The 72,089-nt window shown below is 33.7% G+C and overlaps 1 protein-coding gene across 1 annotated transcript; it reads right to left on the bottom strand.

The window, feature by feature from the left end:
* Positions 1 to 15,586: 15,586 nt before the first annotated feature.
* On the bottom strand, positions 15,587 to 69,915 carry GLIPR1L2 (GLIPR1 like 2). The gene is made up of 6 exons (XM_051962476.1): positions 69,724 to 69,915; positions 59,609 to 59,854; positions 45,402 to 45,505; positions 29,820 to 29,905; positions 15,947 to 15,973; positions 15,587 to 15,864 (listed from the first exon to the last, which is right to left on the bottom strand). The coding sequence occupies exons 1-6, from the start codon at positions 69,889 to 69,891 to the stop codon at positions 15,587 to 15,589; spliced, it is 909 nt and encodes a 302-aa protein (XP_051818436.1). The 5' UTR covers positions 69,892 to 69,915.
* Between the last annotated feature and the right edge of the window lie 2,174 nt (positions 69,916 to 72,089).

The following is a 72,089-nucleotide window of genomic DNA, read 5'->3' as shown; positions in this document are numbered from 1 at the left end:
AGCTGTCTGTTCCCAAGTTATAAGTAGCCCTTGATCTTCTTAAGCAGGCTTAAGCTTAAACAGGCTTTCTATAGCACCACTCCTGGGTGGGGCTGGAGGTGGAGGGGTTGGGGTGGGGGATGGAGAATCTTTACCTAGGATCTGTCCCATTTCAGCAAAAAAAAGGTTACTAATTTAGTCTTTAAGAAAATAAGTTCCCTGTTTGTCTTATACTCACCTAAGTTCCTGGTCACTGGAGACTTCTTCAGTGAAAGTAGGGTCCTCGTGCCCCACGTTGGGCGCCAGTTGTAATGACTGCGTATTTAAAATCAGCCAGAGTCAGGAACTCAGGTTAAGGGAAAAATCTTCAGTCTTTATTGAAGTGAAGAGGTGAAAAAAGATTGCAATAGCAATATGGGCAGCTGCGACAGGAAGCCAGCTAGCAGAGAGAGAGGTCTGAGCTGAAAGGTCGTCGCAATCGCAATCACAAAATGCTAGCAGTCTCTCCTTCCCCTTCCTTTTCCACTCCCCTGCCTCCACCCACCAAAATCGTCATTTCCTATACAACACATCAGGACTTGCACAAAGAGTGGGCGGGGGCCATTCTTTCTCCAAGCTTATATATTAATAGAGTATGGTCCAATTACTATTTAGCCTCGTGTGCTTGGGACCTCAGTGCATCAACTCAAGCCTCAGCCTATTACAGAGCTGTGTTTCAAGGTGGAGGATTCCAAACTTTAAGGGTTTTGTGCAATTGTTTTCAGAGACACTTCTAAGAATCTATAAGTTTTCGGTTATTCTAAGGTTATATGATCTAAGAAGAGATGTGTTTATTAATATCTTGGCCTATGTCCTGGTCCAAAAGCACCTGTTTCTGCCCTAGTACTGGGCCCTTCTAGAATGAGGAAGGTCCCTGCTCTTCTTTGGCTGTAAGTTCTAATGTGTTCCTTCTCACCCTAAATTGCCACCCAGAACTGTGACCCAGATCCTAGAATGGACAAAGCAATAGTCTTTCCTCAGTACTAGCAAAGAGAACCCTGTAATTTTCTTCTGACCATTTGTTCAACCCCACAATCATCTGTGAGTGAGGACTCCATGTCTCCAAAGGACTGTTTCTGATTTGCTAGGAATAACTCTGTGCTGACACAGCCTATGCTGTATTCCACTCTCACCCTAAGATTACAGATCTTTCCTGCTAATCTTCTAAGTTGTCTTGGGCTGGAAAATTGTTTATTCCATCTTCATGTGGGTTCTGCCCCTCCAGTATTTATTCAGAATCATTATTTATAAGTGTTTGCAGAAGATTCCCTGCTTTTACTTTGCCATCTTGGCTCTGCTGTCCATCTATTTTATTAGATAATCCCAAAATACCATAACACAAAAACAGTAAAGAACTTTGCTGTACTGGGTACAAAATACACACTTCACCAAAACTCATTAGAGTTCCCAAGTTTTATGTAGGTTTTCTCTTATTTTTTTCTTCTTTTGTTGTAGTAGTTAGCTTATCATAACTCATCCATTTTTATAACATCTATCACAATGTAGAAAAGAATATGATTAGTCATTCTTTACAACAATCCCCAAAGTAATCCTGACTTCTCTGGAAAAATGAGATGCTATAATGTATGTGCAAGATTTCTATAGAAAAGTTAACATAAAATAATTTCAGTCAAAAGAAAAGACTTAGTTGTCTCCTATAGGGAAACTGAGAGGAAAGAAAAATCAAGCCATAACTCTTTAAGATGATGGCACAGTGGAGAAGAGGGGTAGCATAGAACCAAATGTAGGATTTGCAAGTGGAAAAAAGAGGGTGATATGAGGAGACAGTGGCACCAAATTAGCAACAGATGTTAAAATTGAGATCAATTTTACAAAATTGCTTTAAAAAAACAATTTTTTAAAAAGCACTTTTATTTCTGGGCACAGAAAACAAAAATTATGATGCAATTCTGCCTGAAGCATATCATTAGAAATGTATTTTCAGCATAATAACTTTAGATAATGCCAAGTCTTCTCTAACTTTAAAACTTTCAGATGATGAACATATCCATCAGTCCTATTTTAGAAAAAGAAATAGAACAAGCTATTAATCAACTCCTTAAGGAAAAACCCTCAGGACTATATGGATTTACATGTGAATTCTATCAAACATTTAAAGAAGGATTAACTCCAATGCTAGATAAACTATTTGAAAAAATAGGGAATGAAGGAGTCCTACCAAATTCCTTTTATGACATAGACATGGTACTGATACCTAAACCAGATAGGAAGAAAACAGAGAAAGAAAATTATAGACCAATCTCCCTAATGAATATTGATGATAAGATCTTAAATAAAATATTAGCAAAAAGATTACACAAAATCATCCCCAGGATAATATACCATGACCAAATAGGATTTATACCAGGAATGTAGGGTTAGGAAAACTATTAGCATAATCGACTATATCAATAATCAACCAAACAAAAATCATATGATCATCTCAATAGATGCACAAAAAGCATCTGATAAAACCCAACATCCATTCCTAATAAAAACACTTGAAAATATAGGAATAAAGGGACTTTTCCTTAAAATAGTCAGTAGCATGTATTTTAAACCATCAACAAGCATCATATGTAATGGGGATTAATTGGAGCGATTCCCAATAGGATCAGGAGTGAAACAAGGTTACCCACTATCACCATTATTATTCAATATTGTATTAGAAACGCTAGCTTCAGCAGTAAGAGATGAAAAAGAAATTAAAGGAATTAGAGTAGGTAATGAGGAAACCAAATTATCATTTTTTGCAGATGATATGATGATATATTAGAAAACCCCACAGAGTCTACTAAAAAGCTATTAGAAATAATCCACAACTTTAGCAAAGTTGCAGGATACAAAATAAATCCACATAAATCATCAGCATTTTTATATATCACTAACAAAATCCAATCACTAGAGATACAAAGAGAAATTCCATTTAAAATAACTGTGGATAGTATAAAATACTTGGGAATCTATCTGCCAAGGGAAACTTAGGAAATCTATGAATAAAATTACAAAACAATTTCCACACAAATAAAGTCAGATCTAATCAACTGGAAAAATATTAAGTGGTCCTGGATAGATTGAGCAAATTTAATGAAGATGACAATAAAGCTAAACTAATTATTTATTTAGTGCTATACCAATCATACTCCCAAGAAACTATTTTAATGACCTAGAAAAAATAACAACAGAATTTATCTGGAAGAACAAAAGGTCAAGGATTTCAAGGGAACTAATGAAAGAAAAAATCAAATGAAGATGGCCTAGCTGTACTTGATCTGAAATTATAAAGCAGTGGTCACCAAAACCATTTGGTACTGGCTAGAAATAGACTAGTTGATCAATGGAATAGGTTAGGTCCACAGGACAAAATAGTCAACAACTTTAATAATCTAGTGTTTGACAATCACCCAAACCCCAGCTTTTGGGATAAGAATTCACTCTTTGACAAAAACTGCTGGGAAAATTGGAAATTACTATGACAGAAACTAAGCTTAGAGAGACATACATGAAGTGATGCTAAGTGAAATGAGCAGAACCAGGAGATCATTATACACTTCAACAACAATACTACATGATGATCAGTTCTGATCATCTTTAACAATGAGAGAATGCAAATCATTTCCAGTTGATCAGTAATGAACAGAACCAGCTACATCCAGAGAAAGAACACTGGGAAATAAGTATGGACACAACATAAAATTTTTACACTTTCTGCAAGCATTTTTGTTTTTTCTTCTCAGGTTATTTTTACCTTCTTTCTAAATCTGATCTTTCTTGTGCAACAAAATAATGGTATAAACATATATACACATATATTGTATTTAACATATACTTTAACCTATTCAACATGGATAGGACTACCTCCCATATAGAGGAGGGGGTAGAGGGAAGGAAGGGAAAAGTTGAAACAGAAGTTTTTCCAAGGGTCAGTTTTGAAAAATTATCCATGCATATGTTTTGTATATAAAAGCAATGATTAGTTAATTAATCATATAAATAAATAAATTTATGGGCACTACTTGTCTCATGCAGATCTCCCTCTTTAGAATCCTTCTCTCTCACTAAGAGTCCCTCCCCCTTTCTTAAACCATTCCCCTACTATTTCTGAATTGCCTTCTATTTAGCCTAATTTCCCTTCTCACTTTTTCCCTCCCATTTTTCAATGCGGTGTGAGAAGTTTTTCTGTAAACCAAAAGTCTAATATTTTCTCTCTGAGTCAAATCTGATGATAGTAAAATTCAGAGAATGTTAATTCCCCTCTTTTATTTCCCTCAGATATAATCAGTTTCCTTTGCCTCTTCATGAGATGCAGTTTCCCTCTTTTTACCTCCACTTTTCTCTTTTTCTGGAATTATAATCTCCTTTCCACTTCTCATTCCTTTTTTTATATTATAACAGTAAAATCAAATTATACATGTACTCTTGATGTATACCCATAACAGAAATATATTCTCAAGAATTCTTTTCATCTTTTTAAGCTTCTCTTGAGGCCTATATTTGGAGGTCAAATTTTTTGTTTAGCTCTGTTTTTTTTCATCAGAAATAAATGGAATTCACCTGTTTCATTGAATGTCCATTTTCTTCCCTGCAAGAAAATGCTCAGTTTAGTTGGGTAATTTATTCTTGCCTGCATCCCAATTTCCTTTGCCTTTCGGAATATCAGATTCCAGGCCCTTTGATCCTTTAATGTGGACACTGCCAGATCCTGAGTAATCCATATTGCGGCTCCTTGGTATTTTAATTATTTTTTTCTGGCTGCTGGTAGTATTTTTTTTTTTTTTTGCTCTGCTATTTCTGGAATTTAGCCACAATATTCCTTGGAGTTTTAATTTTGGTGTCTTTTCTAGCAGGTGTTTGATGAATTCTTTCAATGGCTATTTTACCTCCTGATTCTATGACATCTGGGCAGTTCTCTTTGATGTTTTCCTGAAAAATAGTGTCTTGGCTCTTTTTTTCATCATGATTTTCAGGGAGTCCAATAATCCTTAGATTATCTCTCCTAGATCTATTTTCATGTCTGTTGTTTTTATTTAACTTTTTTTTTCCTATTTTTTCATTTTTTTGGTTTTGCTTGACTGATTCTTGATGTCACCTTGAGTCATTCATTTCCATTTTTTCACTTCTGATTTTAAATGAATTATTTTATTCATTTACTTTTAGAATTTCTTTTTGTATTTGTCCAATTGAGTTTTTAAATGAGTTGTTTGTTCTATGGAATTTTTTTCCATTTTGCCAATTTTTAAAAATGGAGTTATTTTCTTTTTCCAATTCACAAATTTTGTTTTCCTGGGAGGTTTTTTGTTTGTTTGTTTGTTTGTTTTTGTTTTTTTGTTTTTTGTTTTTTTTTTACTTTTTCAAATTTACAAATTCTGTTTTTCAGGGAGTTGTTTTCTTTTTCCACTCTTATCTTTTAATGAGTTATATACCTTATACAGACCCTCTTGCAAGGTTTTCCTTTCCTTTCCCCATTCTTCTTCTAGCTCTCTTTTAAGATCCTTTTAAATTTGATAAATGTGAATTGGAAAAGGTAAAGGACTTCCAGGGAAACAGAATTTGTGAATTGGAAAAGATAAAGGACCCCCAAAGAAAGTAGAATTTATGAATTGGAAAAAGAAAATAACTCATTAAAAAAAATTAGTGAAATGGAAAAAAGAATTCATAGAATAAAACAACTCATTTAAAAAGTCAATTGGACATATATAAAAGAAGTTATAAAAGTTAATGAAGAAAATATTAATTAAAAAACCGGACTGAACAAATGAAAATGAATGATTCATTGAGACATCAAGAATCAGTCAAACAAAACCAAAGAAATGAAAAAATAGAAAAGAAAAAGTTAAATATCTACTTGGAAAAACAACAGACCTGGAAAATAGGTCTAGGAGAGAAAATCTAAGGATTATTGGGCTCCCTGAAAACCATGATGAAAAAAACAGCCTAGACACTATTTTTTCAGGAAATCATCAAAGAGAACTGCCCAGATGCCATAGAAACAGAAGGTAAAATAGGCATTGAAAGAATTCATCGGACACCTTCTGAAAGAGAGCCCAAAATAAAAGCTCCAAGGAATATTGTGGCTAAATTTCAGAACTATCAGACCGAGGAAAAAATGTTACAAGCAGCCAGAAAACAAAAACAAAAACAAAAATAAATACGAGGAGGCACAATAAAGATTACTCAGGAAGTAGGAGCTTCCACATTAAAGGATCAAAGGTCCTGGAATGTGATATTCTGAAAGGCAAAAGAACTTGGAGTGCAGCCAAGAATAAACTACCCAGTTAAGGTGAGCATTTTCTTCCAGGGAAGAAGATGGACATTCAATGAAAAAGGTGAATTCCATTTATTCCTAATGAAAAAACCCAGAGCTAAACAAAAAAATTGACCTCTAAATAAAGGACTCAAGAGAAGCATAAAAAGATAAAAAGAATTCTAGAGAACTCTATTTCTATTATGGGCATACATAAAGAATGTGTGTATAAATTGATTTTACTATCATAATACTTTTTAAAAAGGGAATTAGAAGTGGAAAAGTGATTGTATCAGAAAAAGAGAAAAGTGGAGGTAAAAAGAAGGAAATTACATCTCACAAAGAGGCAAAGGAAAGCTATGATATCTGAGGGAATTAAGGGAGGGAGAGGAACATTGTGTGAATCTTACTCTCATCAGATTTGGCTCAAAGAGAAAATATTAGACATATTTGGTTTAGTTTACAGAGAAACTTCTCTCACTTCATTAAAAAGTGGGCGAGGAAAAGGGAAAAAGAAAAGCATAGGCTAAAGAGAAGGTAATACAGAAAAAAATAAGGGAAAGGGATAAGAAAGGGAGCAGTACTCAAAGGGGGTGGAAGGGATTTTAAAGAGGGATACCTGCATGAGGCAAGTGGTGCTCATAAGTTTAATACTGGGGAGGGGTTAAGGAGAAAAAGAAAAAGAAAAGTATAATCTGAGTATAATAAGATGGCAGGAAATACATTAACAATTATAACTGTAAATGTGAATGGAGTGAACTCTCCCATAAAGTGGAAGCAGATAGCAGACTGGATCAAAAGCCAGAATCCTACAATATGTTGTTTACAGGAAACACATTTTAATCAGGGTGATACATACAGAGTAAAGGTAAAAGGCTGGAGCAGAATCTATTATGCTTCAGGTGAAGTCAAAAAAGCAGGGGTAGCCATCTTTATCTCAGATCAAGCAAAAGCAAAAATTGATCTAATTAAAAGAGATAAGGAAGGAAACTACATCTTGCTAAAGATAGCAAAAACAATGAAGTAATATCAGTACTAAACATATATGCACCAAGTGGCATAATATCTAAATTCCTAAAGGAGAAGGTAAGAGAGTTGCAAGAAGAAATATAGAAAAACTATTATAGTGGGAGATCTCAACTTTGCACTCTCAGAATTAGATAAATCAAAACACAAAAAAAAAAATAAGAAAGAAGTTAAAGAGGTAAATAGAATATTAGAAAAGCTAGGTATGATAGAACTTTGGAGAAAACTGAATGGAGACAGAAAGGAGTACACTTTCTTCTCAGCAGTTCATGGAACCTATATAAAAAGTGACCATATATTAGGACATTAAAACCTCAAAATTAAATGCACAAAGACAGAAATAGTAAATCCATTTTTTTCAGATCATGATGCAATAAAAACTACATTTAACAAAAAGCTAGGGGTAAATAGACCAAAAAGTATTGGAAACTAAAAAATCTTATCCTAAAGAATGATTGGGTAATACAGCAAATCATAGACATAAATTAATAATTTCACCTAAGAAAATGACAATAATGAGACATATCAAAATGTGTGGGGTGTAGCCAAAGTGGTAATAAGGGAAAATTTTATATCTCTAGAGGCTTACTTGAAAAAAATAGAGAAATAGAAGATCAATGAACTTAGTTTGCAACTTAAAAAGCTAGAAAAAGAGCAAATTAAAAATCCCCAATCAAATACTAAACTTGGAATTTTAAAATTAAAAAGAGAAATTAATAAAATTGAAAGTAAAAAAAAAACCTATTGAATTAATAAATAAAAATAAGAGTTGCTTTTATGAAAAAAAAAACAACAAAACAGATAAACCTTTGGTAAATTTGATTAGAAAAAGGAAAGAGGAAAATCAAATTGTTTGTCATATAAATGAAAAGGCAGAACTTTCTACCAATGAAGAGGAAATTAGAGCAATAATTAGGAGTTACCTTGCCCAACTTTATGCCAATGAATTTGATAATCTAAGTGAAATGGATGACTAGTTTCAAAAATATAGGCTAACCAGATTCACAGAAGAGGAAGTAAATTGCTTAAATAGATACATTTCCTTAAAATAGTCAGGAGCATATATTTTAAATTGTCAGTAAGCATCATATGCAATGGGGAAAAACTGGAACCTTTCCCAGTAAGATCAGGAGTGAAATAAGGTTGCCCACTATCACTATTATTATTCAATATTTTATTAGAAATGCTAGCCTTAGCAATGAGAGTCAAGAAAGAGATTAAAGGAATTAAGAGTAGGTAAAGGGGAAACCAAACCATCACTCTATGCAGATGATATGATGGTATACTTAGAGAACCTGAGAGATTCTACTAAAAAGCTATTAGAAATAATTCATAACTTCATTAAAGTTGCAAGATACAAAATAAATCCACATAAATCCTCAGCATTCTTATGCATCACCAACAAAATCCAACAGCAAGAGATACAAAGAGAAATTCCAGTCAAAATAATTGTTAATAGCATAAAATATTTGGGAATCTATCTACCAAAGGAAAGTCAGGAACTGTATGAGCAAAATTACAAAAAAACTTTCCACACAAATAAAGTCAGATTTAAATAATTGGAAAAATATTAAGTGCTCTTGGATAGGCTGAATGAATATAATAAAGATGACAATATTCCAGACTCCCAAGAAAATATTTTAATGATCTAGAAAAAATAACAACAAAATTCATATGGAAGAACAAAAGGTCAAGAATCTCAATGGAATTAATGAAAAAAAAATCAAATGAAGGGTGGCCTTAGCTATACCTGATCTAAAACTATATTATAAAGCAGCGGTCACCAAAACCATTTGGTATTGGCTAAGAAATAGATTAATTGATCTGTAGAATAGGTTAGGGTCACAAAACAAAATAGTGAACTATAGCAATCTAGTGTTTGACAAACTCAAAGATCCTAACTTTTGGGATAAGAATTCATTATTTGACAAAAACTACTGGGAAAACTGGAAATTAGTATGGCAGAAATTAGGCAAGGACCCACACTTAACACCGTATATCAAGAGAAGATCAAAATGGGTCCATAATTTAGGCATAAAAAATGAGATTATAAATAAATTAGAGAAATATAGAATAGTTTATCTCTCAGACTTGTGGAGGAGGAAGAAATTTGTGATCAAAGATGAACTAGAGGTCATTATTGATCACAAAATAGAAAATTTTGATTATATCAAATTAAAAATCCTCTGTACAAACAAAACTAATGTAAATAAGATTAGAAGGGAAGCAACAAACTGGGAAAACATTTTCACAGTTAAATGTTCTTAAAAAGGTCTCATTTCCAAAATATATAGAGGATTGACTCTAATTTATAAGAAATCAAGCCATTCTTTCAATTGATAAATGGTCAAAATTTTCAGATGATGAAATCGAAACTATTTCTACGCATACGAAAGTGTTCCAAATCACTATTGAGCAGAGAAATGCAAATTAAGACAACTCTGAGACACCAGTACACATCTGTCAGATTGGCTAAGATGACAGGAAAAAATAATGATGAATGTTGGAGGGGATGTGGGAAAACTGGGACACTGATGCATTGTTGGTGTAGTAGTGAACGAATCCAACCATTCTGGAGAGCAAGCTGGAATTATGCCAAAAAAGTTATCAAACTGTGCATACCCTTTGATCTAGCAGTGCTACTACTGGGCTTATATCCCAAACAAATACTAAAGAAGGGAAAGGGACCTGTATGTGCCAAAATGTTTGTGGCACCCCTTTTTGTAGTGGCTAGAAACTGGAAAATGAATGGATGCCCATCAACTGGAGAATGGTTGGGTAAATTGTGGTGTATGAATGTTATGGAATATTGTTCTTTTGTAAGAAATGACCAGCAGGATGAATACAGAGAGGCTTGGAGAGACTTAAATGAACTACTGCTAAGTGAAATGAGCAGAACCAGAAGATCATTATATACTTCAACAACGATACTGTATGAGGATGTATTCTGATGGAAATGGATTTCTTTGACAAAGAGAAGATCTAACTGAGTTTCAATTGATCAATGATGGACAGAAGCAGCTACACCCAAAGAAAAAACACTGGGAAATGAATGTAAATTGTTTGCATTTTTGTTTTTTTCCCAGGTTATTTTTACCTTCTGAATCCAATTCTTCCTGTGCAACAAGAGAACTATTCAGTTCTGCACACATATATTGTATCTAGGATATACTGTGACATATTTAACATGTATAGGACTGCTTGCTATCTGAGGGAGGGGATGGAGGGAGGGGGTGGAAAAGTCAGAACTCAAGTGAGTGCAAGGGATAATGTAAAAACATTACTGAGGCATGGGTCAATAAAAAGTTATAATTATTTTAAAAAAAAGATAGAAAGAAAATTTAAGAAGATTCAATAAGATTATGGTGTTTATTTTTCTACACAGAAAGACAATATTTGTAACTTAAACACTTTATTATTATAAGGACAACTAGAAGGAGTTTACATAGAAAGAGGGTTAGAATTTAAGGTAATTTTGATAGGAGGATATCTCAAAAACAAACTAAAAAAGTGAGAAAGAAGATTGCAGTGGAAGAACAAAGAGGAGAAAATAGAATGGTGTAAATTATCCCACAAAAGAGGCATGAAAGTGGAGGAGAAGATAAGGGATAAGGGTGGTAGGGATAGTTTAAACCTTAGTTTCACCAGATTTAGATCAAAGAGAAAACAACATACATATTTAGTTGGATAAGAGAAAACAATCTTGTCCTACAAAAAAGTAAAAAGGGATTGGGTTAATAATTTAACAATCTAAATGAAATGGATGAATATATATAAAAGAATAGATTATCCACATTAACAGAAGAAAAAAATATTTAAATCACCCAATCTTAGAAAAAAAAATTAAGCCAAACTCATGAACTGAGTCCAAGTCATAAAAACATGAAAAAATGCTCAAATCACCATTGATGAGAGAAATGAACATTTAAAAACCGTTGAAGTGCCTATTTTCTGCCATACCAGTTTCCAATTTTCTCAGCAGTTTTTGTCAAAAAGTGAATTCTTATCCCAAAACTCGGGTCTTTGAATTTGTCAAACACTAGATTACTATAGTCATTGACTATTTTGTCCTGTGAAGCTAACACATTCCACTGATCAACTACTTTCTTAGCCAATACCAAATGGTTTTGATGACTGCTGTTTTATATAGTTTTAAATCTGCTACAGCTAGAATACTTTCATTTGATTTTTTTTTATTAATTCCCTTGAAATTCTTGACTTTTTGTTCTTCCCAATGAATTTTGTTGTTATTTTTTCTAGGTCAGTAAAACAGTTTCTTGGGAGTTTGATTGGTAGAGCACTAAATAAATACATTAGTTTAGGTAATAGTATCATTTTTATTATGTTCACAAGTAGTTATAAGAAAATTTTATTATGTTAACTATGCAAAGAAATAGAAGAAAACAATAAAATGGGAAAGACTTGAGTCCTCAAGAAAGAGAAATATTAAAAAATGTTCCATGCAAAAGTTAACAAGATGAAAAACAAAAATGGTAGTGACTTGATAGAAGCAGAAGAGATCAAAAAGAGGAGAGGAAAATGTATAGAATAACTATATAAAAAAAGATCTAAATATCACTGATAATCAGGATAGTGTGGTTACTGATCTAAAGCCAAACATCCTGGAGAATGAAGTCAGGTTGGCCTTAGGGAACATTGCTAGCATAAGGCTAGTGGACACTATAAAATTTCAGCTGACTTATTTAAAAATTTTAAAAAATGATGCTGCTAAAATGTTGCACACAATGTGCCAAGAATTTTGGAAAACCCAACAGTGGCCACTGGATTTTAAAAAGATCATTTTACATCTCAATCCTAAAGTAAAGCAATGCTAAAGTAAAGAATGTTCAAATTCCTGAACAAATGCATTCACTTTACATGCCAGTATAGCTGCTTAAGATTCTGCAAACTAGGCTTCAGCAATTATGTGAGCTAAGTATTAACAGAAGTTCACCTTAGATTTTGAAGAGTCAGAAGGACTGGACAGCAAATTGCCAGGATTCACTACATTATGGAGAAAACAAGGGAGTTCCAGAGAAACATCTACTTCTGCTTCATTGAGTATATTAAAGCCTTTGACTATGTGCTTCAGATCAAATTGTGACAAATCTTCAAAATATGGGAGTTTCAGATTATCTTACTTGTCCCGTGAAAAACTTATATGCCACTCAAGAAGTAAAAATTAGAACCAAACATGAAAAAAAAACTAATTGATCTAATATTAGGAAAGGAGTATTCTTGCTCCGTGGAAGGAAAGCTCTGGCAAATATGGATTACATATTAAAATATAGAGATATCATTTTGCTAACAAGGGTCTATGAAGTCAAATCTAAGGTTTTTCTTAGTAATATATGGATGTGAGAATTGCACTAAAAGAAAAGCTAAATGTCCCCCAAATTGATGCTTTTCAATTATGGTGCTGAAAAAGACTCTTGAGAGTCCCATGAACAACAGAGATCAAATCAGCCAATACTTAAAGAAATTAATTCCGACTATTCATTAGAAGGAAAGATACTGAAGCCAAAGTTTAAACACTTTCTTTGGCCATGCAATATGGCAAAAGATACTGATGCTGGGAAAGATTGAAGGTAAAAGAAGAAGAGGAAGGTAAAGGATGAGGGGGAGAGATAGTGTTGTGCAAGCAATGAACATGAACTTGGAGGTGACAGAAAAGTCTGACATATTCTGGTTCAAAAGTCACAAAGGGACAGATATGACTAAAGATTGAACAACATCAATCATCAAGACTATTGATATAGGTTACAAAGGAAAAAAAATAAATCAGTCAAACAAATGAAGTGAGGGAATCAGAATCAAAGTGAATTCAACAACCCCAATGTTGAATAAAGTCAAGAAGACAATTTATTTGAACAACTATATTCAATAAGTTCTGAGAAAACTAGAAAGTAGTATGAAAAACAATAGTCTCAGATAAATGTTCTATTTAATATAATCACCACACACATTCAATAATTGATTACCAGCAAATATGAAAAGCCATATATTTTGGCTGAAGAAAAATAGTTGCAAAAATCTTTCAAAACTATGAATAAAAGAATTCTTAGTCAAACAAGAAAAGATCAAGATAAAATAATTTTGATGACAAAAATTTTAAAAGTCTTTAAAGGAAAAAACAGAATAATACATCTAGAATAAGGGGGCAAGGGAGAGAAACTATCAATTTGGAAAATATCTTCCCATTGAATATGTATGATAAGGACCTGTTATTTAAGATAAATGAAATTATATTAAATCAATAGCAATCCCACAAAGGAAAAATGGTCTAAGGTTATAAACAAGTAGATCTTTTTTTTAAATAACAGCTTTTTATTTTCAAAACATATGCAATGATAATTTTTTAACATTCACCCCTGCAAACCTTGTGTTCCAAATTTTTCTCCCTCCTTTCCTCTAATACCTTCACCTAGACAGAAAATAAACCAATATATGTTAAACATGCAATTCTTCTCTATATATTTCCACATTTGTCTTGCTGCACAAGAAAAATCAGATCAAAAGGAAAAAATTGAGAGAGAAAACAAAAAGCAAGAAAGCAACAACAAAAAGGTGAAAATACTATATTGTGATGCACATTCATTTTCTATGATCTTCTTTCTGGATTCAGATGGCTTTCTCCATCACACATCCATAGCCTGAATTGCCTCATTGACATGTCTCTCAGAGTTGATCATCACATAATCATGTTGTTGCTGTGTACAATGTTCTATTCAGTTTACTTAACATAAGTAAATTGCTCTGGGCCTTGTTTAGAAATCATCCTGCTATTTGTTTCTCATAGAATAATAATATTCCATAACATTTATATGCCATAACATAGTCAGCCATTCCCCAGCTGATGGGCATCCACTCAATTTCCAGTTCCTTGCTACTATAAATAGGACTGCTACAGACATTTTTGAACATGTGTGTCCTTTTCACTTTTTTTGAGCTCTTTGGGATACAGGCCTGGTAGAGATACTGGTAGATCAAAGGATATGCACAGTTTGATAACTCTTTGGACATAGTTACAAACTGCTCTCCAGAATGGTTAGATCAGTTCACAATTCCACTAACAATGTATTAGTGTCCCAATTTTCCCACATTCTCTTCCAACATTTACCATTATCTATTACTGTCATCTTAGTCAATCTGAGAAGTGTGAAGTGGTACCTCAGAGTTGCATTTCTCTGATCAATAGTGACTTAGAACATTTTTTCATATCATGAGAAATGGTTTTAATTTCATGAACAAATAGTTCTAAAAAGACAGATGTAGCCTATTAATGACCAAATTGAGGATTGTAATAAAGAAATTGGTAGTAATAAAAGAAATGCAAATAAACAACTCTGAGCTTTCATTTCTCTGTCATCAGAGTGGTAATATCACAATCAAAAAAGGATAGCTCCAATTGGTTTAAGCATTGAAACAGGATTTTTTTTAAAAAAGAGAATAAACATAAACAAAAGCTCTTTTAAAATCTAACAGAAAAAAGCAAAAGATGCTAGAATATGGTTGAAAAGATTATGTCACTTATATATTCTGCTGCATCAAGCATTTCTTCTTCAGGTCTCTTATACATTTATGAAATCCTAATTAATGATAACATGAATTTATAAGTAATTAAAAATGGTTTATAAATTAATAGTTTTCATTTTTATGTTATTCTTACACATACAGATAAAATCTATATATTTCTACACACACAAAATGCCTGGATCACAATCACATTTTTAAAAAGCACAACTTGTATCACTTATTAATACTTGCTGTCAGCAAAAAGGCAAGGAAACATGGTAAAATAATTAGCTAGATTTACAAAAGTTCAGTAAACAATTTCCTAAATCTTTCAATAAATTGTAGAGACACTACAATTCAACTATATGGAATATTCTAAACTCCATTCTGAAGTCTTTAAAAACTTTTCCAAACATAAATACCTGTTCTCATAGATCTCTTTAATAGTTAAGTAGTAATATTATATTGATTATGAAAAACACTGGGCAAATTTAATCAATTTATTAAAAATTTAATGAAGTTAAATTCAGAGAACAATTAAAATTGAAATATCCTTATTAAATATAATGGCATAGGGCTTTTTTTTTTTCACTTTTAAAGAGCTGGATCATAAATATGTTTAAAACCTCTGTTAATTTCATTGCCCAGTTCTTTTTAACCATCTTATTTCTTGTCTGTAGTAAGAGCTCATCAAAAGGGACAAAAAGCATAGCTTCTAATGACTTACAATAGATTTTCTTCTCTTATTCAAACTCAGTGATTCTATGGTCTTTCCCCAATCCTTCAGGGTTTGGCTAGTTGCTTCACATTTTGAGGGGTTACAACTGATTTGATGCTATCACTCTCTGACTCTACATCTTTCTCAGATGTTTTTTGTGCTAATATTTCAGCCAACAATAGATCTTTTTCTAATCGTATATTTGGAAACTTATGCTGTAATAAGAAAACTATAGCAACAGCCACTACTAATAAAAAGAGTCTGAAAACTAAACAAAATATACATAGGGGATCACACACAATTGGTCGAGGTACTTCCCACTCTGGATACCAGTAAGGATAATCTGTAAATAAAAAGGCAATTGGATGCTTGCTTTTACTTGAACAAGACAAGTTATTCAAGAATTAGAGAAAGACAATACATACGTGCAATTCTCTCCCGCTCATTGTTACCTAGAATGATAGAGAAAAAGTGTATAAATAACAATATTAAGAATATTTTTAGACACAAAGTCTAAGTTGGAAGAGACCTCAGAAAGTCATTTAGTCTAACCCATATCTGAACAGGCATCTGCTTTGTAACATCTCCTAAAAGTGGTAATTTAGCCTCTTCTTGAAAATAATCAAGGCAATTTTTTTCTTCATGAAGAGACTAGCACAAATATTTTCTTTTTAAATTAAGTAAAATTTATTTATTTAATATTTTCTCCAGTTATATTGAAAACATTTTTTTACATTAAAAAAATAAGATTTTCAAGTTCTAGGTTTTCTCCTTTATTCCCACCCATAATTAAGAAACTACATATGTTATGTGAATCATGTCCATAAAAGTCAAGTTATGAAAGAAAACACAGATTTCCCAACTAATGAATACAACAATCCTCAAGAAAAATTAAGTTAAAAAGAGAGAGGGAGAGAAAGAGATAAAATGTTTCAATCTGTATTCAAACACAATTAGTTCTTTCTTTTGATATGGATAGAATTTTTCATCATAAGTTCTTCAGAGTAGTCATGGATGATTGTACCACTGATAATAGCAAAGTCATTTATAGCTGGTCATCCCAAAATGTTGGTATTGCTTTGTATATACTACATTTCATTCTGTTCATAGAAGACTTTTCCAGTTTTTTTCCCCTGAGAACATCCTGCTCAATGTTTCCCCAAGAACAATAATATTCTATCATAAACACATACCATAGTTTATTGAGTCATTCCTCAATTGATGGGCATCCCTTTAATTTCCTTTTTTTTTTTTTTTTTTTTTTTTTGCCCTGAGAAGAGAGCTACTATGAATATATTTGGTACACATAGGTCATTTTCCGTTTTTTCCCCTCCAAATATCTTTTGGTATTTATGCCTAATAGTAGTGTTGTTAGGTCAAAGAATATGCATGAATTTATAGCCCTTTAGTTACAGATCATAGTTCTCGATCATTTAAGGACTGGGACATGGCTCTGAGTTTTATAAATTTGGCGCAGTTCCCTCTATATTTCAAAAATGAGGCTTTATCAGAGAAACTTGCTTTGAAATGTTTTTACAATTACTATTGTTAATTGTATTTCCTCCCATTTATTCTCTTTCTCTATTTTCATCCTGACCCTCTTCAAAAGTGACCACTTCCTCCCCAATATGCCCTCTATTTTATCACCTTCCTACCCTTTCTCATATCTCATTCCCCTCCTATTTTCCTTCATGGTAAGATAGATTTTTATACCCCTATTGAATATGTATGTTATTTTTTATTTGAGCCACTTCTGATATCAGCAAGATTCACTCACTCACCTTTTTGTCTCCCTCTTCCCTTCCACTGTAAAAGATTTTTTTTTTGGCCTCTTTTTTATGGCAGGTAATGTTCATCATTTCACTTCTCTATTTCCCTTCTCACATTACATTCCTCTCTTACCCCTTAATTTCATCATAAAAAAAAGATATTATCCCTTAATATTCAATTCATACCTGTGCCCTCTATCTATATATACTTGTACCAATTGCCATAATGATAAAGTTCTAATGAGTAATGAGTCACAAATACTATCATCCCATGTAGAATTGTAAACTGATAAACCTTAAGTCCCATATGACATCACTTTTCTGATTACTTCCTTATGCTTCTTAAGAGCCCTATATTTGAAAATCAAATTTTCCATTTAGTTCTGGTCTTTTCATCCTGAATGCTTGAAAATCCTCTATTTCATTGATGATCACCTTTTCCTCTGAAAGATTATACTCAGTTTTGCTAGGTAAGTGATTTTTGGTTGCAATTTTAGCTCTGTGGTTTATCATATTGCATGCCCTCCAGTCCTTTAATGTAGAAGCTACTAAATCTATCCTGAATGTGACTCCACTGTACTTGAATTGTTTCTTTCTGGATGCTTGCAGTATTTTCTACTTGGCTTTGGAGTTCCAGAATCTGGCTATAAAAGTCCTGGGAGTTTTCATTTTGGGGTCTCTTTTGGGAGGTGATCAGTGTATTGTTTAAATTTCTATTTTACCCTCTAGTTCTAGAATGCCAGGATAATTTTCCATTTTTTTTGGAAGGGGGGATTATCTCTATTTTTTTATTTTTTATTTTTAAATAACTTTTTATCGACAGAACCTATGTCAAGGTAATTTTTTACAACATTATCCTTTGCACTCACTTCTATTCCAATTTTTCCCCTCCTTCCCTCCACCCCATCCCCCAGATGGCAAGCAGTCCTATACATGTTAAATAGGTTACAGTATAACTTAGATACAATATATGTGTCCAGAACTGAATAGTTCTCTTGTTGCACAGGGAGAATTGGATTCAGAAGGTATAAATAACCCGGGAAGAAAAACAAAAATGTAAGCAGTTTATATTCATTTCCCAGTGTTCTTTCTTTGGGTGTAGCTGCTTCTGTCCATTCTTGAACAATTGAAACTGAATTAGATCTCTTTATTGAAGAGATCCACTTCCATCAGAATACATCCTCATACAGTATCGTTGTTGAGGTATATAATGATCTCCTGGTTCTGCTCATTTCACTTAGCCTCAATTCATGTAAGTCTTGCCAGTCCTCTTTGTATTCATCCTGCTGGTCATTTCTTAACAACATTCTTAACAATAATATTCCATAATGTTCATATACCACAATTTACTCAACCATTCTTCAATTGATGGGCATCCATTCATTTTCCAGCTTCTTGCCACTACAAACAGGGCTGCCACAAACATTTTGGCACATACAGGTCCCTTTCCCTTCTTTAGTATCTCTTTGGGGTATAAGCCCAGTAGAAACACTGCTGGATCAAAGGGTATGCACAGTTTGATAACTTTTTGAGCATAGTTCCAAATTGCTCTCCAGAATGGCTGGATGTGTTCACAGTTCCACCAACAATGATCAGTGTCCCTGTTTTCCCACATTCCCTCCAACATTCTATATTATCTTTCCCTGTCATTCTAGCCAATCTGACAAGTGTGTAGTGGTATCTCAGAGTTGTGTTAATTTGCATTTCTCTGATTAATAATGACTTGGAGCATATTTTCATATGGCTAGAAATAGTTTCAATTTCTTCGTCTGAGAATTGTCTGTTCATATCCTTTGACCATTTATCAATTGGAGAATGGCTTGATTTCTTATAAATTAGAGTCAATTCTCTATATATTTTGGAAATGAGGCCTTTATCAGAATCTTTGACTGTAAAAATGTTTTCCCAGTTTATTGTTTCCCTTCTAATCTTGTCTGCATTAGTTTTGTTTGTACAAAAACTTTTCAATTTGATATAATCAAAATTTCTATTTTGTGGTCAATAGTGATCTCTAGTTCTTCTTTGGTCATAAATTCCTTCCTCTTCCACAAGACTGAGAGGTAAACTATCCTATGCTCTTCCAATTTATTTATAATCTCATTCTTTATGCCTAAGTCATGAACCCATTTTGACCTTACCTTGGCGTATGGTGTTAAGTGTGGGTCAATGCCTTGTTTCTGCCATACTAATTTCCAATTTTCCCAGCAATTTTTGTCAAATAATGCATTCTTATCCCCAAAACTGGGGTCTTTGGTTTGTCAAACACTAGATTATTAAAGTTATTGGCTGTTTTGTCTTTTGAATCTAACCTATTCCATTGATCAACTAGTCTATTTCTTAGCCAATACCAGATGGTTTTAGTAACTGCTGCTTTATAATATAATTTAGATCTGGTACAGTTAGGCCACCTTCATTTGATTTTTTTCATTAATTCCCTTGAAATTGTTGACCTTTTGTTTTTCCATATGAACTTTGTTGTTATTTTTTCTAGGTCATTAAAATAGTGTTTTGGGAGTCTAGTTGGTATACTGCTAAATAAATAGATTAGTTTAGGTAGTATTGTCACCTTTATAATATTTGCTCGCCCAATCCAAGAGCATTTAATATTTTTCTTGTTGGTTAGATCAGAGTTTGTGTGGAAAGTGTTTTGTAGTTTTGCTCATAAAGTTTCTGATTTTCCCGTGGCAGATAGATCCTAAATATTTTATACAATCAGTAGTTAATTTAAATGGAATTTCTCTTTGTAACTCTAACTGTTGGGTTTTGTTATTGATGTATAAGAATGCTGATGACTTATGTGGGTTTATTTTGTATCTTGCAACTTTGATAAAGGTGTGGATTGTTTCTAATAACTTTTTGGTAGAATCTCTCAGGTTCTCTGAGTATACCATCATATCATCAGCAAAGAGTGATAATTTGGTTTCCTCATCCTTATTCCTTTAATTTCTTTCTCACCTCTTATTGCCAAAGCTAGCATTTCTAATACAATATTAAATAGTAATGTTGATAACGGGCAACCTTGTTTCACTCCTGATCTTATTGGGAATGGTTGCAGTTTGTCCCCATTACATATGATGCTTACTGCTGGTTTTAAATAGATGCTATTGATTATTTTAAGGAAAAGTCTATTTATTCCTATACTCTCAAGAGTTTTTAATAGGAATGGATGTTAGATTTTATCAAATGCTTTTTCTGCATCTATTGAGATGTTCATATGGTTTTTGTTAATTTGATTATTAATATGGCCAATTATACTGATAGTTTTCCTAATATTGAACCAGCCATACATTCCTGATATCAATCCTACTTGATCGTGGTATATTATCTTTGGGATGATTTTCTGTAGTCTCTTTGCTAATATCTTATTTAAGATTTTAGCATCAATATTCATTAGGGAGATTGGTCTATAATTTTCTTTCTCTGTTTTCAACCTACCTAGTTTAGGTATTAGTACCATGTCTGTGTCATAAAAGGAATTTGGTAGGACTCCTTCATTCCCTATTTTTAAAAATAGTTTATAAAGCATTGGGGCTAATTGTTCTTTGAATGTTTGTTAGAATTCACATGTAAATCCATCTGGTCTAGGGGATTTTTTTTAGGGAGTTGCTTAATAGCTTGTTCTATTTCTTTTTCTGAAATGGGACTATTTAAGCAATTTACTTCCTCCTCTGATAATCTGGGAAGCCTATATTTTTGGAGGTAGCCATCTATTTCACTTAGGTTATCAAATTTATTGGCATAAAGTTGGGCAAAGTAACTCCTTATTATTTCTTTAATTTCCTCTTCATTGGTGGAAAGTTCTCCCTTTTCATTTTTAAGACTACTAATTTGATTTTCCTCTCTCCTTTTTCTAATCAGATTTACCAAAGATTTAGGTTTTTTCATAAAACCAACTTTTAGTTTTATTTATTAGTTCAATAGTTTTTTTTTTCTTTTACTTTCTATATTATTAATTACTCCTTTTAATTTTAGAATTTCAAGTTTAGTAATTGATTGGGGGTTTTTAATTTGGTCTTTTTCTAGCTTTTTAAGTTGCAGGCCCTATTCATTGATCTTCTCTTTCTCAATTTTATTCAAGTAAGCCTCTAAGGATATAAAATTTCCCCTTTTTACCGCTTTGGCTGCATCCCATAAATTTTGGTATGATGTCTCACCATTGTTATTATCTTGAGTGAAATTATTAATTGTGTCTATAATTTGCTGTTTCACCCAATCATTCTTTAAGATGAGATTCTTTAGTTTCCAATTACTTTTTGGTCTATTTACACCTAATTTTTTGGTGAATGTAGTTTTTATTGCATTGTGATCTGAAAAGAAAGCATTTACTATTTCTGCCTTCCTGCATTTAATTTTGAGGTCTTTATCAGGACAATTTTCCTTGATAATTTCTTGAAAAATGATGTCCAGACTCTTTTTTTAATCATGACTTTCAGGTAAACTTGTAATTTTAAAATTATCTTTTCTGGATCTATTTTTCAGTTCAGCTGCTTTTTCAATAAGATAATTTCACTTTTTTCCCCGATTTTTAAATATTTTGTTTTGCTTGATTGTATCTTGATTTTTCACAAAGTCATTACCTTCCATTTGCTTAATTCTATTTTTTTTTTTTAAGGAATCATTTTTTTTTTCTGTGAGCTTTTGTAGCTCCTTTCCCAATTGGCCAATTTTTCTTCTTCTCATTAGCTTTTTGTTTTTCCTTTTGCATTACTCTCAATTCTTTTTCCATTTTTTCCTCTATCTGTCTTACTTGATTTTCAAAGTACCTTTTGAGCTCTTCCATGACTTAAGACCAATTCTTATTTTTCTTGGAGGTTTTGGATGTAGGAGCTTGACTTTGCTATCATCTTCTGAGTGTGTGTTTTTATCTTCCTTGTCACCACAATAACTTTCAATGGGTAGAATTTTTTTTTAATTTATTCTTTTTCCTAGTCTATTACTCAGCTTTAAATTCTTTGTTATAGGTCTCTATTTCCAGCTTCAGAGGAATTGTGTAGCTGTTTTCAGAGATCTTTCCAGAAATCTCACCACAAGTATCCTTTTCTATCCTGGGATTGTAAGGGATGTACCTGCCCCACAGTAGCTGTAAGATCTAATGTGCTAAAGCAACAGAACCCTCTTTTGCTTATGCCTAGCTGGGGCTGGAGCTGGAGCCAGAGCTGTGCTGCACTGGGACTTCACACTAGATTTCCACCCCATTGCTACAGACTCTCTCTGTTGACCTTCTGAATCCTTTCTGGTGTTTCCGGGCTGAGAGGTCCTTTAGAAGCCTTTAGCACTGCTGCTGATTCAAAAGTCCTATCTCACCGATGCTGGGTTCTGAGCTGGGACAGGGTGGGGCTGCCCTGGAGGCCTGCACTGGGATTGTACTTGGCTTACATGCTAGGCTCCCATTTTGGTGCCACAGATCTTTTCTGCTGACCTTCTAGGTCTTCTTTGTTATTTCTGGGCTGACAGATTTGGAAACCACCAGTACTGCTGCTGATTCAGAGATCAGGCTGGGGCCGAGGCTGCGATGAGACTGCATGCTGAACTCCCACCCTCATATCACAGACCTTTTCTGCTGACCTTATAAGTTGTCTTTGGCTGGAAAATGTTCTACTCCATGTTTTGATACTATATAATTTATTTAGTCATTATTTAAATGAATTTGGAGCAGTTTTGGGGAAAGACTGAACAAGTTTCTTCCTTACTCTACCACCTCTGCCTCAGCAGTTATTTCCAACAGGCTTAGGCTGGAGTTAGAGAAGTCATATTCAACTCCTCTCCCTACTTTCCTGCAACATCCAAATGGACACTAAGTCACTATATACTTTTTTTTTTTAACAAAAATAATCTCTTAGTAGGGTCCTCAAACTACGGCCCGCAGGCCAGATGTGGCAGCTGAGGATGATTATCCCCCTCACCCAGGGTTATGAAGTTTCTTTATTTAAAGGCCCACAAAACAAAGTTTTTGTTTTTACTATAGTCCAGCTCTCCAACAGTCTGAGGGACAGTTGAGGGACTGGCCCCCTATTTAAAAAGTTTGAGGACCCCTGCCAGACTTACACCATTATTTTCTTTTCCATTACCAAAGTTACTATACTAGTTTAAGTTCTTATCCTCTCACACCAAGATAATTAATCATCCTACTTCAGGTTCTTATTGCCTCATGCCAGTATAAAACCAATAGACTTATAACTTCTCTCTCAGACTTGAGTCTTGCTCTACTTTAATGCACACAACACATCTTTGTCAGATTAATTTTTCAAAAAACAAAACCAACCTTTCCTAAAATTATTTTTCTACTTAAAAATATCCAATGGTTTTCTACTACCTTTGTATGGCATCCAAAGTCTTCTATAGTTAATCTTTTCACATTGTGTGGGTAAGGAATGCAATGTCCTGTGATCTGGAAAATCCCTGTAAAATATTTTGACCCTCCCTTTGTACCAGAGAAGAAGTCTGAATTTTTTTTCTTTTATGGGGGGTTTACAGAACCTTATTGTAAAATTTGAGTTGAACTATACAATATTATATGTATATGTACATACATACACATATGTTTGTATATATACATATACACATTTTAACTATATAGGTTTTTTGGAAGGGATAACCAAACACAAAATCATATATCTTTTGATGTAACAAAAATATTATATTCACATTTGCATGTATTCACATACCTTGCAATCTCTCAGTTACAGTAATTTGAAATAATATATTTAATATACCTAAAGATGTCTAACCAAATAAGTCTTTCCAGCTTCATGTATATGGTATTCCTGCTTGTAAATTTCATGATTTAATATCCTAAACTTTAAGGTTGAAGAATTATTGCAAAAGTTCTGTGAATTCATATGTGAATTTGTAAATAAGTAAATATACCTTCTGTTAGTTTTTCAAATACATGTGTATATATAGATGATGCTATGCTTAATAAAATCCAAACTGATACAAAAAATTAAAAATGCCTATTTGCTTATCTTCTATTCCCTTGAGATATCTTTTTCATCCTCTGCACCAAAATCTATTCTTTCTTTCAATATTCAACTCAAAATTTAACCTCTCCTTGAAATCTTACTTTGAAATTTTATTTAGTCATGTTTCTCACATCATATCTCATATAACACTTACTACCTATCCCAATCATGTGGTACTTAAGTGCATACTTACTGTATATTTTATGTATATCATTGATTTAATGCTTTTTTGTGTGTATACAGGGGCGTTTTATCTATCCAACTAGATAGAACTTATCCCACAGTTTGGCAGCTTTGTTTTATATTTCTATTAAAGAATCTAGTGCAATACAATGCATGGAATAAAGAACTGAGGAAATATTTGATGAAGAAAAGAAGGCAGTTTATAGTAGTTGACAGTTAGAGTTCCCAGGATGTGTTATAGAGAACCAAATACTTCACTTTTCATAAATAAGCAGCTTAAGGAAAATGGTTTAATAAAGTAAAAAGATTATGCTACACATATGGTTAGCAACTACAAATATATAAAATTTAGGTCATTTTCCTTGCAAGAATATAAGGTAAAAAGATAAAAACAATGCATCTCCATACCCCAGCTTATTAAGAACAAGAATGTAATCTTTGAAAAGATGGAAGAAAAGGAAAACAATTTAAGAATAGAAAGAAAAATCCAAATGCTTTCATTATAAAATCATAGATTAGAAAATAGTCCTTGAGATTTCAGCTGATTTTTAATTCAGTTCAACAGAAATTTACTTTTACAATGTATTGGTGACAATATTAGATGCTGGGATAAAAGATCCCATAAATAATATATAAAACAAATATAAAACTGATATAAAACAAATGTTGGGATGAAGAGCAAAAATGAAGTAGTTTAATGTTGTTGAAAGTTATATAGATGTTAAGTAAGCAACAAGGAATTTAACTTTTTTGGGGGACCTACTTCCCCAAAAAATCCAGGGTCCTTTCTATTGTCCTACACTGCCTTTATGCCAACACTGCATCAAAATTAATGAATTTTAAAAATCTTTTCAAAGATTCCTAAATTTTCAGCATTATGATAGAATTTCAAAGTCATCTAATTCCATTTACCACCCAAATGACAAATCCTTTATACATCTCTTCTTGAAAAGTGGTTATTTGGCATCTGTTTTAACACATCTATTGACAAAGACATCACTAGCTTATGTTTAGGTCAAATAGGAAGATGTTATGGTAGCCAGACTAGCAAGAAAGCAAATGATGAAGTCAGAGAAGTTTCTCTTATTTTGATTCTTTGTACCCTGTCTCTACTTAAGGATACCATTTCACCATTTGATAAAGTCAGGAAATGAAGAATTCTGTCAAGCAAAGCAAGAAAGCCAGTGTTACTTAATTGTACAATACATGTCTAGGACTAAAGTGTAAGATTAGAAAGATGGGAAGGAACCAAATTGCGAAGGGATTTAAAAGCCAAACAGAAGATTATATATATATTTTTTTCTTGGAGTAATAAGGATTCCCTGGAGTTTGATGAGTTGTGAATGATATAGTCAGACTTGTACTTTAGAAATCTCACTTTTAGCAGCTAATGGGAGTAGGAACTATAATTGACAGAGACTTGAAGAAGGGAAACCAAAGAACAAGATATTTTTATAGTTTAAGCAACAGGTGACAAAACCCTATATTATGTTATGACGGTGTTAGAGGATAGAAGAGTCCACATGTGAGAAATATAGAAGTGGTAATGACAAGACCTGGGAACATGTTGGATATAAAGAGTGAATGCAAGTGAAAAGTTGTGAGTCTAGGCTATTATGAGGTTTGTGGTATTCTTGGCAGTAATAGGCAAGTTGGGAAAAAGGAAATTCTGTGAAAAATAAAGACAATAAGTTGTAATTTGGCCATATTGATTTTGAAATGTTTGAGATATGCAGTTCAAAGATATCTAATAAGTAGTTTGTGATATGAAACTGTAGGTAAAGAGGGATGTCAGGATCAGATATATAGACCTGAAAATAACATTCATAGAGATAGCAATTGAATTCATGAGACTTGATGATATCACCAAAGGAGATAATATTGAGTAATAAGAGAAGAAAATCTATAACACAGCTTTAAAAAATCCTGCAAAAGACAATGAGTAGAGGCAGGTAGACAAAAGAAGAATTAGGAGACAAAGTGGTTATGAAATCTAGGAGAGCAGAAAATATCTAGAAGAGGTCAATAGACATTAAAAGCTGAAGAGATTTTAAAATGAGGATTAAGAAAACCATTAGATATGAGCTAAAGTAGCATTGGTAATTTTGGAGAGAGCAGTTTTAATTGAATGATAAGGTCCAAAAATAGACTTCAGAGGCTTTAGAAATTGAGAGAAGTGGAGACACCTATTGCAGATGGTTTTCTCAAGGAGTTTAGCTACAAAAAGAGTAAAGATATGGGATAATAATTGTGAAGTTGGTTGGATCCAATGAAAACATTTTAGGAATGGAGAAAATAATAGCATGTTTATAGACAACATGGAAGCTGCCCTCAGATAAGGATAAACTGAAGATTTAAGGAAGAGTAGGAATGATAGGAAAGGAAATCTCTTGGAAAAGGCAGTATGGAATGTAATTGGGTACAAGGGCTTGTCTTGTCATGGATAAAGGCCACATCTTTATGTTAAGGAAAAGAAAAATTAGTGGTTATTGTGAGTAAAGTAACATGAAGGGAGGTGAAGTAGAGGAAGTTTTTGATGAATAGTACCAATTTTTTGCTGAAGCATAATGGAAAATTTTCAGTTGAGAGAATGATGAAAGAATCTACCATTGGAAGCTTGAAAAAGTATAAAAAAGTCTGAAATTGCCTTGCTGCAATGAGAACCTAAATGAGATATATCACAAATTTCTAGTAGATGCATTTATCATATTATTTTCTCCAACAGCACGTGAATAAATATGAAAACAATGGATGGTTAAAACGTTCAATGCTGAAGTTTCACAAGGCATCTTCAGTGACAGGATAAAGAGGCAAAAGAAACTTGAATATAACAGTTAGGAGATAAAGGAGAGAGAGATTGAAGGTCATGATAAAGACAAAGAATAAGGTTAGAGATAATTAAGCAAGGGAAAATATAAAATGATAAATTATTAGGATCAGGTAGAGGAATTTTAATGTTTACAAACATGGAAGTAGAACAACCTTAGGATGATGGTAATATCAAGAGTATGAACATCTCTGTTTATAGCCAAGGTGAAATGAAAAAGAATGAAATAGGCCAAGAGAACTGAAAAGAGTGAAGAATCGAGGTATTAGGATATTCGAGGGAATATTAATATTTATGTTGAAATCTCCTGGTATGATAGCAGGAGTTAGTTTGGAGACAGAAACTGTTAACCAAGCCACTGAATTCACTGAGGAAGGAAGATGAGTGTCCTGGGAATTGGTAGATAACAGCAATCAGCATCTGATAGGGTGATAAATTTAGATTGAATATACTTCAAAGAATAAGAGGTTACTGAGTGATGATGGTAGAGAGAGATTCATAAAGTGAGAATAGGTAACAGAAGTATTTTGATTCCTCAACAGGACCATGACCCAGGGATATGAGAGAAAAATATAACCAGGGTTGAAAAAAGTGGGCAGGTCACAGTGAAAGCCAAAAAGAGGGAGAAAATGGGAAAGGAATAGTTTTAAGATGAAAGTGAGTTTGTTAATTAAGGAGCAGATTTTCCAGAAAACATAATGGAAGAGAAAGAAAGATTTGAAATAGGATATTAGAGGTAGAGAGGGATAGAAGATGGTGGGACTAAAAAGGGAAGTAGCAAAGGATAAGGAATGAGATTTGTGTAATGACCGCTTGGAGTTTTAAATCACTGTAATGTGAGAATATGGGGGTGGGGAAGGGAAGGAGAGGAGGTAATGCTAACCATTGAGTAATGAGTCCAAGTAGAATATCAGTGACTGGAGAGAAGTCTGCTGAAAGGTGATTATACTGGTAAAGTTCTCTAACTGAATCTTTGAGATTCAGCCTTATTGTATATGAAGATGTTATGTCCTATATAAGACTCAGGAGGCCAGACTCACATGGCAAGTAGGAGAAAGCAAAAACACAGCCTGGAAAAGTCTAGATAGAAGTTGATAGATGACAATTAGGAAAATTATCTGAGAAAAGCTCTAGAACACTATAGAAAACCAGAGTAAATACAGAAGCCATAAGTCAGTGTTTGGATTTGAAGTGACATAGATATCCATGGGAATTCTCTTGAGCAAAGAAACTAGTGGCAAGGGGCTTATATACTATTTGTTACTTTATTAAGTAGTTGTCTCACAACAAAACTGCAAATATTATTGTATTATAAATAAGATGAGCGTGAAGAAAGAGATTTAGGTTAGGGTTTTTGTAACCCAAGATAAACCAAGATCTCTTTCCATTCCACCATAAAGCCTCCTCTCTAAAGGACTTACTTCCTATAATATATACTTCCTATAACTAAGCTGGCAAACAGGACAAAGAGAGACTATCTGAAAACTAGGATCAGGAAAAAAGTTATTACCATATTAAAAGAATTTGTTTTAATGTAAATTGACCCCAATTCTCTAGAACCAGAGAACAAAACATAGAAAGACAAAATATAAAAATTATAGAGGGCAAAATAGAAAGAACTCAATGATTATATCACAAAAGAAATGTCAAAATGAAAACTTAAAAATATCATAAATAAAATAGTTTCCAAGTAAAAGGAAAAAATATTCTACTAGTAGCCTAGATTCTAATACCAAGGAGCCATAATAGGAATTAAGTAAACTTAGTAGCTGCAACTATAAAGAAGAGGAGAACTCAAAATATAATATTCCAAGAGGCAAGAGATAAGCTTTTGCAACCAAAGAAAAAATCTGACAAAACTAAATATAACCATATAGGAAGAAAAATGGTGTTTTATAGGAATGAGGATTTCCAAACATTCCTGATAAAAAGGAACTGGTATGTTTAGTCTGGAAAATAGAAGATCTTGCTACCAATATCATTGCAGTCTTTAAATATTTGAAAATATATGTGTATTTTTATACATCTCCAAATTTTTGAAGATTGTAATTACACATATGTATATATTATACTACCTTTCATATTACACATAGACACATATAATCACACATGTATGTAGTTGTGTATATATTTGCATATCTATATCTATATACAATCTGTATTTATCTATACAATAGGAAGGAAGATCAAATTTATTCTGCTAGGCTTCAGAAGGTGAAAACTACAGCAAATATATGGAATTTAAAGGGAGGTAGATTTTAGTTCAGTATAGGGAAGCACAATCAAAATGCTATTAGAAAATGAATGGGCTATTTTAGGGAGTCAATTTATTCTCAAGCAGAATTGTTGGTTGATCACTTGTTAGAAGGAAATTCATGATTTAAATGAAATACAGCATGACACAGTTATAGGTTGAAATAGATTACTTATATAATTCTGTGTTAATAGGTGTAACAATAAAACATGGCACTAAGAAACCACTATAAAATGATATCATTGTCTTCTAACAATGTGTAGTTATTATTTTTCCATATTCAACTTATTGCCTTAATCTTACTGCATAGCATATCCTGGCATTTATCTTCCTTGTCACATTTGCTACAAAATCTTCCTGCTTGATAAGGCCTTCTCCCAGGATTCCCACTGTAAAAGCAGAAAAATATTTTATTAGAATATCAATTTTTATATGGATTCAAGTAACACATCAGCCAATTCTTTTATTATTATTATTATTATTATTATTATTATTATTATTATTTTGCTGAGGCAATTGGGGTTAAATGACTTGCCCAGAGTCACACAGCTAGGAATATCTGAGGCCAGATTTGAATTTAGGTCCTCCTGACTTTAGGGCTGGTGTCCTACTGTGCCATCTGGCTACCCATATCGGTTAATTCTTAATAAAAATTCTGATATGAATTAAGAAAATGACCTCAAGAAAATACTTAACCAAGAAATAGGTCCTTCTATAGGTAATCATTGTTTTTCATGTACCAGTGACAAAGTAGCATATTTAAAGTGAAAATGGATATTAAACCATTTTCTGATTTAACCTTATGTAGAAATTTTGTCTGCTACAATTGCTTATTCACCCCCATCCAATTTATATCATAGGTTATATTCTAACCTTTAGTTTTCTGAGTCTTAATTTCATCATCAATAAAATATGAATAATAAAATGCTTATTCTACTGAACTCACAAGGAAATCATAAGAAGAGTATTTTTGTACTTTAGAGCATTATATATGAGCTATTTTCTATAACAAAATTAAAAAACAAAATTAAGATTTTTTAAAAGGGTAGATGAAAATAATCAGACTTGCTTACTGACCACAATACCAAAAATAGTGTGTTAACAATGCTAAATAAATATAGGATTATAAAGATAGTTTAGAAGACACAAACTTCTACTGTATAGTGAGAAAAAGTACAATAGCATAATCAATCATATAGAATCAAGCATATAGAAAAAGCAGTAGGCCAGCTTCTAAGAGAAATGTACAGTGTAACAGAATGAGCTTTATAGAAACAACATTATTTTTAAAAGGGAATATTTTGAATTGATCAGATTAATTTAGAGGCAGGTAGATAAGGTATTCCTCCCTGGAACTGAGAAGTACACCTGGAATCCAACAAAAACTTCATGAGTAACTCTCAATGTTAGAGCTAATGGAGTAAGCCAGTCATCCTGGAATAAAATTCCATGTATAGCCACGAATTTCAAATTTTAGAATTAGAAAAGGTCTTAAACCAACCATTTCATTTTGATAATAATCGTCTGGTGGCACTAACAGTTCCCAAATCAGGTGCTGCTGGTCAAATGCTGATCTCCAAGTTCTATGTGTATCAACCAGACAAGGAAATAATACTGGAGTAACCCAAATCCAACTTAATGAATTAGCTAGATGCATCTATTGCCTTAAACCTTTGTGAGTAGCAATTCAAATCTCTTTAATGCTTTAGTGTAAATTTCCCAGTCAAACCTTTGTCCTACTAAGAAATTTTTTACTCCACCTTCTGTTCCATTTCCTAATTACTTTTCATAATTTAATCTTAAGAATCAAGTAACGAAATACAAATATCAATGAGTAGCAGCATTAACTTTCATTTACCCATTCATTCAGTCACAAACTTGGAATTACTGAGGCTCAAGCTTGAATAGAATGAGAGTAAGATTACTGGAGTTTGAAATCCCCTTTTCCCATTCCTATGGAATATACATGGCTTTAACTCAATATGAGAATTGCTTTGCTTCATCTAAAAGTTCATCTCACTGCAGGGTCTTTAATCATCTTTCACTTTTTGTTTTGAATCCATTCCAGTCTGTTTGTATTGCTTCTACTTAACTTATGAACTTAACTCAGCTTCAGTATGTCCATAGAATCTGTCAGCTATAGCTAAAAAAGTACAGCCCAATTTCTACAAATCTGTGGAAGAAGCAGCAGTGGCTTGGCTGCTACTGTTCTCTTTCACCTTCAAACATTAGACATCATTCTTTTATTCTTCTTTGTATCTTCGTGGTGATTAGCAAACAAAAAAGACATGATTCCCAGGAGAACTCACAATTAACCAGGAGAAAAGAAATACTATATTACAAGGGAATAAACTATTGTCGGGCAGGTAAGACTTGCCAGAGTTAGCTAGAGTAAGGAGAAAGGTGGAAGGCACTTTGAGTGAGAGAAAGAGAGCACAGTGAATTTAGCCTTGAAGAGAATTTGGCAAAGATCCTCATCATAAGCAAATCTTTTTATAGGGGAAATACAGCCTTGAGGGCTTGCGGGGAGGGGGGAGACTAGAGAAGTAAAGGTGTCAACTCAGAGGGAGGATCAAAGAGAGAGAAAGTGCCAGGGATTCAAAGATAGGGGAATTAAGAAGCCAAATGGAAAGAAGCTGGCAAAACAAATGCCTGATCTGTCTAAAGACATGCTAATCAATTTCTCAAAGGTCATTTAAAACTGATAATTTCCAGGTGAGCTTCTTTCAGATAAGAGAAGGTAACCAGTTCACATCAGGTAGCAGGGATTCTTAGTCAGGTACAGCATGAACAAGATGATATTGAAGATTTCTTCCAATTATGAAATGTTTTTGAAATTGTTAAGAATCAACAGTTTGTAAACTGTTAAGACAGTCACTAATTTATTAATGTTTCCTGCGGCATTTTTCTTCTTTAATATATAATAGTTCTCTCTGAGAGAAAGCAGGTTTCTTGGAGAGGTTTTCTGGAAGCAGTCTTAGTATCAGTTAAAAGTAAATAATCACCCAAAATGCAGCCATCTGGTAAAAATGCAAACGTTTATTTTCTCCTTCCAAAATAGCCCGGTTAGTTGAGGCCCATCTCTCTGCTTGGTTCTAAGAGATCTTGCAGTTTTGTCCTTTGCTTCTGCCTCTGCTTTCTTCAGCCTCCAGCCAGCACAAAGATGGAATGAATCTCTTGTCTCCTTTACTTGGGGCTTGGCTAGCTTTCTGGAGAGTCTTTCAGACCAGCTTGGTCTCAGTGGGAGAAGTGCAGGAGCCCAGACACCACACTGGTGTGAGATGAAGATGAATCTGGTTGTGCCTCCAAGAGAGTGCTTTTCCTCAGCTGAACTGATGCTCCCTTCTCAATCTTCAGCTGAACTCTTTCTGAGAGCCTCTGTCTGTTTCTCACAACATCTCCCAGCGTGCTCTCTTGGCCCTAAGAGCTTCAAGGGAGGTGTGAATTCGGATATCTCATATTAAACCCTGAAATCTCCCAAACGTGTGAACTCCAATGAGTAAAGGTATGAACACAAGCATTGTGTTCAATTAGTTCTACTTAGTACCTTGTTTCAGGTTCTGGCCCAAAACATCTCCTTGTAAGATCAGATCAAGGATACTGAACCATGCTAAATTAGATAATTATTGTCTCTATCAACTCTAATGACTTAACAGTTTGTAAAGATTCCAACAGTTTCCTATAATTAGATTATTCATAATAAATGGTATAGCTAAGTGTCTGGATAAAATGGCCACATGATAGGTCACACAGGAGCCCAAATCTCTTAAATTACTGCATCAATAATTTAAAAAACAGCCTTAGATTGAATAATATCCCCCCCTTCCCCATTTCAGAGACACTTTAATATGAGAAGTCATCTAGTCTAATACTACAAAACACACACACACACACACACACACACACACAGAGAAAAAGATAAAAAGTGTAAGGGGCAATGAAGCACTGCTTTCTCTTTGAGATGTGCCACAGAACCTATATCCCACATCAGCTGGTAGAGTGGGCCCAGGAGGTAAAAAAGAGCTTGGCTTCTGAGGCAGGAGGTTGTGTCTGGCAGGAGTTAAAGGAACTGCTATAGGTTTCTTGAGATGGCAAGGGGTGTGTCCTCTTGCTAGATCTCCTCTTGGGAGACAGCACTAACTCCAGAAGCCTCTCTTCTAGGGCTCCACCTATGCAGTTCTGAGTGGGCTGGTCAGGGCAATTCTGGAAGAGAGGCAGCATAAATACACAGCCTTGAGCAGAACTCGCTTTCTTACTTTCTTGAGCTCCTGCTCTCTTGCTCCTGTGCTCCTGGGCTCTTGCTTCCTGCTCCCCCACTCAGAGGATGAGTGAATAAAGACAGATAGAGTAGCCTTAAGGGATTCTACAAGTGGCTCCCAAACAGGGACAATTTGGCTAGGATCTCACCATGTAGCAGGCTTACAGGGTGGGAAAAGAGACAGAACTCTGCTCTAGTGAGTAGAAAGTTAGGGATGGGACAAATTATTGTGAGAGTCTCAGACCAGGAAGTGCTATAGAATAGTAAAGCAAGCAGGATTGGAAATTGATTTTAAAAAGTGGGAGGTAGTAGGTAATCAGATGGTTTTCTATGATAAGGAAATGCTGGAAGCCATCCCAGAAAGGCATCACCTCATTTATCAAGTGATCAGAAACTCTTTAAGAGGTGCAAGCTGCAATCCATTAAAAGTAGATAATAAAATGCAAGCAGAGTCATAAAACAAATGAGGGTCACACAACAAAGGAGGGTGTTAAATAAATGAGGGTCATAAACCAGTACTCCCTGAACTAGCTGTGTCCATAAAATAGAGCCGGCAGAAGTTAATCATGAGGAAGAATCAGGAGCTAAACAAGAATGAAAGAGGTAATGAGGAAGAAGTAGGAAGTAGATATGATGGATTAGGAGGAGGTAGGGATAAGATGAGTAATGAGGAACTAAGCACAGAGGCATATGACCTTGAGGAAAAGGATAGTGATAAGACAAGGGAGGAGAAAGCGAACAAAGGGAAGATATTGCCAAACCACGTATAGGGCTGGAAGGATTGCAGAGGGCTGGAACTCTGAAAAGGTGTATTTGAATCTAAGACAGAAGAGTACTTAAGGCCAAGTACCTACATGATCATTTCCTTTTTAGTGTTTTCACCTCCCTTCCTGAGAAGTCAGGGAGGGCATGATCACCTTTTTTGGGATTCGTAACTACCTGTGTTCTAAAACAAAAGAAAGCAGGAGATGTAGAAGGCTGGAAGGATTGCAGAGAGCTGGAACTCTGAAAAGGCGTATTTGAATCTAAGACCACAGTGTACTTAAGGCTAAGTACCTATTCAATGTGAGATAATGGTTCTATAAACATAAACTTGGATGATATGGTGATGTGATGTCTTTGACCCATGTTGGGAGAAGGGCTAGCTCTCTGGATGACCCCAGGATCAGTCAGTGTCAGGATCAATCAAAGTCCTTGGTCTTAAGGAGAGACTCTGATTCTTTCCCTCAGCCCTCCAATCCTTCCCTATGATTACCTCACCACAACACTAATCAGGAGGAAAGACCCTTATTGTATTTATCCTTTGAACCGGGAGCTAGAGAAGTCATGATGGAAACTTATTGGCCATGGGCGTATTGTGCTCAATGGGCTACACTAAGTCAGCATTCTACATGCTTATTCCTTCCCTTGTTGTACCATATTCTGGTACAGCCCCCTTGTAAGACAGTTGTTGATGAGCTTGTGCAAAGCACAAATGTCTGTACTAATGCCACTTAGAACTGTAAGGCCTCAAATTGTCATGAGCACTCAAAAGAGATTCTGGTATTTGAGACTCCTTATGATTCCACCCAGAAAAATTAGCTTTTTGCTATCCTCCAGGCTTGTAAAAGATACCCTGAGCCCATTAACACCATATCAGATAGCTTATATGTTGTCTGAGTGTTCAGAGGCATTGAGGATGCTGTCCTACAACCTCAGAACTCTTCAATTGCTAACCTTCTTGCTGAATTGCAGCTGATTTTACAGACTGGGAAACATCCGATTTAGGTCCTGCATGTATATTCTCACCAATGTTGTGCAGGAGGCATATTTGCTGGCAATGAGGTGGCGGACCATCCTTTATAATGCTCCCTTCTCACATTCACCATCCCCTGAATATGGCCATGATTTTCTCCACTTACCTGCTAATTCTCTATGTCGCCTTTGTGGCCTCACCTGGGAACAAGCCTGACAGATAGTGAAGTAGTGCATTCAGTGTGTTCCATTTCTCCCTCCTCTACCTAGTAAAGGAGTTAATCCCCCGGGTTAATTCCTGAATGATTTGAGGCAAATGGATGTGACACATGTGGTCCATGTGGCCATTCATGTTTGTATTGACATCTTTTCTAAATTCCTTTGGGCCACAGTGGCTTCCTGTGAGAGCATTTCTTTGATCATTAAACGTTTGTATAGTTGCTTCTCCTCTCACGGAGTTTCTAATACCATCAAGACCAACAATGGTTCAGCTTATAGCTCTAAGCAAATGGCCACTTTCTTCATCACGTTCACCATTAAACATGTTACAGGGATTCCCTATAATTCACAGGATCAGGCCCTAGTGGAACAGGCCCATCGTACTCTGAAGGCTACCCTTGTTGAACAGAAAGAGGGAGAAAGTAGAGAGAATTCACCCAGGTGGACGTGAATAAGGCCTAATATACTTAGAATTTTTTGTGCCTGGACAGGGATATCGGCCTTTCTCCAGGAATGACATATTTGGCACAATCTATAGAGAGGACAGAAAACTAGGCCCCATGAAAACAGCACTTCAAGCACTGGAGAACATTCAAAAAGTCCTTTGGAAGCATGAGGAAGGACATTGGTAAGGTCCATCCTTAGTACTTTGGAAAGGGCTGGGATGTTTATGTCTTGCAGGTCCTGATGGGGAAAGTTGCTGGAGTCCAGAAAGAAGAAGAAGGAAAGCCGCCCCTATTAAAACAGGGGCTGAAGAAGAAGAGAAGGAGCTGACCCAAGAAACACCCAAAACTGTCATGGTGGAGAGATGACTACCCTTGCTAGACTGGCTTAGTGATTAGATCCAACATACTTCCTTTCCCATCCCCTTCTATTGTATTCCATAGGCTCTATGTAGCCATTTTTTGTATTGTTACTTCTTTTGCTTTTGCTTACTTTGCTAGGATGCTTGATATGTATTCTTAAAAATTCTTTAGAGGTGCTTACAGAAGAGCTTTTCATTCATTAACATGTGAACACTTGGTCTTGTTTAACAAAAGAGGGGGAGATGTTAGAAGCAATGAAGCACTGCTCTCTCTTTAAGCTGTGTCCCAGAGCCTGTATGCTCCAGGTAGGTAGGGCAGGCCCATAAGCTAAAAAGAGGCTTGGCTTCTGAGGCAGGAGGTTGTGTCTGCAAGGAGTTAAAGGAACTGCTAATAGGTTTCTTGAGATGGCAAGGGGTGTGTCCTCTTGCTAGAGTTTTGATGATTACCACTTTATAATATAGTTTGAAATCTGATATTGCTAGGCTGCCATCTTTCACATTAAAAAAAAAATCTTTTAATTTTCTTAACATTTTATTTTTCAAGTTGAAATGTTTTATTGTTTTTTGAATTCTATAATCTAATTCTTTGGTAATTTAATTGGTGTGGCCTTGAGTAAGCAAATTAACAGGTAGAGTTGTTTTTGTTATTTTGATTTGGTCTAAACTTGAGCAATTCATATGTGTCCAATTGTTGAGACCTGTCTTTATTTGTGTGAAAAGTATTTGCAATTTTTGTGCATTTAGTCAACTGGATTTGCCAGTGTATTATATCACTTGCAGTTATTTTAAGTTGAATTACTCTTTCTCTTCCCACTGGACTTTGTTGGTAATATAGAAATAGTAATTGTTTAAACTAGTTTTTTAGTTGATTCTATAGTGTTTTCTAAGTATACCATTATATCATTTTAAAAGAATAACAATTTTGTTTGCTTACTGCCCATTCTTATTCCATCCATTTACTGTTCTTTACTTGTTATAGCTAGTATGTTGAGTACAATACTGAATAACAGTGGCGATAATGGACATCTTGTTTCACCTCTGATCTTACGGGGAAGGCTTCCAGTTTATCTTCAATACAGATAATGTTTGTGGATGGTTTTAGATAGTTACTACTTATCATCTTAAGAATAGTTTCCATTTATATGCTTTATATAATTTCTTTTTTGAGCCAATTCTGATGAGAATGAAGTTATTCATTTATATCCTCTTCAAATTTCCTCTCCACTATAAAAGCTCTTCCTTGTGCATCAGTCTTACATAATTTCCCCTATCTTTTCTCTTCCTCCTTTCTTCCAGTAAATCTCTTTCTTACCCCATAATTTTTAGATTATTTTTCATATAACTAACACATATTCATGCCACCTTGTTCTCTAGAATCCTTCTAACTGCCCTAAGTTAGGTCTTTAGGAGTTACATGTAACATACTTCCATATAAGCAGTGTAAACACTTCAACTTTATTTATTTCATTATGTTTTCTCTATCATGTCTGCCATCTCTCTTTTTTAAGTCATATTTGAAAGTCAAATTTTCATGCATCTCTGGTCTTTTTTTTTTTTTAATCAGGAATGCTTTAAAATCCTCTATTTCATTAAATATATTTTCCCCTTGAAGGGCTATATTAATTTTGTACTGAATATTCGTATTTGTAACCCTAGGTCCTTTGCCTCCCAAGATATATTTCAATCCCTTTACTCTTTTATGTTGATAGCTGTGTCTCTATAATATTTGAATTTTTTTCTTTTTGGGTATTAATTATTTTCTCTTTGAAAGCTCTGGATTTTGGCTCAATGGTCTCTGAATTTTTTATTTTGGATCTCTTCCAGGAAGTTATTAGTGGATTCTTTCCATTTCTATTTTACCCTCTGATATCCAAATATTAGGGAAGTTTTCCTTTACAATTTCTTAAAAGATGCCTAGGCTTTTGTTTTTGACATTTTTTTTTCCAGTACCATTGTTTTCTGATGAGTAATTTCATATTTTCTTCTATCATTTCATTCTTAGATTATACTTTATTGTTTCTTATTGTCTCGTTGAGTTATTAGCTTCCCCTTACCCAGTTCTAATTTTTTTATTTTATTTTTATTTTATATATACATATATATATATATACATATACATATGTACATATATATATATATATGTTTTATTTAATAATAACTTTGTATTGACAGAATCCATGCCAGGGTAATTTTTTAACAACATTATCCCTTGCACTCATTTCTGTTCCAATTTTTCCCCTCCCTCCCTGCACCCCCTCCCCTAGATGGCAAGCAGTCCTATATATGTTAGATATGTTGCAGTATATCCTAGATACAATATATGTTTGCAGAACTGAACAGTTCTCTTGTTGCACAGGGAGAATTGGATTCAGAAGGTAAAAATAACCCAGGAAGAAAAACAAAAATGCAGATCGTTCACATTCGTTTCCCAGTGTTCTTTCTTTGGATGTAGCTGCTTCTGTCCATCATTTATCAATTGAAACTCAGTTAGATCTCTTTGTCAAAGAAATCCACTTCCATCAGAATACATCCTCATACAATATCGTTGTCGAAGTGTATAATGATCTCCTGGTTCTGCTCATTTCACTTAGCATCAGTTCATGTAAGTCTCGCCAGTCCTCTCTGTATTCATCCTGCTGGTCATTTCTTACAGAACAATAATATTCCATAACATTCATATACCACAATTTACCCAGCCATTCTCCAATTGATGGGCATCCATTCACTTTCCAGTTTCTAGCCACTACAAACAGGGCTGCTACAAACATTTTGGCACATACAGGTCCCTTTCCCTTCTTTAGTATTTCTTTGGGATATAAGCCCAATAGAAACACCCAGTTCTAATTTTTAAAGAGTTATATTCTTCAGGGAGCATTTATAAGTTATGATATGCAAATATAATGGAATATTATTGTTCTATAGAAAAATATGAGCAGGCTGATTTCAGAAGAACTCAGCTGTAAAGCTTCCTCTGCTCTCTCTGGAAAGACATACATGAACTGATGCTAAGTGAAGTGATCGGGATCAAGAAAACAAAGGCAACTGGATTGTGTGTTGGTAAACTCTTCTCTGTGGTGCAGTGATTTAGGGCAGTTCCAATGGATCTGGGACAGAGGATGACATCTGTATCCAGGGACAAAATTGTGGAGACTGGATGTGGATCAAAGCATAATGTTTTCACCTTCCCCCCCCCCTTTCTCATGCTTTTTTTCCCTTTTGGTTTGGTTTTTCTTTCACAATATGAAAAGTATGAGATATGTTTGAAAGATTATGTATATTTAATCTTTATGGGATTGCCTGTTGCCTTAAGGAGAGAAAAGATGGGAGAGGTAGGGAGAAAAATATGGAACATGTATTTGGAAAATATACTACTGAAAATTAAAAAAAAAAGTAAAGTTGGATTCTGCATTTCTTGGAGATAAGGAGGACATTGTCCCTAACTTCAGGGTTGTGTGTGTGTGTGTGTGTGTGTGTGTGTGTGCGCGCGCGCGCGCACGTGCGCGCACCGCACACATGCCAGCACGTGCTGCTCTTTGTAGAGCTAGTTCTGAGCAGTTTTAAGTTTTTGGTGCTTCCAAGATAGTGTGATCCAAAGAAAATCAATGCTCTATTGGTCTGTGCTCTAGTCTTTACCCAGGAAAGGACTCTATTCACTAATAGCTACAAACACTATGTCCTCTTAGTATCTCTGCTTTCTTGTGAACATTAATGTACCTTTTCACATTAATGGAATTGCAAAACTTTGCCCACTCTTGTGCCCAATGATAACATAATTATAATCTCTTTCTGATCCTCTTAATATCTCTTGGCTGAGAATTCCCAAGACTCCTGATGTTGTTTTCATAGCTGTGTCCCAGGTCCACAGTTTGTGTTGCTACCTCCTCTTTTTACTTGCTAAGTTGTCTTGGGATGGAAAAAATGTCTCATCCTGACCCTTTTATTGGCTTTGCTACAACAGAATTTGATTATTTTAAAGCTACCTCGAGAGGAATGTTGGAAGAACTCGGCTGTAAAATTTCCTCTGCTCTCCCAGCTTCATTCCCTAATGACAGATATTCAACCTCTGAGAAATAATTTGATTTTTTTTGCAAATACTCAAAAGTTATTTTACCTCATCTACCAAAAATTCATGATTCAAAGCCAAATCATCATTACTGTTCTTAACACTTGTTTATGCATTAAACAACTATTATAAGCAAGGCTCTTTTGTAGATAATGTGGTGGATACAAGAAGAATGAGATTGTCTTCATGAAACAATTTATTATGGGAGATAAGACATATATACAAATAACTCAAAAGTAGAATGTGCAACTGCTATAAGAGGAAACAAAGTGCTGTGAGAGCTCAGAAGAGGAGCATATTTTTTTCAGCTACAGGAGAACAGGGAAATTTTCATGAAAGATTTGAGTTAAGCACAAAAGATGGGTAAGTGCTACAAAATAAGTGGTCATGGGTAGGAAATTCTAGGTAGAGGGAACAAGTGAAAAAGATGTGAAATGCACAGTAGTTCAGTTTCATTGGGATTCAATTTCTCATGAATATATCTTCTGTTTTCTTTCCTCTTTATTTCTTTTTGTCCTTTTTTAAATTTATAGAATGTTCACTAAAATGAGGCATACTCTTTGGCATTATCATAGTGAACAGTGGAAACCTTCTAAGTATTTACAATGAGGTAAGAGAAAATATCCCTCTTCTGCTCAGTTCAGAGCCACTCTAGAAATAATCCTTTGTGGACCACATTTCATGTTGTGGATATAGTATGTCCCCTTTAACACCTTAGTTCCAAATAACTAAAAATGGTGACTTCTCTTCATTAATAGACTTAACTCATAACTAACTTGCGCTGTAAGAACTAGAATTTTTGACTTCATGGAGGATCAAAGAAACACTTAACAAAGTTTACAAAATGTTCATAAAAATATCAACACATTTGAATGGAAATAGATATGACTTCAGACAGTTTCCTGAATGCTCTTGACTTTGTCTAACTCATATGCTCTTTTGGCTAACCACAAAGAAGCAATCTTCTTTTCTTTTCCAATTCTCTCCTTTTCCTCAGGTTGAGTGGAGCACAGAGATTATTACATCCTTATGTTCTTGTATCCTCCCTTTTCCTTTTCTCTTCCCTTCCAATCAGGAAGAATGGGAATGCTTCTTAATGTTGCTCCAAAGTTGTTTTCTATCATGACTCATTTTTCTCTGGTAGAAAATGGTATGCTGGGGAATCACTAGGACCTCTCAACTTTTCTGAGGGCAGATATGGACAAAAAGCTATTTCTTTAGGAGTAAGACGAAAAAAATTGATGCCTTCTGTTTCCTTTTCTATTTTTCTTTCACTCTCCTAGAAGATGAGAAGTACAGGTAGCTTCCAGTCCAAGTGACTTGTGGAAGGTTACACATCTAGTTAGGATAGACTGGAATTTTGATATTCCTGACTCCAGGTCAGTGCTGTATCCATTAAGCCATGAACCTGGATGATTGGGAAGGTGGTGATAACATTAGTAGAAATTCAAAATTAAAATAAAGTGTGAGTTAGAAAGGAAAGGGGAAAATAAATTAATGAGTTCGTTTTCATAAATGTTGAATTGAGGTGCTGATAGTCTGGATCTTCAACAAATATTTACAGAAAACCTATTCATTCTCAGTGCTAAAGATAACAAGGAAGTACATATGAAGATGTGAAATGTAAACTATAGGAAGGCAGTTGCTAAAGTGTTATAAGCTTATAGTCTCTCATCTCTCCAAAGAAGGGAGAGAGATACATTCTCATATCTATTCTTTGAAGCCAGGCTTGATTCTTCTAATTACATAGTAACTAGTTTCATTATTATTATTATTATTATTATTATTATTATTATTTTTACCATTACCATTATTCTTTTTAATTATTGTAGACATTATGAAAACTGATTCCTTGGTTTTGCCTATTTCATTTTGTATTACATTATGTATTTATATAGTTTTTCCTCCCATTCATCATTTCATACAGTTCCATAACATTCTATTACATTAATGTCATATTATAGTCATTTTATAATTAAGGAGCATCTACTTTGTTTTCATTTCAGTTCTTTGCTACCTACCCCCAAAAAGTTCTGGCACATGATTTCACATGTATAATTGATTTAATGTTGTGTGCCCTCTGAATATATGGGAGAAGAGTGGGTAGAAGGAAGAGAATAGAGAATTCAATTTTTTAAAAAATTGATATTAACAGTAATTTTTAAAAATGCTACTATAAATAGCTTGGTATATATGAGACCATTGTTTTGGACTCTTGCCTTTTTAAAGCATATACTTTCTAGTGGAACCTCTGCATCAAAGGATATAGGAATTTTAGTCACTTTCTTAGTATAATTCCAAATACCTTTCCACAATAGTTCAACCAATTCACAGTTCACCAGTGGTATGTATTAAGATCAACCTTTTTCTACAATATCTCCAACAAAGACTAATTCCATCTTTAAGCATCTTTACAAATTTTCTGGCTGTGAGGTGAAACTTTAGGATTTTGTTAATTTGTATTTATTTTATTCTAAATAAGTTGGAGCAATCTTTCCTATTTATGGTTTATCATTTCCAGAATGATACTTTGGATCCCCCCACCCCCAAGCTACTTTGAATATTTATTCTTTAGAAATTCACAAAATCAACACAATAGTGACCTACTGGATAAGCGGATATACTACATTTATGCATCAGGCATCTTCTTTTTGGTATATATGTTTCTTTTCAGCTGCTGGCTTCTTTTCCAGAGATTTCTTTGCTGCTGGAGACTTCTCTCCCCAAGCTTCTTTTCTGCTGGTTTTTCTTCATAGCAGAAGCTTTTCTTTTGCTCTGAAACTTTCTTTGTTCCTGTAAGCTTCTTGTTATCTACACATTTCTTTTCCTTCTTCTTCTTCTTCCTCTTCCTCCTCCATTGATAGCATAAGATTGTTGGTTATTCTTTGTCACGTTGATGTCAACAAAATTCACAATATATGAACAAATTGGAAGCTCAAAGGCAGCAAACAATGTAACATTTTTGCCAGATACTTCACCCTTTTTGAAGTATACAAGTATCTATGCACATACACTAGCCATGGTAGACAAGGAAGAATAAAAGCCATGCTCCTCTTCCCTCAATATCTCCTACAGAAAAAGGTAGAATAGTTTTGAATGACTTCTCCAAACAGGACAGAATTTACCTGATTAAAGATCATCAGTCATCAGCAAATGAAAAAAAATTTTTAAAGTAATGGTTGTTTAACAGTTACATAGTAGAAACCAGACAAAATTATTTGGTAATAGTTAAAAATCTGAAAAAAATATATCAATGAACATACAATTGTAACATGCAGTAAGAAATAGTGAATATGAAAAAAAGATTTCTATGAAATGTTACAGAATAAGCAAAACTAAAAGGACAGACTATAGCAATGCTAACATCTACATTTGAAAAATCTTAGTGATTCAACTAAAAAGTTAGTTGAAACAATAATTTTAGTAGAGTAGCAGGATATTAAAAAACCCTCAAAAATCAGCAGCATTTCTATATATGCCCAACAAAACTATGAGAAAGAGATAGTGAAAGATAACCCATTTAAAATATCTGTAGACTGTATAAAATACCTGGGAGTGCATTTGCTAGGAATTACATGAATAAAATTTTAAACACTTTTTATATAAAGTCAGATTTAAATAACTGAACAAATATTAATTGTTCACTGATGTCCTATTATATAGGAGCTAATATAATAAAATAAGTAATGACAATTCTACCTAGTCTATTTATTGAATAAGTATTTATTCAATAATATCCCAAGTAAATTACCAAAAAATTACTTTATTAAGCTAAAAAAATAATAAAAATTAATTTAGAAGACCAGAAGGTTAAAAATATTGGATTAAAGAAAAAAGTATAATGGAAGGAGGTTTAGCAGTACAAAATCTTAAACTCTATCATAAGGCAGTAATTATCTTCTCTTCTTGTTTTCTATAAAATTTTCTATTTTTGAAGTTATTTGTGTATCTACATTCTATATAAGTTTGCTGAAGTTAATGCTGAAGGCCCACTGATTTTTTATATCAATAGGCCTGTGCTCTAGACATAAATTAAATCTGCAGATAATTATCTCTACATGCTAATTCATAATTGTCTGTAGTACCTAATCAATGCCACTTTAATAATTTTTTAAATTTCAGGTCCTTTCCAATATTGGGATATTTAAGACTATGACTTAAAGGGTTCCTAGAAAATAATATTTTAATATTTTGCTGTTTACATAATATGAATCCTCAAAGAAAAATCAATATGTCTGCACTTGTCCCTCTAATAATATATTTTAAAAATATATATTTTACATTTGCATAGCATCCTACAATTTATAAAGTTATTTTCACATATGGACTATAAGGGTTGGGAAAACAATCAGGAAAATATATCAGCTTTTCTAAATATTTAATTAATTTACTAAATTGTTCTGTTCACACATACAATAACAACAATGATGACAACCAACAACAACAACAAAAATAATTAATAACTAATAATCACTGGGTCAACAATTTTCTCTTGATGATTTTCTCTTGAAATTATACTGGATTTTGGACAAAAGCAGTTCAGCACATCAATAGGAATAAATTCAAAGCTCTCTTGAGTATGGTAGGACCTAACAGAGATTGCATTCTGCTGACACTGCTATTATTACTTTCTACTGACAGTTATATGCCAAAACTAAACCACTGTAAAATAATATGAAGACTACTTTTGTTGATCTTCACCAATAGTTAGTTAAACTAAGCCATGGAGGAGCACTAATCTACATGAATAGATAAAATTACAGTTTAGAGGAAAAAATATTAAAACAATAAATATAAATAACTTACCTCAGTGCATAGTTACATATGAAATGTGCTGCATTCAGAACAGTTCCAATACTAGGGCATTCAATAACAGCACAGCCAATTTTATAGGTAGTGTCCCAAACAAGCTAAAAGACAATTTTAAAACAAAACATTCAATTTAATACTTATGGTTTACTACTGTGGATGGACATGAAATGGACTTTAGTATTTGTGTGCCAGTAGGAAGAAGAGAATGTTGCTGAACAAAAATTAAAATATTGTTCTGAGAGTTGCTTAATGGATCTAGTACAAAGAACTAAAGTTGTTTATTTAAAAACTGAAACAGCTAAGGTATCTCCTATCAGAGGGTCGTTGAGGTAATATAATATATCCCATATGGTTAACATTACCAAGAGCCTTTTAATTAACTTATTTGACAAAACACTGCTCTTCTAATCTAAAACATTCTTTTATGATGATTCTTAAACATAAATAACTCCCAGGATTAAGCTTGAGAACATATAAAGACTACTTTATCATATTTGTCAGATTCTGGCCAAAGCCTAAAAATTCTTCTTAAAGACTACTTGTAAATAAATGTGCCTATAATGACATAGATTTCAAATATAATGTGAAAGTACTATAGGCAAAGCCTATAGATCCAACAGACGTGGGTTTTTTAATTTTTCCTTTTTAAAAATTCAGTCATCCCTCATGAACTACAAAATCCATTGAAAAATACTTTAATAATTGAAATTAAAAGCACATAATGCAAGAATTTAAAAAAAGATATTAAATGCAACTACCCTTTGTAGTAACTAAATTAGGAACTAAAAGAAGTATTAGCAGCAGGCAACAGGCACTCAGGAAAAGATTTACAATAATCTTCTCTACTCAAGTTTTTATAGTTTTAATCAACAGAATATTTTTAAAAAATGAATGTCATATACATTGTAGTTAATTTTCTTTTTATATGGAGAAACAAAATGTATTGCAGTGCAAGGAATAGCATCATTTTTGGCTACTAATACCTCTTTTAGAATTTAATAATTTACTGAATAACATCTAAGCTCCTACTTAAGTGACAGATAAAAAGAGGAAAACTTGTAAGAAACTGGAAAGAACTTTGAAAGAATGGAATGCAGGATTCCTGACAGCAGGAATGGCCATTTTTTACCACCATTATTCTACCTTCCACATTTCTCTTAGCTCTCCTCCCACATAAAAATAAAAGCCACACAAAACAAGTCCATACAGTGACTATGCCTAAAAATGTATATCTCATTTTACACCTCTGTCCTTCATGTCTCTTCAAGGGATGGTGATTAAATGGCACCGAAGATGAAGCATTAAGGCTGGATTCACAAACACTCAAGTTCAAATTTGGCCTCAAGCAACTAGTAATTTGTGACCTTGGGCTAGTTACTTTACCTCTGTTTTACCTAAGCTTCTTATCTATAAGATGGGGATAATAATAATAATAATGATAGTAATTCAAAGGGTTGTTGTGAGGATCATTTGAGATAATAATTGTTGAACATTTAGCACAGCTTCTGGTACCTAATAAGCACTATATTAACATTAACTATTGTTATCGTTGTTGTTGTTACTATTACTTCACAAGGTTTTTGTGAGAATCAAATGAGATATTTGTAAAGGACTTAGAAGAATATCTAAGTTTTGCTGAAGAATGGAGCCAAGATTGTGTGAAAAAAGCCAGTATGATGTCTGAGATCTCCTCAATTTCCCTCAGAAATAACATTAAATCAAGGATTTAAAAGAACTTTGGAAAAACAAAAGCTACAAAAAGTGAATGAGCCAATTTTTCCAATCCAAGAGAACTTAGGACTTTTGGAAAAGTCTGTCTCACTTTTGTAAAAAGGGAGGAGAGAAGAATGTTTGTGGCAGCCCTTTTGTAGTGGCTAGAAACTGGAAAATGAATGGATGCCCATCAATTGGAGAATGGTTGGATAAATTGTGGTATATGAATGTTATGGAGTATTATTATTCTGTAAGAAATGACCAGCAGGATGAATACAGAGAGGCTTGAAAAGACTTACATGAACTGATGCTGAGTGAAATGAGCAGAACCAGGGGATCATTATATACTTCAACAACAATACTGTATGGAATACTGTATGGAAGTGGATAACTTTGACAAAGAGAAGTTCTAATTCAGTTCTAATTGATCAATGATGGACAGAATCAGCTACACCTAGAGAAGGAATACTGGGAAATGAGTGTAAACTGTTTGCATTTTTGTTTTTCTTCCCAGGTTATTTTTACTTTCTGAATCCAATTCTTCTTGTGCAATAAGAGAACAGTACAGTTCTGCACACATATATTGTGTCTAGGATATACGACAACTTATTTAACATGTATAAGACTGCCTGCCATTTAGGGGAGGGAGTGGAGGAAGGGAAGGGAAAAATCAGAACAGAAGTGAGTGCAAGGGATAATGCTGTAAAAAATTACCCATGCATATGTACTGTCAATAAAAAAATTATTTAAAAAAAAAAGACTTTAGAAGAAAAAAATGTTAAATGTTGGAGAGGCTGTAAGAGATCAGATACAATATTATCCTGTTGGTGGAACTAGGAAATGATGCAGCCATGTTGGAAAGCAATTGAGAATCATGTTTGAAAAATTCCTAAATTGCATTTGGACTCAGATATGTCACTAACTAGTCCTACATCCCAAAGAAATTTTAAAAAAAGAAAGAAAAAGAACCTAGATGACCAAACATATCTTTAGCAGCTCTTTTTGTGGTAGCCCAAAATTGGGAAGTGAGGAAATATCTTTCTAATGAGGAATGACTAAATAAATTGAGATATTCAAAAAAAAAGGGGGGGGGAGGAGCAAAATCCAGCGCAGGAAGTGTCCAGACAAAGCAGAAGGAGGCTCCTAGTCATAGCACAGAATTAGCAATTCAGTCCTGACACAGCAGGCCAGTTGTAAGGCCTTCAGTTCCAACATAGCAGCAAATTGCTAGTCCTGGAACACAGGGCACAACAAATGTGACTAAACTGGACCAGTGCAGCACAGTAATCAAGGTATTAGCACCTCAGTCCTGGAGTAGAAAGTCAGTGACTAGGCTTCTAAGAAGAAGCTTGGGACATTGCCTTCTATGCCTCATTAGCAGAGATCAGCTTAAAAAATGAGCAAATTACAGAAAAAAGCTCTGATCATAGAAACCTACTATGACAACCAGGAAGATCTAAATACAAATTCAGAAGACAAAATGTCAAAATGTCTACATGTGAAACTTCAAAAGGGAATATGAATTGTTTCAATTAGTCTTATTGGAAGACCTCAAAAGTTTAAAAATCAAGTAAGAGAGGTAGAAGAAAAACTGGGAAAAGAAAGACGAGGTCTATGAAAGATAAAGTTAATAACTTGGAAAAGGAAGGACAAAAATTGATTGAAGAAAACAATTCCTTTAAAAATATAATTGGCCAGATAAAAGAAAAATCTACTTACGAGAACATTTCCTTTAAGAGTAGAATTGGCCAAATGTAGAAGGAGGCACAAAAGTTAATTGGTTAAGTTAATCAGTCAAACAAAATCAAGAGAATGAAAAATTGAAGAAAATGTAAAATACCTTACTAGAAAAACTTATCTGTCCAATAATTTTTATTGGACTACTTTAAAGCCATGATAAAAAAAAAAAAGTGCCTGGACAGTATTTTTAAATAAATTGTCAAGGTTTTTACATATATACCCTGGTTGCTTGTTGTCTTGGAAAGAGGGAATATGAGGGAAGGGGAGAAAGAAAAAATATGGAATTCAAAATCTTACACAAATGAATGTTGAAAACTACCTTTCAGTGTAAATGGAAAAAATAAAATACAACTGAATAAAAAAATTAGCAAGCCCTGATATCCTAGAACCAGAGAGTAAAACAGTCATTGAAATAATCCATGATCACCTCCTGATAAAGATTCCAAAATAAAAACTCTAAGGAACCATATAACCAAATTCCAGAATTATCAGGTTATGGAGAAAACAATGCAAGAAAGAAACAATTCAAATATCAAGAAACCACAGTCAGGATTACACGGGATTTAGCTTTTACATTGCTTAGAATATATTACAGATGGTAAAAGAGCTTGGATTAAAACCAACAATCAACTATTGAGCAAAACTGGGATAAGAACTCACTACTTGACAAAATTTACTGGGAAAATTGTAAAATAGTATGGCAGAAAATAGGCACTGACTAACATCTAACATCCTATTCTAAGATAAGATTGAAATTATTTAGCCATAAAGGGTGATACTGTAAGAAAATTAGGAAAACAAGATTTAATTAACCTGTCAGGTCTGTGGGAAGAATTTATGACCAAAGAAGAACTAAAGAACATTATGCCAAAATAGACAATTTTGATTACATTAAATTAAAACGTTTTTGCAAAAACAATACCAATGTGACCAAGATTAGAAGGAAAGCAGAAAGGTGGGAAACAATGCAATATAGGTATACATATTTATACAATTATCATGCCACACAAGAAAAAAAGAGAAGCAAAATAAAATGCAAATAAAGAACAACAAAAAGAGTGAAAATGCTATGCTGTGAATCACACTCAGTTCTCACGGTCCTCTCTCTGGTATAGATGGCTCTTTTCATCACTGAACAATTGGTTGGAACTGGTTTGAATCATCTCAATGTCGAAGAAAGCCATGTCTATAAGAATTGATCATCATATAATCATCTTGTTGCTGTGTATAATGATTTCCTGGTTTTGCTCATTTCAGTCTCTCCAGGACTCTCCGAAATCATCCTGTTGGTCATTTCTTACAGAACAGGAATATTATTGTTCTATAAGAAATGATCAGCAGGATGATTTCAGAAAGACCTAGAGAGACTTGATGCTAAGTGAAATGAGCAGATCCAAGAGGACATTGTATAAAACAACAAGATTATAATCCACTGTAATGGATTCAAGACATCCAATAAATCTGTAATGGAAAGTGCCTTCTGCATCCAGAAAGAGCACTATGAAGATTGAATGTGATCAAAGCTTAGTATTTTCATTTTCTTTTTGTTTTTATTTGCTTTTTGTTTTTTCTTTCTTGTATTTTTTCTCCTTTTGATCTGACTTTTTTTTGCACAGCATAATGAGTACGTTTAGAAAAATTGCACATATATAAACTATATCTGATTTCTTGCTTTTTTGGGGAGGGTAGAAAGGATGAAAAGAGGGAGAAAAATTTGGAACACAAGGTTTTCTAATGTTGAAAAATATCTTTTCATGTATTTGGAAGAATTAAGTACTATATAAATGAATATTGAAAATTATCTTTACATGCATTTTGAAAAATAAAAGACTATTGAAATTTTTTAAAAAGTTATATATAACAGACTTGAAAAAAATTGAATGGAGATGGAAATATATACCTTTTTTACAATGGCAAAAAAATCATGTGTTAGAGCATTAAAACCTCACAATCAAATGCAGAAAGGCAGAAATATTAAATGCATCATTTTCAGCTCATGATGCATTAAAGTTACATGTGGTAAGAAACCATGGAAATATAGAATAAAAATTAATTGGAAACTAAATCTAATCCCAAAGAATGAGTGGGTCAAATAACAAATCATAGAAACTATCAATAATTTCACCCAAGAGAATGAAAACAATGAGAAAGCATACTAAAACTTATGGTATGAAGCCAAAACAGTTCTTAGGAGAAATTTTATATCTATAGTTGCTTACATGAATAAAATAAAGAGGTCAATGAATTGAGCATGCAAGTAAAATGTAGAAAAAGAATAATTTAAAAATTCCCAATTAAATACCACATTTGAGATTCTGAAAATTAAAGGAGAGATTAAAAAAATTAAAACTAAGAGCTGATTTTATTCAAACAAATCAATAAAATAGATTAATCTTTTTTAATGTTTTAAAAAAATTAGAAAAAGAAAGAAGAAAAACAAATTACTAGTATCAAAAATGAACAGGGTGAATTCACCACCAATGAAGAGAAAATTAATGCAATTATTAGGAGCTATTTTGCTCAATTGTGTATCAATTGATTGTAATCTGACAATCTAATAAAATGGATGAATATTTTCCAAAAAAAATGATTCTCAAGATTAACAGAAGATGAAGATACTTAAATAATCCCATTAAAAAAAAGAAATTGAATAAGATGGTCTGAGGGAAAATCTCCAGGACCAGATAGATTTACAAGTGAATGCTACCAAATAGTTTTTTAAAATTTATTTTAATTGAAAAAACAGTAAGAAAAAAAAAAGGAATACAAAGCAAAATAAATAAAAACAAATAATGTCATGTGCCCAAACAGAATTATCAGGGAGGATTTAAAATCTATAACAACAAATTACCAGATCAAGAAAGTATATATATTTATTATTATTATTATTATTAGATTGTTGATTTTTTTCTTTACTTCCTTGTAAATTGTTCTTTGGTTCTCTGTTGTGCATCTTACTTTATTTTTTCTTTCCCTTTGATTCCTCCCACCTACTCTCAAGCAAGCTACAGTAAGAAAAGATATATTTATGTATACATATGTATACATATACATACATACACACATACTCACACACCATACACACATGCCTTTCCTCTTTAACTAAATCCTGCTATTATCTAAACCCCCCCACCCCCAACCCAGTCAAGTGCTTACCCATCCACCCATTCCTCCCCCTTTATTTCTTTATAGATTTTGGAAGGCTATACCCTTTATTATACATACATACATATATATATAGTGTTGCCTATTAAACCCACTCCTGATGTGACTAGATTTTGGAAGGCTATACCCTTTATTATACATACATACATATATATATAGTGTTGCCTATTACACCCATTCCTGATGTGACTAGATTTACAGAACTATGAGCCCTCCTTCCCAACTAATGCCTATTCTTCCTCTGCACCTCATATATATAACATGATGATTACTATTTTTACTTTAACTCTACCAATCTTTCTTTTGAGTTACCTTATTGTTGATATGAATCTTAAACACATTGTATACATTTCCCATGTAAAAAACCAATCTGTCCATGTTGAATTCCTTAAAATTGATTTTTTGATATTAGCTCCTATTGTAAATTTTCTGTTAAGTTTGGGTTTGATTGATAGAAAGTTTTGAAAATCTGTAAGTTCATTGAATATCCATTTTTTCTCATTCAAAATTATAGATAATTTTGCTGGATATGATATTTTTGGCCACAGGCTTCGTTTTTTTGATTGTTGTATGTATATATGACTCCAGGACTTGTGTTTTTATTTTTTTTATTGTGGCTGCTGATAAGTCTTGCATAATTCTAATTGTTCCTTTGGCATATTGAATTATTATTATTTTTGTTTCTTGTAAAATTTTCTCTTTGATCTGGGGGTTTTGAAATTTGACAATAATATGCCTATGTGTTTTCCACACATTATATTTCAATAATATTCCTGTGTGTTTTCTTTGAGGTGGTGATTGGTGGATTTTTTCTTTTTCTATTTTTTCCTCATGTTCTATCACTCCAGGACAATTTCCTTGGGTTATTACCTGCATTATTGTTTCAAGGTTCTTTTTTTTAGTCCCAACTTTCAAGCAGTCCAATTATTCTTATATTTTCTCTTGATCTGTGGTCCAGATCTGTCATTTTTCTTATAAAATGTTTCACATTTTGGTCTATTTTCTCATTTGTTATAATCTATTTTGTAATTTCTTGGTCTTTCATAGCTTCACTGGCTTCCTCCTTGCTCAATTCTAATTTTCAAAGAGATGTTTTCATCTTTGAGATTCTGTACTTCCTTTTCTAATCTTGTTTTTCTTGGATTTGTATTGTTTTGTTTTAGATTTTCTCCAATGTCTCTCATTTGATTTTTAAATAATTTTTTGAGTTGTTCCATAAAATTTCTCTGGGCAGGGAGCCATTTCAATTTACTCTTAGTGACAGCTGCTTTTTTTCTTCTCTGAAGTATTCTTCTCTGAAGATGAAACCTGGTCTTCCCTGTTCCCATAAAGTGGGGTTCTTTCTTCTTTGCCAGTTCATTTTTTATTTTTAAGTAAAAAGTATTAGTGTAAGGATCTCTAATCCTGAAGGGGCAGATGGTGCTTCAAGTTTCCCTTCAGCTTTCCCCTCTGACAAGAAATACCAAAACAAAGGCTCCAACCTCCTATAAGTGCTCACTGCCAGCAGCATCCCTGCCTCACTGCTTCTGTACTCACCAGGTTCTGGTTCCTTTTAGCCCAGGGCCAAATCTCTGCAGCACAGCTGTGTTCCCAATCTGCCCTGGTTCATTTGTCTTCTGGGACTCAGACCTCAGTTGACAAACAGTCCAGGAGATGAAAGTTTCTGTGGTATCTGCTGAAGCTCCAGCCACCCTTAGCTAGCCTAAGAGGTCTGAACTTGTGTATCTGTGGAGCAATCATGAAGACGTTTGCATGAAGATAGTTAATTCCCAGCCCCTGGTTTTACTTCAGTTCTTCTTGGTTGTACTTAGAGGAATCCTGTTCTGCCCCAAATCTTCTTGTTTTTTTTTTTTTTCCCATGAGTTTTTGTCCACTCTGAGGCACATTTTTTTCCCCTATTTGTGGGGGAAATCTGGAGAACTTGAAATTACCAACCTTCCCTACTATCTTCCCAGATTCCTTCCCCTACTAAACTTTTAAAGAACAAGTAATTTCAATAGTATATAAATTACTGAAAAATAGAAAAAAAAAATCCAACCAAATTCCTTTTGTCCCACAAGTATTGTGTTGATATTTAAACAAAGATGAAAAACTCTAAAGAGTATAAGTAGTATCTATCTAAAACCATTAGCAAATTTTATATGTTAAAAATATGCAAACTATAAGCCTTCCCAATAGGATCTTATCACCACTATTATTCAATCTAGTACTAGAAATATTAGCTTTAGCAATAAAAGAAAAATAAATTAAAGGAAGTAGCAATGAGGAAATTAAATTATTACTCTTTGTAGATGATATGATGCTATGCTTAAAAATCAGAGAATCAACTAAAATAATTAAAAATTAAAATTAAAAATAATTAACAACTTTGGAAGAACAAAAAGTCAAGAATCAATTGAAGTATTGGGAAAAAATGCAAAGAAAGGGCATAGACCAATATCTCACACCATATACCAAGATAAGGTCAAAATGGGTGCATAATTTAGATATAAAGGGTAATACCATAAGCAAATTAGGAAAGCAATGAAACGTTTACCTATCAGATTTATGACAAGGAAAAAATTTATGCCCCAAAAGAGACAGAGAATACTGTGAAATGCAAAATGGATAAATCTTATTACATTTAATTAAATAGGTTTTGCACAAATAAAGCCAAGAGTAGGAGGAAAGCAGAATGCTAGGAAACAATCTTTACAGTGTTTCTGATAAAGTTCTCATTTCTAAAATATGTAAAGAACTCTGTCAAATATGTAAAAATGTAAGTCATTTCCCTATTGATAAATGGTTAAATGACATATATAAGTAATTTTCAGATGAAAAAAATAAAGCTATCTCATCACCATATAAAGTGCTTTAAATCATTCTTGATTAGAGAAAAGCAAATTAAAACAACTCTGAGGATCATCTGAAGATGCTTTCTAGAACCCCCAAATCTAGGTGGCAAAATATACTATGCTTTCTAGAGTCCCCATGCTGGGGTGCCAAAATATACCATCTGGACTAGATCTCTGGAGAATCTCGGGACCAGCTGAGTCTTTGGTCTTAGTGGAGAAGTGATGAGGCTGGAGACCCCTGAGGATGGTCAAAGATGGAGTCCCTTTATTTCAAGTCCTCTCAGCCCCTCAATACCTTAGTACAATTACATCACTATAGCACACTGAGCATGTGCCAACCAACTGTAGAACCATTACATCACCATATCACCACATCACATTATACAAGTGCTAACTATAAGCACCCTGTTATTGATATATAAATTTCTCTTAATATGTATCCTTGTTTCAAGTAGAATACAAGTGGTCATGCCCTCCTTAACTTCTCAGAAAAGGTGAGAGGCACCAAAGGAAGATGGGAAGCTGAACCAGACATTGTCAGCAGGTTCCCTCTGGGCTGAAGGATCTTATACTTTAACCAGAGTTCCCTCATTATCTGTAGCCCTCTACAATTCCATACCTAACAGATTGGCTAAATGAGGAAAATGAGAAATGATGAATAATATATGGTAAAATTGAAACACTAATGCATTGTTGGTGGAGTTATTAACTTATCCAACCATTCTGGAGAACAATTTGGAACTATGCCCAGAGGGCTATAAAAACATCTATATCCTTTGATTCAGCAATACCACTACTAGGTCATATTCCAAAGAAATCATAAAAAAGGATAAAAGTTCCTAAAGAACATGTGCAAAAATATTTATAACATCTCTTTTTGTAGTAAAGAATTAAAAATTAAGGGGATGTTCACTATTTGGGAAATGGCTAAACAATCCCTAATTGGAAATGGCTAAACAATGCAATGAAACACTATTATGCTATAAGAAATAATGAGCAGGCAGATTTCAAAAAAATAAAAAGCATAGAAAGACTTAGATGAAGTCATGTTAAGTATAGTGAGCAGAACCAGAAGAACATTGTACACAGTAGCAGCAACATTGTGTGACAATTAATATGATAGATTTAGCAATGCAGTGATTCAAGACAATTCCAAAAGAATTATGATAAAAATACTATGCAGATTAAAGCATAGTATTTTCATGTTTTTTAAACAATTTTTTTTCTTTCTAGTGATTTTCCCCTTGGTTATGATTCTTCTTTCACCACATTATTAAATGTGGAAATATTAATATAATTATACATGAATAACTTATATCAGATTGCTTGTTGTCTTAAGGAGGAAGGAAGAAAAATGGAACTGATTAAGTCTGATAAAAGTGAAATGTTAAAATACAAAGTACTCAACAGAGATTAATTTACAAAGAAGCAAAGAAAAGTTGGATAACTGTGATATAATCATTTCTATTATTGTATATGTTTTCTTGAAATGGAAATTTATTGTTATATATTTTGAATGCTTCTTGATATTCTGCTGGACACATGCCAATGTCTTATTTTATTTTTCCTTTTCTTTCTTTTTCTATCCTGTTTTTTTCTAATTTTATTCTTAGTTTAATAAAAAAATAAAAAATGAATGTTAAAAGCTTTCTTTACATGTATTTGAAGAAACAATATTATTAGGTGGGAAAAAAAGCTAAATCAAAACAAATATTCTCAACATTTTATTGTTGCTGTGAGTACTTGTATCCTAGTAATTGAGAATTGTTGAGCTTAGTAAACATTATCATAAAATATTTGATAGTTTCTGAATCTTACATACCTAATCTGTTCCATTGGTCCACTTTTTGTCATAGAATTTCAGATCTGATACAGATGGAAACACCCCTCCCCTCAACAATTCTTTTATAATTATTTTAATTATTTCCTTTGAGATTCTTGATCTCTTATTTCCCCAGATGGATTTTATTATTTTTAAAGAGTTCTATAAAGTAATCTCTTTGACTTTATTGGTACTGCAATAAACTTTAATTTAGATACAATTGTCATTTTTATTATATTGTCACTCCCCAGGCATGAACAATCAATACCTCTCCAATTATTTAGGTATATCTTTACTTCTGTGAAAAGTTTTGTAATTGCATTCATGTGATTTTTGTTCATGTCTTAAGAAGTGGATCACTAGATTGTGATATAATTTCTGTAGTTATTTTTTATTGTATTTCTTTTTTTGATTTTTTCTTTCTGGATATAGGAAGTACTTTATGGAAAGGCTTTTTTCCCCATGAGTATATTTTATGTCCTACTACCTTGCTAAAATTATGTTTTAATTAATTTTAAATTAAATCCTTAATGTTCTCTGACCATTGTATAATCTGCAAACCAGTGTATAATCTGCAAAAAGTTAAAATGTTTTCTCTTAATCTCAATCATTTCCAAATATTTTTATTGTGTTATTATTATAGCTGCAAGTTCTAATACTGTATCAAAAAAGAATAGTGACAATGTATTGTCTTACTTTTTTTCTGAACTTATTAAAAAAGCCCCTGGATGTTTTCTATTACAGATAAAGCTAATAGTTTATTTTAGATAAGTCTTTTGCAGTATATTAAATAAAAGTCTATTCTTTTGCTTTTTAATGATTTCTAAAAATATATTTGGGTATTGTATTTTCAATACACGTTTCCCTACATTTGTTGATATAATCATGTGATTTGGGTTATTAATGGTCATCTCTTACACTTAAAATTTTTATAATATTGAAGGAATCTCTGTATTATAAATACAACTTGGTCATTACATATAATCTTTTTAATAGGTTGTTGTACCTATTTACTAGATATTTTAAACACATATTTATTAGAAATATTCATCTACAGTTTATTTGATTTTTCCTTAATCTAGATTATAATACCTTATATGTCTCACTGAAGATTGGTAGAATTCTTTCTTTGAAGATATCTGAAATTCAGGAATTAATTTTTCCTTCAATATTAGATCAAATTCACTTTAAAATTTTTATAATAATATCTTTTTATTTTTCAGAATACATGCAAAGATAAGTTTTCAATTCACCCTTATAAAACCTTGTATCCTAAATTTTTCTCTGTCCCTCCTCACTTTTCCTCCTCCCCTAGAAAGCAAGTAATCTAGTAAAGGTTAAACATGTTCAAATCAACTTTTTGTGGAAAGAATTTTTTGATCCCTTTCTTTTTTTTAAATTTTATTTACAAGTTGGTAGAGAGTAGATAGGACATTGCCTGAGCTCTCCCCAGCTTCCCTCAGATTCAATGCTAGATCAAGCTTTTGAATGGACTTTGGAGCAACAGAACTCACATACATGTGGAGTATAATAATTTTCTAGCTTAATATATCTTGGAAGTACTTTAGGAAATGTTTACCTCATTGTACAGGAAGAAATATAGCCTAACTCAGGCTTAGCATGGAGAGGCCCAGTGCAAGGGATGCAAGGAATCTAACAGGAAGCTCTTAGCCAAAATGCAGTAGCACTGTTTACTCTACCTTGGTACAGAAGGCCAGTGAATCAACAGACCATTTTAAGAGCTCCAATGCAACTACAGTAAGCAAATTGTGAGCCTCCAAACTTCATCATAGTATGCAGGATTTAGCCAAGCTCACCTAGCTTAGTGGGAAAGCCTGCAGCACCATCCTAGCACAGTCAGTGAAAAGTTCCCCTTTCCCTTGCAAAAGAGCTTAGGATAATTTCCCCTCTGCCCTAGGAGGAGAGTTCATCTTTTAAGAATAAACAAACATGATCAGAGGGGAGAACTGATGTGAAGACAGAGGCACCATTCCCTTACCCCACAATTAGAGGTATTTACACTAATACATCTCATTTTAAAAAATGAATCGGCAAAAAAGAAAAGAACTCAACCATAGAAATGTAATTATAGGAATAGGGAAAGCCCAGGTTCATCTTCAGAGGAAAAAAACTGAAGTAAGAAGAGCTTCTTCTACCCCAAAGAGTAATGTAAACAGTTCCTGAAATGATGAAGGCAGAAAGTTATAGCTGATTAAGTCCTTGAATGAATTTTGAAGGAATTTGGTTTTAAAACAGGCCACCATAAATTTCTAAAAGGAGCAATATGACTAATTTGATGTTTCAGTAAGATAATTCTTATCTTTCCAAGGCATGATGAAACTAAAAGAAGAACTGAAATAAAGTCTAGACATAGTATAGAGATATGTCTGCCATATACTACCAGAGATTCAATAAAAATTTAAACTAATTTTTAATGCACTGGAGATAGATTATAGTATAACTTAGTGAAATAAAAACATCAAATTTCTGAGGAAACAAAACTATAGAACTTAAAATTAACTTAGTGAGCCTAAATAATTAATGCATAATTTGTAATGTATAATGAACTCCAGATAGTAGAATAATTTATTTGTCTAAATACAATCTACAGTTTTCCTAATGTTTGAAATCAACATTATAAGAAGTCATTTTATTTTCCTGATTCTAAATTACTTTTTAAAGATGTGCTTTTCACTTTTGTTAATGATATTTAACGCATCTTGAGTTTTGAATATGTTCTTTAATAAAATATGGATTTTTGTGTACAAATTATTTTAGTCTGTACAGTTTTGAAATACTAAATACTAAAAAAATAGTTCTACTAGAATTTTTACAAATAATAATTTCATCTACTTAAGTCTAATCAGACTTTAGAATTTAGGCACATCAGAAATTTTTATATTAACAATATGATGAAAAATACATACCTGAATATAATGAGAACACATGCCTGAACATGTGTTATTTTCATAATTGTAGAACTTGGATTCACTGAACCAACTTCTGATAGCAAGAGTCGCAGAATATTCATTATCAGGTCCTGTCCATATATTTTCACCAAGGCCATTAAAAACAGGATGAGATTTTCTCAATTGTTCTAAATGAGTATTACTACCAGGAACACATTTCTTTGCCCAGGCTTTGGCAGTCTTTGCCAAACCCTCATCCCAAGTCTGCAAACCAAAACAAATAAATTTTAGTCATGCTTTAAATTATTTCAGAACTCTGAAATGAGATTAAAAAGTTGGTCAGAAATGAGAGCAAGTATCTTTTAAAAGCCCCAATTAACAAGAGGACCAAAAGTCAAGAAAGGATGATGTAAGCAGAAAATTTTAAAAATGAGGGATTAGATTGGAGTATTTGAAGGGGAAAGGAATAAAGGATGAGAAAGTGAAATTGAAACTATTTTTTTTGGAAGGGGGAGCTACAAATTGTAGGGGGAATACACAGTAATAAAAGTAAATTCTCAGAATTTGGAATTGGGCAGGAGAGAGGAATTAGTATGAGAAGATATGGATGTTTTACTATAAACAAAACAAATCAGAAAGACTAACACTGACCTAAAAAGAAGGGGAGAAGGAAATACAATAAAAAAATAGTTCAATAAAGGCACAAATTTAACAATTATGACTTTAAATGTAAATGGATTAAACATCTCTGTTAGAAAAAAAAAAGAATGGAGGAATGAACTTTTTAAAAATAGCTTTCTTTGAAAAACACATTTAAAATATACTCAAATGGATCTATGCTCTTCCAACTTGAATGTCTTTTTCAGTAATACATATTGCAACCCATCCCTTCCTATGCTGGATAATTCACCAATGTGTCTTTTACCACCAGGTTTAGTAACTTCTCTTCCTCTATTGAGATTCATTTCATCCATCTCTAATACCCAATTAAAATCTTGTTAGCTGTTGTCTATCAAATTCCAAAACATTCTTTTTTCTTTAAAGAGTTCTTCTTTCTTTAAAGACTGGCTCATAGTCTCTCTCTCCTCAATTCAACTCTTTTCATCATATGTGTGTATGTGTATAGGTTTATGCCTATATATATATGTGTGTGTATATGCATACATACATGTATGATAGTAAGACTAGAGGAGATAAATCACAAAACCATCTTACTGGATCTATAAATTTATGTTACATAACCTTAACTGGACTCTAATTGTTGGAAAGCAATTCTTTTACATCTCCTTAATTGACTATCTCACTCTCTACAGTGGTTCTTCTAAATATTTTACTTTTAAAAAAATCCCCCCCCCTTAACTCTCCCATTCTTTTTTGAGAACATCTTATTTTACTGAAAAATTGAAGCCATTCACATAAAGCTCCATCTTTTCTCATCTCATTCAAATATATTTTGGTACTATCTCCTCCTTCACCCATGTCTTAAATAATGAGATAGCCCTTCTCCTTGACAAGACAAATCTCTTTTGTATGCACAAATGGTCCCAATTCCATCCTCTCTTCTCCAGCAGATTGTCCCCTTTTATCATCTCCATTTTCTCATTTATGTTCAATCTGTTTGTTAAGTTGCTATTTTATTGCCTACAAATATGCCCATGTCTTTCCTATCTCAAAAAATGCCATTTAATCTATTCTACTCGCTATCTCATATTTCTCCTACCTTTCATAGTTAAATATGCAAAAACCATTCATAATAAGTGCCTCCATTTCTTCTCTTCTCACTCTTTTAATTACCTACCAATCTGTCAACCTCATACAATCAAAATTGATTTCTCCAAAATTGCCGATTTTAATGCCCTTTACTTGATCTTCATTTTTCTTGACTTCTCTACAGTGTCTGAAACGATCAATTACTCTTCTTGAAACTTCTTTAGATTTTTGTGACACTCATCTCTCCTGGCTCTCCTACCTATGAGAATGCCTCTTCTCAGTCCCATTTGCTATAACTTCATCCAGATCTCCTTTTAATTACAAGTGTTCCACAGAACTCTACTTTTGGCCCTTTTCTCTATTTCACTTGGTGTTGGAATCTTTACAAACTGCGAACTCATTAGAGTTGATAGATTATTGATCTGATCTTACAAGAAGATGTTTTGGGCCAGAACCTGAAACAAGGTACTAAGTAGAACTAATTGATACAATGCTTGTGTTTACACCTTTACTCATTGGAATTCACAAGTATGGGAGACTCACAAAGTTAACTGTGTAACTTTGTGAATTCACACCTCCCTTGAAGCTCTTAGGGCCAGAGAGCACTCTGGAAGAAAACCCATAATCCCATTCTCTCAGAAGAGTCATATATAAGCCCAGTCAAGAGAGTTCAGCTGGATTGGAGTCTGAAGAAAGCAGAGGCAGAAGCAAAGGACAAAGCTGCAAGAGCTGCAAGAGAGATCCATTCCATTTTCCACTTGGCTGGCTGGGCTGAAGGACTAACCTTTGGATTTGGAGACATTTGGAGAGAGCTCTTGGAACCAAGCAGAGAGATAGGTCTCTAAGCTAACCAGGCTATACTGGAGACAATAAAAGATCTGAACTTTTATCACCTGGCTGCGTTTTGGGTGATTATTACTTTTAACTGAAACTAAGGGTGGCCCATAACAACTTGGTAATCCCATCAACTCTTGGATTAAATTATTATCTTTAATGATAATGATTCTCAAATCAATAAACTGTTTAGGGCTAAACTCTTTTGTGATCTCTAGTCTCATGTCTCCAATTTCTTATTGCACATCTCAAACTGAATGTCTAAAAGACGTCTTATACTCAACAAGTCCATAACTGAATCCATCCCAAAATTTTCTCCACTTCCTAACTTTCCTAGTGCTTTTGAGGTTATTATTCACACAGGCACCAGGTTTGAAATTTAGGTATTATCTTTTCTTGCATCTCCAATATCTAATCTGCCAAGCCTGTCAATTATACCTTTATGACATCTTATATGATGCCTTCTCTTCTTTGATTCTGCCACTACTCTGGTATAAGCCCTCATCACTTAACACCTGAATTACTACAATAGCTTGCTTTTTAGTCTTCCTACCATGAGTCTGGCTCCATTTCAGGTCATCCTCTGTTCAGCTATAACAGTGATCTAAAAGCTCATGTCTGACCATATCACCTTACTCAATAAACTTCAGTAGTTCCTTATCACCTCTAAAATAAAACATAAAATTTTCCATTTGTTGTTAAAATTCATAATGTCCCCCATTCCTAGCTTTGCATGTTTCTCACATTCTACATTTCTGTTTCATAAAGTATAATCTGTGATCCAGGGACACTGGTCTTTTTGTTCTTCAAACCCATGTCTTTTTTTTTTTTTTTTTTTTTTTTTTTTTAACCAACTCTATCTTCTGACATCTAGCAAACTCCTATGGCCAGAATAATTTTTCTCTTCATCTCTGCCTTCTGGCTTCCTTGAAATCCCTTTTTCTACAGGAAGCCTTTCCCAGCCACTCTTAGTTCTAGTGTTTTCCCTTTGTTGTTTATTTCCAATTTAATCCTGTCTATTGATTATTTGTATAAAGTTGTTTGCACAATGTTGTTTCCATTAAACTGTAAGCTCCTAGGAGTAGTGACTGTCTTTTGTTTTTCTTTGTGTTCCTAGTACTTTAATATAACATCTGGCACAGAGGAGGTATTTAATATATATTTACTGGTTGATTTAAGTTCACTGTGAGAGTTCAGCCAACAAACAGGAGATCTTCTTTATTTCTTCTAACATTGTGAGGATAAACTGTGAAGCATTCAGACTATGTACACATTTTCCTTTGCAAGTGGCCGATCTTCTTTTTCACTTAATGACATTCTTTATACCAAATCTTGTTTAAAGTTTCTTATTCATTACAACACACTTAGACTCACATTTCTCATTTTCATGATATTAATTTCAAATTCCTTAAAGAATGCAATGTTTCATGACTTGATTATACAATATCTGCACTATCTGTATTAAAAATATGATCCTTTTTCTGGAGAAAGTTTGAGGTCATTAAAGAAACTATGCAATTTGCCAAAGGAAATTAAGGCCACTCTTCATTTTTTTTTTTTTGATTAGAAGCTCAACTTAGATCAACTATGTAACTGCATATTATAATATTTGCAATAGACATTTAACTGTATATTATATTTGCAATAGACATTCTCTCTATATATACTTTTTCCCCCTATGTGGATAGTTAAGCCAAATTTTATAAAATAGTAAAAATCTCTAAAGTATTGTAGAGTTAAGCGTAAGTAGTACAATCTCATCTACAAATCAATTAAAGCTTTCTTTATCGAAGAGATCCACTTCCATCAGGATACGTCCTCAAACAGTATCGTTGTTGAGGTATATAATGATCTCCTGGTTCTGCTCATTTCCCTCAGCATCAGTTCATGTAAGTCTCGCCAGTCCTCTCTGTATTCATCCTGCTGGTCATTCCTTACAGAACAATAATATTCCATAACATTCATATACCACAATTTACTCAACCATTCTCCAATTGATGGACATCCTTTCATTTTCCAGCTTCTAGCCACTACAAACAGGGCTGCCACAAACATTTTGGCACATACAGGTCCCTTTCCTTTCTTTAGTATCTCTTTGGGGTATAAGCCCAGTAGAAACACTGCTGGATCAAAGGGTATGCACAGTTTGATAACTTTTTGAGCACATGAACTCTCTTTCAATATTCAGATTGATTCATTTCTCAGATTTTGTGATTCTGTGATGTAGATCTGGCATTCAGCAGCTTGAATATAGTAACTGAAATTATGGATAACAAGAAAAATAGGAGAATTTATATAGTAACAACATTATAAAGAAAAACAACTTTGAAAGACTTAATAACTTTGATCCATGAAATAGCCAAGGTTCCTTAGGGAACTAAGACTGATGAGGAAACATGCATTCCACCTCCTAAGAAAGAGATAAGACTCCAAAGTAGATGAGACATGTATTTTTGAACATACTAAAGATGTATATATATATATATATATATATATATATATATATATATATATATACATACATAGAGAGAGAAAGATAGTATTTTCCCCAGTTCCATATTGAGAAAAATTTTAGTATCCATTTTCATAAGATTTTGAATTCCAAAATTTTCACCCTCACCCTCCACATGTATAGCATGTGCTATCACATAAAACATTTCTATATTAGTCACAATTGTGAAAAAAGAAAGAGATCAAAAGAAAAAAATACAAGAGAGATTAAAATGAAAAAATATATATTTTATCTGTATTCTAAGTCCAGCAGTTATTTATCTAATTATGGATTGCATTTTGTTTTGTCAGTTCTTTTTACTTGTCTTTTGTTGTTGAAAAGAACTAAATCAATTATGGTTGAACATCACACAGTGTAACTAATAGTGTTTTCTTGCTTCTGTTCATTTCACTTTGCATCAGTTTGTACAAGTAATTTCAGGTTTTTCTGAAATCTGCCTGTTCATTTCTTATTGCATAATAGTATTTCACTACATTCATATGCCACAGCTTGTTCATCATTCACCAACTAATGGGCATATCACCTTTGCCCTCTCAGAACCAATCACTTACTACAACAATATTAAAAAAGATCTCCCTTTTTAAGTTGCTGAGTTTAAAAAAGCCAAGATCTCCCACTGCATCCAGTGCTATCTCCGGTTATCCTCATCAATATCTGGTCACTGAATCCAGATGGTTCTGGAGGAAAAAGTGAAGCAGGTGATCTTATACAACCCTACCTCATTTAAATCCAATTCTTTTGCATCACCTCCCTGATGTCATGGGTTCTCCAAAAACAAAGGACAAACAACCTCAGCAATAATTTTGTTTTCTAGTTCTAGGATATAAGGACAATTTTCCTTGATAATTTTTTGGAAGATGATGTTCAGGTCTTCCTTTTGTTTATGGTTTTACAGTTAGTTAAATGATTCCAGTATAATCTCACCTGAGTTTATTTATTTTTGCAAGTTAGTTGCTTTTTTCTATGAGGCATTTTCCTCAATTAGCTTTTGTATTTTCTTTTCCATTTGTCCAGTTTTACTTTTTTAGGAGTCATTTTCTTCAATGGATTTTCCTTCTCCATTTCCATTTTTCAAGTTTTGCTTTTAAAGCAATTTTCCAAGCTGTTGACTTTTTACATAATTCTCTTGCATTATTCTCATTTATTTTCCCATTCTTTCTTCTACCTCTGATATATGATTTTTAATTTCCTTTTTGAGCTCTTTCTGGGTTTGAGACCACTTCCCATTTTTCTTTGGGGTTTTTGCTCATAGGTATTTTGATACTGTTGTCCTCTTCTGAGCTTGTGTTTTGACCTTCCCTCTCACTATAACATGATCAGATTCTTTCTATAATCAGATCCTTTTTTTTTTCAATTTTTGCTTCTCTCTTTCTCTCCCTCTACCTACCCACCTCTCTCCCCCTTTCTTTCTTCCTATAGTCCCTATCTCCCTTTCTCTCCTCCCCTTTTCTCTCTCTCTTCTCTAGTCTCTTTTCCTTTTTTTTTTTTTTTTTTTTTTTTTGCATTTGAGCTGTTTCTAAGGTAGAAGGAATACTTATTTTCTTAGGCTTCACCTGACAACAGTCAGGTACTTGAAGGTGCAATCTTGAGGCCCATGGGAGATCTTGATGTCTGGTGCTGGCTGAAGATGTGGGGTGAGGGGTGGGTGGCACTGCTGGAAGCTTGTCATGATTTTGAAGCTTACCTGCTACTGAGATGGGGCCCTAGTGGGTATGTTTGGCATGTGTTGAGACCAGGTAGAATGTTTCTGTTTCCCAGAGAGTATGTTAAATCAAATAGAGGTCTGGCCCCTGGAGGGTTATGCCAGAGTACAACATGATTCCCAGGAGCTAGAGTCTGTTAAGCTCCCCTGGTTTTGCCAAGGCATGTGGCAAGTGCTGGTGTTGGTGTTCATCTATTCCACCATCCAGAGGTGCAGGATGTCCTGCTGGTTTGCTAAGGTGGGGTTTACTGCTGGCTCCCTAGGGAATTTCCTGTCTTGAACTTATGCCACCCCCAATCTTACCCAAATGAGAGGAATCCCACTTGTGGATCCTTTGGTTTTTCTGGGATAAAAGACCCTGGCTCCTTGCTGGTTCCACAACTTCAAGACCTGTCTTGAAGTGTTAATTTTTTTTTTATGGTTGTCCAGTGGTGAACATCATCTTGGCTCCCAGAAGTTTTTCCCCTGAATATCAATCACTCAGTAAATATTGATTGTGTGCCTACTATGTGCCAGACACTTTGCTAAACACTGGGAATACAAAGAAAACAAAATACAGTTCCTGCTTTCCAAAAGTTTACAATCTAATGGAGAGACAATATGCAAATAACTATATACAAAGCAAGCTATATACAAAATAAATAGAAAAATGTAATATGGGGAAGGCTTTACAATTAAGAGGGATTGGGGAAGTTTCTTGTAGAAGATGTGATTTTAATTGGAACTCAAAGGAAAATAAGTTCAAATCAACAAGAATTTATTAAATATTTACTATGTGCCAAGTACTCCACTAAATGTTGTGAATTTAAAGACAAAACAGTACTAGCCCTTAAAGAACTCATATAATAATAGGGGAGACAAAATTCAAACTTAGGTACTCTCTTCTCTCTCTGTTTTTCTTATGTTTTTATATGACAAATTTATTTATATGATAAATACAGGATAAAATGGAGATGATTACAGAGGAAAATAATTGAGGAGAATTGAAAAACTTCTCTTGCAGAAGTCAGGATTAAAGATAGTAGGAAGCCAAGAAATTCATCAAGAAGAGGTGAGGAGAAAAAACATTAAAGAAATACAAGATACGAAGATACTATATCTCTTGGCTTCCAAGCATTTTTCCCTCCCTCATCCTGGAACACTTATCCTAAATTCCAGACTTCCTGGTTTCCTTTTAACTTCTTAATTAAAATTTCATATTTTGGTAATGTTCAATCATTTTAGTCATATCTGACTAAATATTTGGAATTTTCTTGGCAAACATATTGTAGTAGTTTGCTATTTTTCTCTAGCTTATACATAAAGAAAGAGGCAAACAGGGTTTACATGACTTTTCCGAAGCTGTTTACTTAATGGTTAGGTAGGATCTGGAACTCAGGTTTTTATGACTCCAGGGTATTATTCTATCTACTGTATTACCTAGCAGCCCCTAATAACAAACCAACAATAATAATAAGCTTATTATATGTGTGTGTGTGTGTATGTGTGTGTGCTTGTTGTTTTTCCTATTAGATTGTGAGCTTCATGAAAGAAAGGACTATCTTTTACTTTTTTCTGTATTCTTTGTGTTTAAAACAATGTCTGGTACATAACAGGCATTTAATAAATGGTCAGATTTGGGGCCAGGTCTATGTACCTTTCTCAAATCGTGTATATTTAAATAATACCAATACTTCTTGGGATTCATTCACACTAATTAGGACAGCCATTGTGACACCATCAATTTCTGTTCCTCACAGCTTGTTTTTTTTTAATTATATATTAAATTCAACATTTTACATTTAAATGTATTTTTTTCTGACCTTCCTTCAGTGAATTTTTAAAGAAAATGTTTCAGTGATCCTCTTTTCTTATTTTTAATATAGTTATTTCCCCTCATCCCCCCAAATAAAAAGCATAAGGAAAACAATCTCATGCATTTGCAATATCAAAAATATATATATATATCTCCTTTTGCTGTTTGAGTACAGCACCCATTTATACACGATTTGAGAAAGGTAGGCCTGGCCCCAGAGAGAGAAAGAGAGAGAGAGAGAGAGAGAGAGAGGAGAGGAGAGGGGAACTGACCTCCTGCATTGTTTTATTAATACTGCAAAGCATTGGGAATACCCTTTTACCCTTCACACCACCTAATTTCTCTAGCTATATGACCTTTCTCTCCTTTTGCCTCTCCAGCAAGTAATGCAAATGAAGCAATATCAGGTACTTGAGGTAAGAACAAGATCACTTATCCTCATCCAGGAACTCCTGGATGCAGGGCTGCTGTAGCTGACCATTTAAATAGTCTGGCCAGTATACAAAGCCAGGAGCATCTGGAGCTTGACAACTAAATAGCTTTAAACACAGAGGTCTCATCTATTATTTCAATGATCCTAGGGATAGTTCGTCAAATTATATAAATCTTCTTCAGTTAATTTGTATGTGGCAAGATATACAGTACACCTATGCAATCCTATCTTATAAATGACTGAATATTCCCACAATCTGCCTCCAATGGATGGGAAGTACACTCGCCTCTTTAATTGTGTCCCTGCAATGGGCATCTTTCATCACACTGAAAATGACATCTGGTTGGGCTGAATACATACTGCCTAAGGTTCTTAAAACCTTGCTTCCTGATCTTTGATGATGACTGAATTACCAATACATAAGATTTCAGCAGCCTAGTAAACAAGTCAAGTTTCTGGATATTTGGTGGCCTGGAATCCGGCAAGACAATTCCACCAAAAAGAAAGAGACACCACTGAAATCACACACCACTAAGAAGAATGTCTGATGCATCATGAGATTTTTTTTGGCTTCTGAAGAGAAAACATAGCCAATCTGGGCATCATCTTGTGGTCCCCTAACACACTCACATGACAACCCATATAGCCTGAGTGGAGTCCCAGTCAAGAAGGCCATCAGTTTTCTCTTCACTTAGTACACAGGAACTGGCACATAGTAGGCAATTAATAAATGTCTATTGGCTATCTCATCTGTAAAATGGAAGGCTGTGGGATTATTCTCAGAATAATGCTTTTAAATGCTTAAAATAAAATTTAAGATTACGAAGGAAATCAATTATTCTGAAATACAATCATGTGACAATTCTTAAATATTTTAGTATTAAATAGAATGTGCTAATTATATTTAATATAAAACAAAAATAATAAAATATTTTTTAAATGGTCAAAAATATATATTTTAAAGTTAAACACCTAGGAGCCCTCCAGGATCTCTAAGCTCTCTTTTTGATTTCCCATCTGTTAAAGGATGTAGGGGTGGGAGAGTCGGTGATGAATAAAGGGTTAAGATCGCTCTCTTAGTCCTCCTAATACCGGCATCCCAGAATACTCAGCCTGAGGAAAAACTGGTCTGCATCTGCGCACTCACTATGAACTGGGCATTGGCTGCGGGTGGCGTAAGCTGCGTCCGAAGCAAATTGTGCATCTCCACACATTCATGGATAAATTCGATGTCATTGATTGCTGGGACGTTACTCTTCGACAAAGCTTTGACTCTGAAGATTAGAGGTAATAAAATGATCAACCAAGGCTTCATGGCCTCAACTGGGCAACTGTACCTCATGCCAGAGGTACCCCACAGGTTTCTCAAGTTTGCGCCTGTGCAGAGGAACAAAGCCTCTGATTGGATAGTTCCTTCCCTGCCCCCTCAGCCCCATCGTTTCCCTGAGCTTCCAAAGATTTGATTGGAAGGCAGTCTCATCAATCTCTCTAAATTTTAATTGGAAGGATTCCTCCAGCAACAGCCCTCCCTGCCCTCAGGCTATTCTAGACCAGTTCAGAGTTTTCAGGTTTTGATTAGGCAAAATACCTTGAAGACACCTCCTCTTCTTCTGCTCTACCTTGCACCTGTCTCCAGTTCCCTATGATTTGAATGCCATATCATTCCTACATGCATGACTATTTAACTTTGTAGATTGAAAACTTCTTGAAGGAAACACTCTAAGGCAATGATTCTTCACTACTCTCTCCAAGGCCACCAATCCATGAACTTAAAAAATATATATATTATTGTATTTCAAGATAACTAGGCTCCATTATAATTATATGGAATTTCATTTGCATTAAAAACATTTTTCTGAGAAGAGGTCCATAGGTTTTACCGGACTGACAGTGTTATGGGGTCCATGACACATACATAAAAAGTTAAGAATACTCATCTATAATTTACAGCCCCACATTCAGCCTCTGGGGGAATCCTTTAGAATCCATATTATTTCCATCTTAGATCCCTACAATCTAAAGTTTCAAACTCTTACTAGAATAATTTTATTGTTATTTATTGGTTTTCTGTGTAACCTCAGTCCTCAAACCCATTGGTGCATGGGTCTCTTTTCTTTTTGATAAAGATTGGTCAATGTGAAGGGCTGAACAGAGCAGGCCAGAGCAGGAAAGAAAAGAGCTCCTTAGTTCTCTTCCAAATTTTTAATCTCTTCAGAATTTTTCAAGGGAATTTGGGTGCTTCTTTCATTTTCAAGAAAGAAAATGGAAGAAACCCATCACACTTCAATTGCTGAAGGAAAAGACTAGAAAGACATGAAAGGAATTGGCAGCTTCCATAATGTCTCTTGTCCTCAGCTTGCTACCTACACTAGACACATTAGGGAATTAGCCCTTGGTTGAGATCCAAGATTCTTTTGGTTGAGCTGAGCTTCCTTCCTCAGAATAAGAGAGCTCCTTCATTCTGTATTATAAATTTATATTCTCTTGTGTATACTTTCTCTAATTTCTGTTTTACTATGATTTGGATAAATAGGTGTCTTTAATAATTGCTATGTATGATAAAGGAGTCAAGCCTTGTATCTAGAGGGATCTTACTCTTGCCAAAGAATTAAAAGTTAGAAGTTAGTCTGAACTTGTAAATCACATCTCCTAGATTAAAAACATTTAAGGGAGCAAATAGATATAATTCTAACCCAACAAAATTCTAACCTTTGGCCCCAAATTTGAGCTTCCTTGATTAATCTGAATTAAAAGTCTTTCTTAGAGAAAGGGAGGAGGGAAGAGGCTAGAAATGTCTAGCTAGAAGTGTTCCAAGCCACACAAGAACATTTATATGCCATATGTGGAAGCTTACCCTTGACATATTTGTAACCTGGGATTCATTTGCACAAGATTCCTTTTGCAAAGTTGTCCATTTGCTCAAAAAGGAACAATGACATCAGGAGAGTGATGTCTTGACTTGCAAGTGAATTGAATGTAAGTGAGGCAGAGCTGTCCAAAGTCATCTGCATGACCACCAACTATGAACCACAATTCATATGCCATGGTCCCCCTAAAGCTAGATTAATATAGCAGAAAACAAAAAATAAGGAGGACAATAATGTTAAATAGATTGTTGGAAAAAAAGATTTGTACAACTTACAGTGACATACATGGGAATATTAAATTATACACACACACGCGCGCACACACACACACACACACATATGTAAAATGTCTCAGCATTAAAAAATTGTGTTTAAAATGTTAAAACATTTTAACTTTTAAAACCATTTAATTTAATAATGCTATTGTCATAATATAAATTGTTCTACTACTTGTCAGCAATATAAAAAACCACTCTAGGTTTCTTTTAAACCATCTTTTCCCTTTTTTCATCTTTTTTCTTACAACACAATCTTATTTATTACATTCATATACCAAATTTGTTCAGCCATTCTCTATGAATATCCTTTAACTTTCCAATTCTTTGACAGTACCAAAAAAGCTTCTATAAACATTTTTGGTGCATAT

The sequence above is a fragment of the Antechinus flavipes genome, chromosome 5 (genome assembly GCF_016432865.1).
Source record: "Antechinus flavipes isolate AdamAnt ecotype Samford, QLD, Australia chromosome 5, AdamAnt_v2, whole genome shotgun sequence".
NCBI classification, from domain to species: domain Eukaryota; kingdom Metazoa; phylum Chordata; class Mammalia; order Dasyuromorphia; family Dasyuridae; genus Antechinus; species Antechinus flavipes.
The sequence above is the reverse complement of the archived record's forward strand: the minus strand, read 5'-3'. Positions and strand labels throughout refer to the sequence as shown.

Excerpts from the sequence above, each read along its gene's own strand:
- GLIPR1L2 (XM_051962476.1), bottom strand. The coding sequence starts at position 69,891 with ATGAAGCCTTGGTTGATCATTTTATTACCTCTAATCTTCAGAGTCAAA. Across the intron at positions 29,906-45,401 it reads ATATGTAACTATGCACTGAG|TGGGAATCCTGGGAGAAGGC; the intron begins GTAAGTTATTTA and ends CTGCTTTTACAG. Across the intron at positions 15,974-29,819 it reads ATGCCAGGATATGCTATGCA|GTAACAATGAGCGGGAGAGA; the intron begins GTAAGATTAAGG and ends CTATCATTCTAG.